Source organism: Coenobita brevimanus, chromosome 108 (genome assembly GCF_032717465.1).
Source record: "Coenobita brevimanus isolate Jiangsu-jjx chromosome 108, ASM3271746v2, whole genome shotgun sequence".
Taxonomy (NCBI): Eukaryota; Metazoa; Arthropoda; class Malacostraca; order Decapoda; family Coenobitidae; genus Coenobita; species Coenobita brevimanus.
The window spans coordinates 11,908,222-11,980,310 of record NC_137061.1 but is presented as its reverse complement, the minus strand read 5'-3'; the positions used below and the strand labels follow the sequence as shown (position 1 = coordinate 11,980,310).

Genomic DNA, 72,089 nt, shown 5'->3' with positions numbered 1-72,089 from the left:
AGGATTCAAAATGAGGCCAGTAATGGATTACCTAAATGAGAATTTCAAAGCGTTTGGAATACTTTCAAGAGAACTGCCCATGGACGGGGAGATTGTGAGGTATTACGGAAAGCATGGCCTGGAGTAATTCCTACGAGGTAAGCCAATTCGTTATGGTTTCATGCAATGGATTTTGTGCTGTGAAGGTACAGGATACTGCTACCAAATGAATCTTTACCAAGGCAAGGAGGAGAAGAAGACGGAAAGCACATTCGAGGAAATCCCTGAGTGTAAGGTTGTTCTGGGTATGATTCAGCACTTGGACATTCATTGTGATCATGAGGTTTACATGGATAGCCTCCTCATCAGTTACAAGCTGCTAGATTACATGCAAGATCTAGGTATCCGAGTCACTGGAACAAAACGTGCCAATTGTACTGTTAGGTGCCCACTACAAAATGACAAAGGCACGAAACAGAAAGTACGTTGTGTGTATGATTACAGATTTGATGAGAGAAATGAGGTTCTATTTGTAAAGTGGCCTGACAACATGTTTACAATTGGTAGTAATCATCAGTCCATAACTCAAAATGGCTCTGCTAAACGCTGGTGCAACTAGGAGAAAAAGGTGACATATATCACTCAGCCAAATCTCACTGCTAAATATAACAAGTATATGGGAGGACTTGACCACCAAGACTGGTTGATCTAGAAGTACTGCTGTCAGAGGCAAAAAGTGGTACTCCAACTTGTTCACAAACTACTTTGACACTGCTGCAGTGAATGCCTGGGTATCAGTACTCTCCTGTCAGGTACTCAAACACCACTTTTTGAGTTCAAGCGTTCCATTGCCAGATATTAGCTATAGATTTCCTCGCCCTCATCGCCAAAGCATGCAGGACACATGTAGAACGTGCATGGGAGAGTACTTCCTGATGTAAGATATAATTCCACAGGACACCGCCTTGAGAGAACAGACGAGGGAAAGCAAAGAAAATGTGCACAGTGTAAGAAAAAAGTGAGCAATCAGTGCGTAGAATGCAGTGTTGGGCTTCATATGGGAGAATGTGATCGAGTATGGCATACCAAATAAATTATTGGAAGGACATTCTAGAAGGGTTATAATGTAAAATAGGCTGCATATCAAATAACAATAAAAGCATGTAGGTTTTGATTTGTATAAACTCATTCATACTATTATTAAGAGAAAAGGATAGATTAGTTTCCCTTGAGGACTGAAAATGTTATAATATAAGGTATCCTGTTTTGGATGAAAAATTCTACGGTTTTATGCCTCCATGTATACTATCTTTCAGGTGCCCGTGGTCCTAAAAAAAAAAAAAAAAAAAAAAAAAAAAAAAAGGACCAATTATTATTACTGTATAAATGGACTACTTATGATAATTTTTCAGTTTTACATGTCAATGTATTTGATGCAATAAAAATAATTTGTTAAAGAGGAAACTTTTCTATCAATCTATCATATACCTAGGCTGCCTCCCTCAAGTAAATGGAGGTAGCCGAGACAGGACGACACATTCCCAATTTACAGTACTCATCCACTCAAACACATTCATTCGCATCTTAGCCCCAAGGGCAGAAGGGACAAATCCTCAACGCATCATGCCGTACGAGGTTCAACTGCTCAGTGCAATCAGTGGCATCCCCAGCAGGGCCCGACAGCAGAACTGGTTTACCCTGTGAGGAGTAGACTGTAGCACCAGTCGAGCAGGGCAGTACTCCCAAGGTGGTTGGAAAGCTGATGACAGGGAGAGCTGGAGCTCCCGTTTCATCAGCTCTCGGGACTAGTTCCTGACCATTCCCCTTTGCTGAACTTTTTCAGTGTTTCAGTGACATAGAGAGTAGGCCAGCTTGCTCTTCAATACAAGTTTCTGTAACTGTCAACACCAGTCTACATGCACAGTACACACTACACTTCCTTTTCAAAATTAAAAAAAAAAAAAAAAAAAAAAGGAAAATGGTGCACCCATACCATGCCTCGGAGTTCCCCGGGGGGGGGGGACCATAAATGCCCCCACCATCCGCCCCTCTCCGGGTGACGACTCTTTGAGCTGCCTGGATCCACTGTCTGACTTCTTAATTTCTGCAACATTCGCGGCCTCTCCTCCGTCTTTCTGTCGAACACCACCTCTCCTCCTCTAAACCTCACCTTCTCTTCCTTACTGAGACCCAGCTGTCTGAGGCAACTGACAGCAAACCCTTGTCTGTATCCTTCTACTTTCTTTATACTCATTTCAAAGCCAAAGATGGATGTTATAAGTATGCAACGACCTATCTTGCTCCCGTGTTCCTGAAGTTGATTCTTCTGAATTCTCTACTCTCTGGCTTCGGCTCTCCTGTCATTCTCTGACTATATATACCAGCACTGTTTACTTATCTCCTAATTCTACTGACATTAAAAAATTCTTCGACTATCTTACTTCCACGATGGAACACATTCTAGCCATTTCTCCTTTCTCTGAAATCTCCATTCGAGGAGATCTCAATTTTCACCACCATCTTTGGCTCTCCTCTCCTGTCACTGATCCACCTGGTGAACAAGCCTACATCTTTTCTATCCTTATTGACCTAGAGCAGCTTGTACAGCACCCTACCCGTATCCCTGACCGCCTTGGAGAGAGCTCCAACATACTTGACCTCTTCCTTACAACTAATCCTTCTGCTTACACTGCTAATCTTTCCTCTCCATTGGGCTCCTCCGATCATAACCTGATTACTTTGACCTGTCCTATCACTCCGGTATAGCCTGTGGACCCTCCAAAGAAACATCGTCTGTGGCACTTTGGAGCTGCGAATTGGCAAGCCCTCAGGCAATACTTCTTTGATTTTCCCTGAAATGATTATTGCTTCATGAGCCATCTGACTGTGCCTTACTCATTGCGGAGGTTATTCTCTTGGGCATGGAAGCATACATTCCTTTCTCATATCCCTTGACTAATGCAAGAAATCCTTAGTTTAATCACGCTTGTTCTAGTGCTGTCCGTAACAAGGAAAGGGCCTATAAAAGGTACCAGAGCCAACTCAACCCTGAATCACATATTTTTTTTTATGTTTCTGCCCGGAATCGTTCTAAGTCTGTTGTTTGCTCTGCTAAATATAATTTCATCTGTACTAAATATTTTCAACTCTCCAACTCGAATTCTTCCCGCTACTTCTGGCACCTTGCCAAAAATCTTTCTAAAAACTTTACCTCATCATCCTTCCCTCCTCTTTTTTACTCTGATGGTTCTTTAGCTATTTCTTCTACTGATAAAGCAGATCTCTTCGCTCAGACTTTCTCCTCCAATTCCACCTTAGATGATTCTGGTGCTGTTCCTCCATCACTTCCCCCCTCTGACTTCCTCATGGCTGACATTAAAATTTCTTCAGTTGATGTATTTTCCGTCATCACTGGCCTCAGTACTAACAAGGCATATGGGCCTGATGGAGTCCCTCCTGTTGTCCTCAAGAACTGTTCTGCTGTGCTTACACCCTGCCTAGGTAAACTCTTTCACCTTTGTCTTTCAACTTGTACCTTTCCTTCTTGCTGGAAGTTTGCTCTCATTCACCTTGTTCCAAAGAAGGGTGACCATTCCCAATCCTCTGACTATCGTCCAATTGCTTTAACATCCAGTTTCTCAAAAAGTTTTCGGGTCAATTCTTGATAGAAAAATTTTAAAGCATCTTTCCTATCACAATCTTCTTTCTGATCGTCAGTGTGAGTTCCGTCAGGGACGCTCCACTGGCGATCTTCTCACCTATCAGACTCCTGGTCATCCTTCTTTCGGGACTTTAGCGAAAGCTTTGCCATTGCAATTGACATCTCAAAGGCTTTCGATCGAGTCTGGCATAAATCTTTAATTTCCAAGCTGCCCTCTTACGGTTTCTATCCTTCTATCTGTGCCTTCATCTATAGCTTCCTTTCTGGTTGTTCTATAGCTGGTGTTGTAGACGGCCATCATTCTTCTCCTAGATCTATCAACAGATGTGTTCCTCAGAGCTTTGTCTTATCACCAACTCTCTTCCTTTTATTCATCAATGATCTTCTAAGCTGTACATCTAATCCTATCCACTCGTATGCTGATGATTCCACCCTTCTCCTTTCCATTCGGTTTCTGCAACATCCATCTCAACAAACAAGGGGTGAGGCTATGGCACATCTAATGTCTGACCTGGCTCATATCTCTGACAGGGGTAAAAATAATCCTGTTTTTTTAAATGCATCAAAGACTCAGTTTTTACACTTATCAACCCATCAAAATCTTCCACAGGTATACCCACAAATGTTTATTAATATCCAGCTCAATCCTGCATCATCCTTGAACATGCTTGGGGTTTCATTCACACGGGATTTATCTTAGAAAGATCATATTGCATCTCTTGTAAAATCTGCTTCCAAGAGATTAGGTGTGCTAAGCCGACTCCATGCCTTCTTTACCCCTGCACAGTTGTTGCCTTAATACTCTAGTTTCATTCGCCCCTATTTAGAGTACAACTCTCATGTGTGGGAAGGCTCCCCACATACAGCCCTACTCAATAGGGTGGAGTCAAAGGCTTTTCATCTCATCAACTCTCCTCCTCTTACTGGCTCCCTTCAATCTTTGTCTCTTCACTGCACTGTTGCCTCTTTATCTCTTTTCTATCGCTACTTCAATGGTCACTGCTTCTCTGAACTGTCTGCTTGCATCCCTCCACCTTTACGATGGGCACGTTGCACCCGACTAGGATCAAATTGTCATCCTTTTTCTGTCCAACTCTCCAATTCAAGAGTTAACCGTTACACCCAGTCCTTCATTTATGCAACAGGTCAACTTTGGAACTGTCTCCCTCTGTCTGTATTTCCTACTTCCTATGATCTCCAGTCTTTCAAACGCAGTGTGTCCAGGCATCTCGAAATGAATGGATCTTAAATTTGGCTGTCTTTTGTATTGTTTTTGTTTTTTCTTGGAAGGAACGTTTTGCGGGCTCAGCCATTGGTTCCTTCTTCCTCGCATTAAAAAAATAATAATGGAACCATCCCCTTACCCACACGTGACCTGATCAGCTGATAAGACCAAATGCGGGAGAATATTTCCCCAGGGCTTTGTCATCAGTTATTCACTCACAATTTCTCTCCAATCATAATTTATATCATGCACAGCCACTCTCCCTTGCTCAACAGACATCCCTCTCCCATCCAATGCTCTCTTCACACCATCCATCCTATTCGTGGTCTTCCTCTCAGCCTTACACCTCTCACATCAGATCTACTTATCTTTTTCACCAGTCGCTCATTATCCATTTTCTCCATATGCCCAAACCATCGCAACACCCTCTGCTCAACTCGATCAGCCATCTCCTGCACAACGCCAGCTTTTCCTTCACACTTCATCATTTCTCACTCGATCCATACGCAATACTCCACACATACTCCTCAGACACCTCATCTCCATTATATTCAAACTTTTCCTCTCTGCAACACTTATATTCCATGTTTCAGCCCCATGTAACTCAGTCGGTACCACAACACCCTCATACAGCCTTCTCTTTACATCCATTCTAAGCGAACGACATCTAAACACTTTTTTCATTCCTCCCAGCACCTTTCCTACTTCATTCATTTTAAACTTCACTTCTGCATCTATTCTTCCATCCACAGCAACATGTGATTGAAAAGCTCTACATCCTCAAGCTGTTAAAGCTTTGTAGCCAATATTTTTATATATGTAACTCTTAATTATTGTAATAGGTGAGTCTTGAGTTAATTCAAGAGCAAGAGGAGTTAAAGATGAATACAGGGAGTTGATCTCGATTTATTATCTTCAGAGAAAGTCTAAGTTGAGCAGCATATGTATTATACAGAGACTTAACCCTAGATAGGTGAAGTGGGGTATCAGAAACCCCAGTCCCCGAAATTTGATTTTTAAAAATTTAAGCATAAGTTCTACAGATCTGTTCGTCTCCTTACCTTCCTGCCTGGTGATGCTCTTCATGGGGATGATGGGGTCATAGCTGTATCTGGCTCTGATTTTGCTTTTATAGAGCCATTGGGGTATGTTAGACCCACAGATTACCTATAATGTAACCTAGCTGAGCCCTCGTGATTTTTTTATTTCATTTTGCTGTCTTTCTCCTTTTGTATACAGAAGGTCCCAACATCGGTCTACTACAGGCCACCCAAGGAATCATGATATTACTTTTCAATTTTGCAAGATTTTATTTTAAAATTTGCATACCTAAAATTTAATCATTTTTGTATAAACTTTAAAAAAATATAATTTTTTTCAATTAAACTTAATTTTTTCTGGCCCTATTTAAAGATAAGGGGTTGAATTATTTGTGTATTGAAGCATTTTGAAATATCTCAAACGGAAGTTTTTTTTTTTTTCAGACCCCACGTTACCTAATATGTAACATTTTGAAGATTCCCTATCTAGGGTTAATATACTAAGTATGTCTAGTTGGACCTCTCCTCTTATTCGCTCTCTCCACTACCTGTCGGTTCTATGGCCTGTCTCCTTCTGAGCTCAAAATTCCTACATTCTGGTGTAACAGGGGTCGTGTCACGTGTGCTCTACTGTCGTGGAAGCTTCTAGAATACTGTATGTCTGTGTGTATGTACTGCTTCCAGTGCACGATCAACATTCCTTCACTTAAAGAGTTGCATGCTAATATCCCGTTCCCACATCTTGTCTGGTGCTCTGTCTATCTATCTATCTATCTATCCATCATGCTATCTGTTATGATTTGTATTTATAATATGGAGTCCTGACATCGCTCGGTCACGTAGCTGACGGTCCTCCGACAGCAATCATCATTGAAATATGCTAATCTGTTATTACATAATAGTCTTCTTCTTCACTCTTAATACATAATATTGATTATTATATTGTACAAGTATAATATTCATGGTAATATTGCAATGATCCAGCAATATTACATTTTAAACAAGTTGTATACATAATTGAATATTGGTAAATTGGTTATTGTACTGTATTACATTTTGTAAAATGTGTATGTATAATAGTAAAATGCATATATGCAAAAAAAAAAAAACTTCAAAGTTAAGATTATGGTAAGAGCTATTAATATTTCATATAGAGATAATGATACTGGTATACTTCTATATTATGGGTCATTCTTCTTTTTTTTTTTTTTTTAATAAAATTAATACTATAGCCTATACAACATATGTACACTTCATATAAGGGGGTTGGCTTGGATGCTAACTCTCTCCCCACTAAATACTGACTCCAAATTTGCAATTCTTGCATGCATTCTGTGCATTGCGAACAGCACTACTGCAAATACAATACAGAAGATTATAAAGACAGTAGGTGCTGGGCTATACACATAATATGGGTTGAACATACTCAAACTCAAATCTTCCCAGGGCTTCATTGTTTCATTGATCAGCTGCATAGTTTCAAACTTAGGTGAAGTCAACTTAATACTTGTGCTCATGTTTAAGTCCATATCAGGCAGTGGGTGGAAATGTTTGTGTGTATGATTGAGGATGGCGTAGTGATTGATGGTGGATAAAGTGGACATGGATGGTGTAAATACCGCACAGTAGTCTGGTGCTATGTATAATTGTAACACTGTTACATAATATTGTTGTAATGCATAACTGTAACACTGTATGAATTGTAACATAATATTGTTGTCATGCATAACTGTAACATTGTATAAATTGTAACATAATGTTGTGGTAACATTGTGGTAATGGATAACTGTAACATTGTATGAATTGTTACATAGTATTGTAGTAACATTGTGGTAATGGATAACTGTAACATTGTATGAATTGTTACATAATATTGTGGTAATGCATAACTGTAACATTGTAGGAATTGTTACATATCGTTTGTAGTTACATAATTGTAGCAAGTGTAACATAATGCAATCGTTTGTCGTTACATAATTGTTACATATCGTTTGTAGTTACATAATTGTAGCAAGTGTAACATAATGCAATCGTTTGTCGTTACATAATTGCAATAATTGCAGTCCTGACATCACTAATCCGGTCATGCTGCTGTCGATGATAGTGATAATGTGCCATGCCACTGGCTCGTGGAGCATATTAATTTTCTTTTTGTGTCACTTATAGAAGGAGTTTATGTGGTATTTTGGCATTTGTAGTAACACACCTATTTTCATTTGTTTGTTATGTGATCTTACTGTATTTCTTTTTATTTTTTTGTATGTATTGATTTTCTATAGTTTGTTTTTCTTCGTTTGTCTACGCTTTTTCGGTGTTGTTCGAGGTTGCATAATTGCTGGTTAATTCCCTTGGGACCCTTTTTTAAGGTTTAGTTTATATTGCACAGATATTACTGAAAATGATATTATATAGCCCCATATTTTATTTTATATAAAAAATATATATACACTATATACAGTATTAACTATATACACTGACTAGTTGTTCATTTCTACCTATCGTGGGCAATATGTGTCAGCACTGTGTGGAAATCTTTGTCTTCACGATTGTGTTGAAGATGTTCATTCTTGCTAACGTCATTTGTGTTGGCCATTTTTTTTTTTTTAGTTTTCCTTGTAACTTAATTTGTCTGTTTCCATTAGGTAACTTTAATTAATAAATGTTTAATACAGTTCTTTTGATCGCTCACTGAGTAACTGTGATAGTATATTTTCTTTATTACTTTGTAGATGTAATAATGTATAGCTGTTTGTATGAAACACGTATTTTATGTAGGTATAAATGGTGACACTCGTTGGTAGTAAATAATTGCAATAATGAATGAATGAATATATACAGTGTAGAATATTTATTATTGGTGCAAGTATTTAATGATTGAATTAAGAAGATAACTGAATTAGGTATGTAAGTTGTAACTATACAGCACGTTTTATATGTTTGTGCAGAAGGTGTCTATCACTGTGTCTATCACTGTGTATTGTATAAATGAAGTAACTATGTAACTCACTCATTCTTACCGTGGTGGGAATGGTGTGAGTGGTGTTGCACGTGGTGATAGCGTTGTTCTTCACGGGTTGATTGACGTATTGTGGGGTGTCAGACACACGTTGATAGGCGTGGCGTCGTCTCAGCAAACACGTATGGTGACGTCGACTTCCCTCACTGGTAGCTGTGGTGAGTAAATGAGGAGCGATGAGTAACCTGGGTGAGGAAAGGTGAGTAAGATGCGTTATAAATGTGGCTCTGGTGTTTTGCTGTGTGTCTTGACCTCTGCGTCAGCGATGGAGGTAGGCGGGAGAGAGTGTTGGGGTTTTGTGCTTGTTGCTCTGGTCTTTCTTTTCCTTTACTTGCTTTGTTTTTTATTCTTCTTGCTGCTGCTTGAAGATGCTTGAAGATTATAGAGTTGTCTTGTAGCCTTGTTATTTGTAGTTAATCGTAGAGCTTGTTGATCCTCACTCATAACTCGTCGTTGCTACTGTATGCTCGTAGACTCGTACACTCGTAGGCTCGTTCATTACTGGCACCATTTAATGTTAAAGCTTTGTAGCCAACATTTTTATATATGTAACTCTTAATTCTTGTAATAGGTGAATCTTGAGTTAATTGAAGAGCAGGAGTTAAAGATGAATACAGGGAGTTGATCTTGGTTTATTATCTTCAGAGAAAGTCTAAGTTGAGCAGCATATGTATTTTACAGAGACTTAATACACTAAGTAAGTCTAGTTGGACCCCTCCTCCTATTCGCTCTCTCCACTACCTGTCGGTTCTATGGCCTGTCTCCTTCTGAGCTCAAAATTCCTACATTCTGGTGTAACAGGGGTCGTGTCACGTGTGCTCTACTGTCGTGGAAGCTTCTAGAATACTGTATGTCTGTGTGTATGTACTGCTTCCAGTGCACGATCAACATTCCTTCACTTAAAGAGTTGCAAGCTAATATCCCGTTTCCACACCTTGTCTGGTGCTCTGTCTATCTATCTATCTATCTATCCATCATGCTTTCTGTTATGAATTGTATTTATAATATGGAGTCCTGACAAAGCAACTCACTATGCAAAACAATATTCATCCTCCTACCATCTACCAACCTCGTACATTTCATCACTTTACTCTTATTCTCATTTACTTTCAATTTCCTCCTTTTACACACCCTTCCAAACTCCTCTGTCAACTGTCTCTGAATCTATCACCAGTGCAGCAACATCCGCAATCAGCAGCTGCTTCAGATTCCACTCTCTACCATCAACATTCACCAGACTCAGACCTTCACTTAACACTCTTGCATTCACCTCCCTTACAACACCATCCATATAAGTATTAACCAACCAAGGTGACATCACACATCCCTGCCGCAGCCCCACTCTCACGGGAAGCCAATCACTCACAGTTTTTCCCACTCTTACACACGCTTCACTGTTTACACAGAAACTTTTCACTCCTTTTAGCAACCTACCATCAAGTCCATACAGTCGTAAAACAGTCCACAAAGCCTCCCTATCAATTCTATCATATGCTTTCTCTAAATCCATGAACGCCCAAAACCCATCCTCACCTCTCGCTAAATACTTTTCACACACCTGTCTGACAGCAAACACCTGATCCACGCATCCCCTCCCTCTCCTAAAGCCACACTGCTCATGACCAATAACTCCCTCTCTACCCTCTCTAACTCTCTTAATTAACACGCTACCATTCACTCAACAGACTTATACCCCTAAAGCTAGTAGATTTATACTTATCACCTTTCCTTTATACAACGGGACCACACAAGCACCTGCCCAGTCAACTGGCACATTACCTCTCACAAAACACACATTCAGCAATCTTACTAACCAGTCAACAATAGCCGCTCCACCACCTTTCAGGCATTCCACAGCACACCCATCCATACCTGCATCTTTCCCTGTTTTCATCTCCTTTACTGCCTCCTGCACTTCCTCCATCGTGATCAAAGATTCGTTCAGCTCTTCCAACACATTTATTCCTTGCACCCCCTAAAAATAATTAAATAAATAAAAAAGTTGTAAGTCATAGTTCAAGGGTACGGTCAGATCGAAAATTTTGATCCGATTTTGACCAAATAATGTACAAGGGTTGAAGGACAGGAGAGGGTAAAGTGATTTAATATTCAGACTAATAGTTTGGAGGTCAAGGTCAAAGAGCAAGGTCAACAGATGGTCCCTTTAACACTGATATTTTCTGGTATACTGTATTGGAAGAGGTCCTATGAAGTATCTTATATTTTTTTTAAATGCAAGGAAGAAGGAACCAAAGGCCACCTTGGTCCGTCCTCTTGTCGGTTGAGGAAGCTCCCTAACACCTTTTCCTAAGCGATTTATTAGGCATCTTACACCTTACTGTCCTGGTCTTTGTTATATAATTCCTTCCAGCATCGCCACACTCTGCATACATAACATACAAAAGGATGTTAACCAGCCATATCCAAAAATAAACCGCTAAGCAAGAGATGTTAGGGAGCCCTAGAAGACAGGCCTAGAGTGCTGGGAGTGGTTGTATTTGGTGAGTGGCGCCGCGGTGGTTGGGTGGCAGCGTAATCTTCTCGTGGTGAACGTGGCCCGTATGTTGCATTCCAATTTATTCTCTGACGGATGTTTTTAGTGGATGGTGAGATATCTTGTTTACCTTATCCTGGGTCAGATTTCCATTCTTTATAATTCTCTCTCTCTCTCTCTCTCTCTCTCTCTCTCTCTCTCTCTCTCTCACTCACTCTCACACACACACACACACACACACACACACACACACACACACACACACACACACACACACTACGTGCTAAGTTTGGTTTTCCCAGGATTATCACCATTCCATCTCTCTCTCTCTCTCTCTCTAACCTAACCTAACCTAACAAACAAACTAACCAAACCTGGTACTATAAAAACAAATCCAACCCATCTTAAACTTTCCCGGATTAAAAAAATGCAAAAAAAAAGTACACAACGGAAATCAGCAACCTGGCCAAAATTTTTCGTCCTCTTCCGTTTTTTTTTTTTTTTTTTTTTTTTCACGTAGCTCAGTGGCAGAAAAAAATGCTGTAGCGTTACATCTTTTCTATAGCACTTCTTCGTGACTAGCATTATAATCTGGTGTTCAGTCTATTGCTACATCTCAGTGCTGAAGATGAAGAGATGAAAATTATAGGTTGAATTAAAGCGAAAGAATATGGTATGTGGTTTTAGATTTTTATAGATGTGCATACACTTCTTCGTGACTAGCACCAGAACCTAGTGTTAATCTATTGCTATAACGCAATATTTAAGATGGAGAGATGACAGTTTTAGGCCAGGTTGGAGTGAAAAGAGTATAGGACGCTATTTTATTTTCTTGCATATATATTTTCCCGTCAATTCTATAGACGAAATATTACAGACCTTAGCTCGTACTCATCGGTTAAGGAGGTTCCCAAGCACCTCTTCCTTAGCGATTTATTACTGGATATGGTTAGCCAGTATCCTCTTCTACGTTACTCATGATGAATATGGCGATGTTGGAAGGATTTGTGTAACACAGAATAGGACAGGAAGGTGTAATAAGCAAAATAAGTCGCTTAGGAAAAGGTGTTAGGGAGCTTCCTTAACCGACGAAAATACGGGCCTCTGACACACATAAACATAGACAAAATAGTGCTCTCATTTGCACATGCATAACCCTTCCAACAACCACTCTTCCCCCAGTCGTACATCGCCAGCATGGGCAATTCTGGCCATCACTCTCCCTCCGAAGATAAGATCCAGCCCTGAAGTGGACCTGAAACGGACAGATACAAACATACAGATATACAGAATGATACATATATATAACACTTTAATTTTGCTCCGTTGGGTGATTTCTTTTGCATTGCGAGGAGGGCCCAGTCTTATCCTTATCATTTATTCATATCCACCTTCATCTGCCACACCCGCTTCCACAAAATATCCACCTTCATTATTTATTCATTTCCACCTCGTACTGTCACACCCATGCCCTCACAATATCCACCCTCATTAATTAATTTCCACCTTCCTCTGCCACACCCAAGCCCCACAAAATATCCACTCTCATCGTTTACTCATTTCCACTTTTTGCTACACCCACACCAGCAGACTGAGCCGTCCCCACAGCACGTAAGATACCATCAGGCGCGTTTCTACTGAAGAGCTATTTATGAATGACCGTGTAGATAAGTCCACTGATGAGTGTCTCTCTCTCTCTCTCTCTTTGAGAAAGCTTCCTTGTCCTCTTGATCCCCCCATTGTCACTCAGTCAGAGGGATTTCTGGCTAGGGTGACTGTGGTGGTGGCATCGGTGGTGTGGCTAGGGTGTGTGGTGTACTGTGGTGGTGGCATCGGTGGTGTGGCTAGGGTGTGTGGTGTACTGTGGTGGTGGCATCGGTGGTGTGGCTAGGGTGTGTGGTGTACTGTGGTGGTGGCATCGGTGGTGTGGCTAGGGTGTGTGGTGTACTGTGGTGGTGGCATCGGTGGCGTGGCTAGGGTGTGTGGTGTACTGTGGTGGTGGCATCGGTGGTGTGGCTAGGGTGTGTGGTGTACTGTGGTGGTGGCATCGGTGGTGTGGCTAGGGTGTGTGGTGTACTGTGGTGGTGGCATCGGTGGCGTGGCTAGGGTGTGTGGTGTACTGTGGTGGTGGCATCGGTGGCGTGGCTAGGGTGTGTGGTGTACTGTGGTGGTGGCATCGGTGGTGTGGCTAGGGTGTGTGGTGTACTGTGGTGGTGGCATCGGTGGCGTGGTAGGTAGGGACTCCCGGTGTGGTCTGGAGGAGTCCCTCAGCCCTCTTGCGGTGGTGCCTCTCCTCCACGTCCTTGATGGTGTCCGGGAGGGGAAGGTTCCTGAAAAAAAAAATCGAGAATAATTATTATAAAGGTTGTTATTCCACGCCTACGAAACGTGTCTGATTCTCGCCGTCCCTTGGTCACTTCTGGCCTTTGGTTCCTTCTTCCTTGAAAAAATGAAAAAAATAGTCTTGAGATGTATATTTAGCCACGGATATTTTTTAGTCTTATTCTCGATATTTTTAGATGATTTTACACAGCTCTGGGGAAACCGTTTGAACTGAAGGGGTTAGATAGAGCCTCATGAACCCCTCCGCTGCTTAAGGTTCTTCCAAAAGTTGAAGAAAATCGTGTGGAGATAGCGAAGGTGAAGTAAGAGAAAAGAAGTCGCAGAATTGAACGGGTTAATTCAGCTTAGAACAGCTTTCTGTGCTGGAAAAGTTAGAGAGAGAGAGAGAGAGAGAGCACTACAAAAAGTCTCCCAAGCTGACCATAGTTTCTTTAAAGAGAGAGAGAGAGAGAGAGAGAGAGAGAGAGAGAGAGAGAGAGAGAGAATCGCGGGAGTTTACGGGGTCAGCCACTATGCAACATATGTCTCCACGGCCGTCAACCACTTCACTCCGATGACGTTATTTGTTTTCGTTTGGAGAGGCTAAAAATAAACAGGAAAAAAAAAAATGACGTTTCGGTTTTATAGGTATAATGTTTAGCAGTGTTTACAAATATTAAACACTGATTGTTTACAAATATTAAACACTGATTGTTTACAAATATTAAACACTGATTGTTTACAATTATTAAACACTGATTGTTTACAAATATTAAACACTGATTGTTTACAATTATTAAACACTGATTGTTTACAATTATTAAACACTGATTGTTTACAATTATTAAACACTGATTGTTTACAAATATTAACCACTGATTGTTTACAATTATTAAACACTGATTGTTTACAATTATTAAACACTGATTGTTTACAATTATTAAACACTGATTGTTTACAATTATTAAACACTGATTGTTTACAAATATTAAACACTGATTGTTTACAAATATTAAACACTGATTGTTTACAATGATTTGTGGTTATAAAGAATGCTGATTAATTTACAGGAAAAAAAATAAAGCACCTAAAAATAAGAAATTAAGCACCCTTACACCACTTCCTTAGCGATTTATTTTTTGGATGCATCTGGTTTATATCCTTTTTCGTTATTTATGCAGAGTATGGCGATACTGAAGGTGTTTCTGGAAGACAGAAGAGGACTGTAAGGTGTAATGAACAATATAAATCGCTTAGGAAAAGGTGTTAGGGAGCTTCCGTAGCCGACGAGAATACCAGCCTAACTAGGATATTTCGGGACACCTCTTCCTTAGCGATTTATTTTGTGTATTGCGCCTTAATATTGTCTCCCATATTTATATCGTTGCAGTGAAAAACTTGCATCACTAAGACGAATATGTAGGAAAGACGATATAACAGGAAAGACGTTATGTAGGCAGAATAAATCGCTAAGGAAGAGGAGTTACGTGATCTCCAAAGCTTAGAGCACGTCACCTGGTCTCCGGTAACAGGAAGGAGGCCACACCGCCGACCACAGCCGCTACGATGAAGCTTGCATCCACTGCCCACCACACCTGTATTACCTGGCCACACATTAATACATTATAATTATTACCTTCATTAGCAATTATCATCTCATTATTATCATTATCAGCCATTACGAACATCGTCTCATGAATACAGCATTATAGTTATCACTGGCAATTATTATTATTTTATTATTATCATTATCAGTCATTATAAACCTCGTCATATTTATACAGCATTACAATTATCACTGTGTCCAGCAATTATTATCATTTTATTATCATTATCATTTTATTATCATTATCATCATTATCATCATCATAAACACCATCAAATTAATACACTATAATTATCGCCATCATCAACTGTTATCATCATTTTATCGTTATCACCATTATCATCATTAATATCGTCACAAAAATACAGCATTATAATTATCACCATCAACAGTAGTTATTTACATTATCATAATTATCTATCGTTGTCACCATCATAAACAATCATCATCGTCGTCACATAGATAGACAGAGTCATACATACACAGATACATAGATGAATACATAACACCATAAACAAGATATAGATATAGACAGATAGATTAATAGATAGATAGAAAGATAGATACATAGATAGGTATGTAGGTAGGTACAAAGACATAGATTGATAGATAAATAAACAGACAGATAGACGGATAGACAGGTACACAGATAGACAGAGACACCAATGACTCACCAACAAATCGGTAATGAAGGGGGCACATAACTCCCCGAAGCAGCCGAATAAGTCCAACATTGTCACGCCTCGAGCCCGGACTACAGTTGGCATCAGTTCCACGAAGTACACCAAGGAGACCTGCGATTGGCCGATTTTATTTATTTATTTATTTTTATTTGTATTATTCATTTACTTATTATTTTTATTATTCTTGCCACTTTCCAGCAAACTTACTCAACCCCTTCACCCCGAGGAGGTAGTCTATATTTTCTTACGCCTGTCTTAAGATGGTATTCAGAGGATGATGTTTGTTTTACGTTTAATCTCGTTATACGATTCCGTCCATCGCAGGAACCTCGTATGGCAGGATTTTGACTCTCTCTCTCTCTCTCTCTCTCTCTCTCTCGAATTCAATCAATCAATCAATCAATCATTTCCTGTGGCACCCCACTGGATGCATAGGGCCTCAATGAACTCTCTCCACCAATATTTGTCTCTTGCCATCTCCTTCAGGTCCCACCAACACTCCTCTCCTGCTTCTTTTTTCATTGTCCTCAACCAGGTTTCCCTCGGCCTACCTCTACCTCTTCTTCCTCTAGCAGTCCACTCTGGCACATCCTGTATTAAACTACCTTCTTTTCTGTATATGTGCCCCAGCCACTTCCAGCGAGACAGTCTCACATATTCATTAACTGGTTCCACTCTCGTAATATCCCCTACTCTTGCATTTGTAACTCTGTCTTGCCACTTTACCCCAAGAATCCTTCTCAGTATTTTATTCTCAAATCCTAATACTTTCTGATCTGTTGCAATTGTACTGTACTATGACTCATGCCCGTAAATTAAAATTAGTCTAACCATGGACTTGTAAATTTTCACTTTAGTATGTACCGAAAGCATATTATTATTCCAAACAGATTTCAACATTCCAACAGCTCGCCAAGCCTGTCTAATCCTCTCCTCAATTTCATTGTTTAATGATCCATTAGATGATACAATCGTTCCCAGATACTTAAAGTTTTCTACATTCTTCACCACATTATTCCCAATTCCACAATCGATTTGGTTCTCCACGTTCATATTAATAATTTCAGTCTTTCCACAATTTATTACCAATCCCACTTTTTCTCCTTCCTCCACCAGATAATCAAGCACCCTCTGCATCTCGTAAATACTTCCGCAAATCAGTACAGTATCATCAGCATAGTCCAAATCCATCAGCTTCTCATTTTCTTTCCAGTTAATTCCTGCACCTGTTCTCCTAACAACATTTATCATAACATAATCCATAACCAAAACAAACAACAATGGCGAAAGAACTCCTCCTTGAATCACTCCTGACCTAACTTGAAATGGATCACTCAAAGAACCACCCACCATTACCTTACAAAAAGTACCTTCATACAAGCTTTTAATAATATTTACAAACGTTTCTGGTATACCAAAGAATCTCATAATTTTCAACATAGCTCCACGTGAAACACTATCAAACGCCTTTTCAAAATCCACAAAACACATACTAAGTGGATATTTCATCTCATTAACTTGTTGCATTAGATGCCTTACAATAAAAATCTGATCATTACAACCTCGACCCTTTCTAAATCCCGCTTGTTCTTCTCTTAAAATTTTATCAATTACTGGCTCTATTCTGTTCAACAAGATTTTGGAAAAGACTTTTGCAACTAAAGGTGTCAAAGTTATCCCCCTCCAATTGCCACACACACTTAAATCTCCCTTTTTTGGTATTTTTACAATCACTCCATTTTTCCACTCTTCTGGAATTCCACCATTATCCCAAGCCACATTTAAAAGTTTCAAAAGCGCATTCATCAACTCGTCATTTTCCACCTTAAGCATTTCAGGGAATATTCCATCCTCTCCCCTAATTCAGAAGGTCTAAAGCTGAATATAATCAAGAGAATCCAATACTTTCATCACTTAAGGAGGCCCGTTAACACCTTTCTTTAAGCGATTTAATTTGCTTATTACATCTTCCCATCATCTTCTGTGTTACTTAAGTCATTCCAGTACTAGGCCTGTGTTCTCGTCGCTCCCTAACACCTCTTCCTTAGCGATTTATTTTTTGGATATAGTTGGTTAATATCCTTTTGTACGTATGTTTATGTAGAGTATGGTGACGTTTGAAGGATTCATATATAACGCAGAGTAGGACAGGCAGGTGTGATAAACAAACTAAATTGCCTAGGAAAAGGTGCTAGGGAGCTTCCATAACCGACGAGAACATGGGATAACTCTAGCATTTTATTCCAGCCAGACGATTTTGCTCAGCTTAAAATAAAATGAGTATAGAACACCAGGGGCTATGACCGTTGGCAGGGATGTTCTTTGCTTTTTTTTCTTTTTTTTTGGCTGAGAGGGGCATCATATACCTTCCATCAACCCCTTCAAAATCAATGGGTTTTGCTGAGGAAAATCGTCTGGTAGGAGCAAGTAAAAGTTAATGGGGCTGAAGTAATGTGTAAGATTAATGGGTAAGATATAATGGGTAAGAGATAATAGGTTAGAGTTAATGAGCAAGAAATAATGGTTGAGTTAATGGGTAAGAGATAATGGATAAAATCTGACGAGTAAGAATTAAAGGGTAAGATTTGATGAGTGAGGTAATGAGATGCGTTTAAGGGCAAGTTTTAATGGGTAAGAGGTAATGGATAAGATCTAATGGGTAATAGTTAGTGGATAAGGTAATGGGTAAGAAATAATGAGACAGATAATAGGCAAGAGTTAATGGGTATGTACCCCCTCCACAATATGTCTACCCCCGATGTATATATGTCCCCCCCCCAATGCATACATGCCCCCACTAAATTTGCTAGGTCAGCATGCTTTCCCACGCCTGAAGACGGCGTTATTGCATCAGTTCTTAGCAGACAGCCGACACGGGCAGACTGTTTTACTGTGAGCTTGTAATAAACTCCTTATCTAGCTGTTTGTATACGGAGTTTCTATCACCAAAGTATTGCAAGTTACATTTGGTAGCAGCGGTGTTTTGAACCATCAGATTCTGACTGCCTCCTTGGATTTTTAGTGCTACAACAAGATACACGACGTCTCGCATCTGCCAGCCTCGCCCCTCCTCCGTGCCTCTAGTGCTGTAATACCTTGGCTGTGCTTTTCGAGTGTACCATTTTTCTCACCAGTGCTCACCTCTCAACCAACCGCACCCATACGCCTTGTTCCTGACCGCACGTGTCACCGTTGCCGACCTACGCACCTGTTGCACCTGTTCCCAGCACCTGTTCCGGACTCATCATAGCTCCTGCCCCCACGGTGCCACTTATCACTGTCTGCCCACTGCCTGCCCACCACCATTCTCTGCATTTGCAACTCACCAGCTCTACACCTGCCTTGCGCCGACATCTGCCTCACCACCCACCACCGGCCTCCGGCGTCGCCCGCATCTGGTCTGCATTACGGAGCCTCCTAAGACCGCCACTCCCTGCCGGTGATTCATCGCGGCGTCTCTTCTCCTCTCCGCCCAGCTGTCTCTCCACTGCCGCCCCGCCCCGCCCCGTCGCCCCGCCCCGTCGCCCCGGCCCGCCCCGCCCCAGCCTAGCTACGCCCAGCCACCCTGCACGTCATACATCTCGACACTCCCGTTTCTCCTGTGTAACTATAGTATATCTTTCCTTTCTCTAGAGATTATCCTCGATTTTCTCTACAGATTGGTTCTTGTAAATATTCCATCTCATTTTCATTACCCCGTTTTCATCTTCACCTACGTTATTTATTATCCATCTCATCCTTCGCATTTTATTTAAGCCATTCATACCCGCACCTTCATTCATATTTTCACTCCTAGTGTATTCCGTTCTCTCATTATTATTTATACATTTCCACCTACGTATCCATCTTCATCCTTCCATCTTCCATTGCCGCATTAAATGTCATAATTTCCACGTCAACCGCTTACCACCAGCTCTCTCGACCCGGAAACATCACCTGCTCATACCCCGTCTGCCGACTCTAACACAATCACTCATTTACGAAGTGGCAAAGAGTACCACCGCCCTGTCTCTGAGACTCCCGTTTCACTTCCCGCAGAATCACTTACTACCCGTCCTACCCTCGTAAATCCAGATACCTCCTCCTCTACTCCTGCCTCTACACTCCCTTCTTCTTCCTCTACTCCTTCCCGTCGTTCCCTCTCCTGCCTCCCTTCATACCCCGTCTTGCTCGCCCTTAACTGCCACTACCTTCTCTCTCTCCCCCACCTCTCCTGCCGCCACTTCTGCACTTCCAGCCATGGCCAACCCTTCACAGTCTATCTATCTGGACGATGCCAATCGTCCCAAATTTACCGGCCAGGACCCAACTTGGTCTGTCTATGATTTCCTCAGAGAAGTCGAAACCGAAATAAATAATAGACAAATTACCGAGGAATCACTCAAAGTAGCTTACCTCCTCGGTCGCTTGCATCACGGTAAATCAGACATCGGATCCGCGATCCGTGCAGGACATTTCGATAGCATTCGTACCTTTGCTGATTTTCGTACGGAACTCATCAGCCTTTGTTGCCAGCATTCAAATACCGCGTCTCTCATGGGATTAATTAATCTCCTAAACCAACTAGATGAGGACTTGCGCGTCCCAGCGCAATATGCCAAGCTCCGCGAAGCTGCCGCCGCCATGAAAGCATCTAGTAGCGAGATGCTCCAATTACTGGTAGGCACGAAATGGTTAGAAGACAAGAATGGCGTTCCAATGCTTTCACTCACCAACTTTGCTGACTTAATTGGTTACCTCAGATTCCTTCACTGGCTTACTCCTAAACAGCGAGAGCTAGCCTTGGAAATCGGTTTCAATCCAGGAGATAAAATTATTCAGGTCACTAAAGCCATTCATGAAAGAACAGGTTCGAACTACACGCGTCAGGGCACCACCCAACCCTTGGCCTCCTCAGTCTGTCACACCTCCACTACCCCAGACCAATCTCGCTCCCATCCCACCACACGCGGCAGACCTGCCACACATCGCTCTCCTACCGCAGGTCGTGATCAATCTAGCGCCCGACGGAACAGACAATCTTCGATTCCTTGCTGGTACTGTGGTCATCCTGGACATCGAGCATCCAGTTGCGACCGTACATACAGACGTCCTCACTCCCAAACCAGACAGCGTACGCCTTCCCGCTCACTTCGTCCACACTGCAAATACCACAAATCAAGCACGACTCACACCACTGAGGAATGTCGTTACCTCAACCGCCCACAGTCGGGGGAAGCGCTGCGCCCGTATCGGACCAATATCACGTAGAACCAGAAACCCAACTCCCCATCCGCCATGTAGGTCCCATAACATCCTCGGGTTTAGTCATTCTCGGAAGCAGTCATGACATACCAACGTCATTCTTCTTGGACACAGGATCTATAGTAAATCTCATCTCCGAAAATTCCTTACAAATTATTCATCGCCATCACAGCCACGTCAGTTTCCTAGAACCACCAGACATTCGCCTATGTGGTGTTAACGGCTCAGAGTTTAAGGTTAAGGGAAGAGTCACCCTTGAAGTCAAACTCCACAGAGATTTGCCCCCTATCCTCATTGAATTTCATGTCACTAATGACTTGCAGTATCCTGCAGATGCCCTTATTGGTTTCTCCACCATGGCACTACATTCCATTGCATTATTACCTGCTTGTGGTAGTATAGACATTTCTGGATTCCCGGTTTACACTATGGAATGTCCCCGTCCTGTTCTTATGATCAAATCAGTCCTTCAATTACCTCTGTCCCTATCGCTACCAAAAAGTCCAACCCAGCCCAAACCACCACTATCATCATCTGAGAATACAGAGATCATTCCTTTACTGACTGCGAGCAAGGACATAAATTCCTCAATGTCTCCTGATACATCATCTCAGCCCTCGAACATGGCTCTTACATCCTCTCTCGACAACACTATCGCTGACTCAGACATGTCTCAGTTACCTACCTCACACAGTCTGAATGATCTTCTCCAACACGCAGAGATGAAACGTGCAGTAACGAATATGTGCACAATTTTGTTACCGCATGAGTTCACCAAAGTTTCTGTTTGTGTTGCCGGTGCGAAAGAAGGAGTGGATGTACTAACCCTACCTGAAACGTGTTGTGTGAATGGCTTGACTTATGAGTCAGCGTGGTGTACAGTCTTAGAGGACAGTTTATGCTACCTGTACTTGCTCAATGTCACAAATGCTCCACTAAAACTTAAAAGTGGTATAAAGATTGGAGACTTCCTAGTATACTCAGCGGCCGTAAAGGTGTGCCAGGATTCCTCAATTCCTACTATTCAGACTGATGATACGCCAATCGGTGTATGTACTATTAACTCTACGGGATCTGCGCCGACGCATTCACCCGATATGCTCTCACATCTCACTTGCACAGATTTCCCAGAACATACGCATCAACTCCTCGACCTTCTGACCTCATACAGAAACGTGGTTGCCTTACCCGGTGAACCGATGGGTAGAACAGACCTTGTCAAACATACGATTGAACTACTCCCAGGAACTCAGCCGATTTACATACCAGCGTATCGATTGCCTCACAGCCAAAGAAAGCAAACAGATCAAATGGTACAGAACATGTTAGACCAGGACATTATTGAACCCTCCGTCAGTCCATGGAATAGCCCACTTTTCTTAGTACCAAAGAAGGACGGCAACCTTAGACCAGTAGTCGACTATCGGAAGGTCAATTCTGTCACCGTTCCAGACCGTTTCCCGTTACCTGTCCTCACTGAATTGCTAGAATCCCTTGGTGACAATAACGTAGTCTTTTCATCTTTAGACCTCCTCAGCGGGTACTGGCAGGTCGAAATGGAAGAGTCCTCTCGCCCAGTTACAGCCTTTAGCACCCCTTCCGGACATTTTCAGTTTAAGAGACTCCCTTTTGGTCTCAGAAATGCTCCCTCCGTGTTCATGCGACTTATCCATTCAGTCTTCATTGGTATGATGGGACACTCTCTTTTTGCTTACCTAGATGATATCATTGTTGTGAGTAAATCCATCCCTGATCATTTTACCAAACTCCAGCAAGTCTTTGAACGCCTCCAGCTCGCAGGCCTGAAAATCAATCTCAGTAAATGTGACTTCCTGCGAAAGAAAATCAAATTCCTAGGCCATGTCGTAGATGCACAAGGCATTCATACTAATGAGGATAAAACTAAGGCGATCATTAACTTCCCAGAACCTACCACTACCGACGCTGTACGAAGTTTCCTGGGCCTCAGTAGCTATTATCGTCGCTTTATCAGGAATTATGCGCAGATCGCCGCTCCTCTGACCCACTTACTCAAGCAGAATGTGCCCTTTGTTTGGACTAACGACCAGTCACAGGCTTTCCAAAAGCTAAAGACAGCTCTTGTAAATGCCCCTATTCTAGAGTTCCCTGATTATACCACACCCTTCCTTCTCTGCACAGATGCCTCAGGCACTGGACTTGGTGCCGTTTTGATGCAACTTGATGAAGCATCAACGAAGCGCGTAATAGCGTATGCTAGTCGCACCCTTACAACCGCTGAACGTAACTACAGTGTCACAGATCTCGAAGCGCTAGCGGTAATCTGGTCCTTGAAACATTTCAGAGATATCGTCTATGGTTATCCAGTGCATATCCAAACAGACCACCTTCCACTATGTGATTTGTTCAAAAATTGCAACCTAACAGGTAGGTTAGCTAGATGGTCTGTCATCATCCAGGACTTTAATCCCACTTTTCAATACGTACCAGGCAAGTTGAATGTAGTCGCAGACGCACTCTCACGTCACGTAGCAGCAGCTATAACATCACTGCAGCCTGAAGTAAGTGAAAATACTACACTAACGTCAGAAGTTGTTCGAAACTTTCAACGCCAAGACCCCATGTGGTCCAAAGTCATTTATTTCCTAGAATCTGGCGATGCCTCGACCTTACCTACTCTGCCAGTATCACTAGATGAGTTCATGCTAGATGATGATCTCTTGTACAGGAAAACACTGCTAACAGGCAAAGATATGCCCAATCGCGAAGTACGCCAACTTGTTGTCCCGACTGCCCTGGTACCAAAGGTTCTTCATATTGTTCATAATACTCCTCAAGCTTCTCATCCAGGTAAAGACCGATGCTTGCGCCAAGCATGTCTCAAATACTACTGGCCAACCATGCGCCGCAATATCCATGCCCACTGTGACTCTTGCCTCTCCTGCCACCGCCACAAAGGATCAACCGGCTTACCAGCACCTCTCTTACAATACCCTATCCCGTCACGACCATGGGAAACTGTCTCAATCGATCTCTTAAAACTACCTCTCACAGAATCTGGCGCTGAGTACTTGTTCGTAGCGGTCGACCACTTCTCCCGCTACTGTGTCCTCGTACCCCTCTCCGACAAGACCGCGAAGAGCGTTGCACGTGCCCTTGTAGATCACGTAATTTGCCCGTTCAGTACCCCTCATACCATTCTTACTGATAACGGTACAGAGTTCAACAATAGCCTTCTCGATGAGATCTGTCGCCACTTTCATATCAGTAAGTGCAATGTCGTGCCTAACCATCCGGCTTCCAATGGCCTTGTAGAACGCCACAACCGTAAAATCTTAGAGTGCCTCAGACATCTAGGCTCCCATAGTTCGTCCTGGGATGACTGGATTCCCCAAGTGGCATCTTCCATCAATAGTTCCATCAATGCATCCATTGCTGAATCTCCCTTCTTCGTCCTTTCTGGTTTTGACAAGGACCTCCCATACTCTCTCTTATCCTCAAAGCCAGAACCCATCTACAACATGGATGATTATGTTAAACTAAAATTGGCCAACTTCCAGACAATCCACCAGTATGTCCAATCCACTTTGGCTTCCTCTCAGGAGGACATGCTGCAGCGCCAACATAAGTCCGCCTCTCCTATCACTATCAGTGTAGGCGATCTTGTCTTTGCTCATTCCCATACGCGTTCCTCTAAGTTGGATGACAAATTTACAGGGCCCCACCGCGTCCTCACTCAACAAGGAAACAAATTTCACCTCCAGGACCTGTCCACTAGGGACACCAGATGGGTCCACGTCGATGACTTAAAGCGAGCACCCCGTGGCCTCGTGTTGGAAGAGTCACTTCCACAACCTCCTGCCCCCTCTTCCCCTCCTCCCATCCCTCAGTCTACCTTGTCTCCACCTATCCCTCAGTCTCCTTCCTCTCCACCTCCACCTGCTCATTCATCAATCAATCAATATCGGTCCAAATTGCGCTCTGCCCATCAACCTCTTCACGACCTCCCTCATTAACTCTACCCTGATTTTCTAGGTACGATGTTAGCGATCTCCCTGCTGGCAGTGCTGACCCTCCTGGGGTCTGGGTCAGGTCAGGACGATGGTGGAGTACGTCCCGGGGCCTTGGTCGGCTCGGGAGGCGAGGTAATGCTTATCGACGACATCGCCTCCTTGCGCTACGATCTTGCGCCCCTGGCCGAAGTGGCCATTGCCCTACCTGCCTACGCGCACCAGCTCCACGGAATCAGAAACCGTCTCACGGCCCTCATGGGGACACACAACCCGAATGAGTATCTCTATAACCTTTTCCTCCCACTCTCCTGGCAGTTGCAATGCATAAGTAACAGATTCACTGAGCTCATTGACACATTTTCTTCTTCTACCTCAAACTCAACATGGATAATCTCCAACTGGCCGTTGACTCTCTCCTGTCTCAGGTCTCTACCTTGGTTCGTATCCTGGTCGATGCTATCAATGGACGTGTCACTGCCGACTTAGTACTTGTCTCAGCTCTTCGTTCTGTCCTGGAATGGGCTCACTCCACCTTCGGTCTCTCCCCAGTCCTCCCTTACTCCTCCCTTGAATATTATTATCCTGTTCTCGAAGCCAGTCTTCTCACTACATACGTCGTCGTCCATATTCCTCTCCGTTCTGCCATAACCTTTAACCTTTTCCACATCATTCCCTTCCCTTTCCGCCTCAACAACTCCTTGTTACAGGTCTCTGTTCCTTCAGACTATTTCCTCCTCTCCCATGATCCTCTTTCCGTTGCCTTCCTTTCTTCCACAGACCTCCAGCAATGTTCCTCCCTTACTCCGACCTCTCGTCTCTGTGCTGCCCACCTTTTCGCTATCTTCCCTAGCAGTGCTACATCCTGTGAGTCTGCTTTAGTTCTCAACCATTCCATCTACTCGGCCTGTTCTTTTGTCCCTCCTCCTGACCTCCCGGTCCACCATACTCACCTCAACCATGTCCAGTATTTCTTCTTTGCTGTTCCCATCTCTGTCACAATCATGTGTCCTGGTTCTTCCGTTCGCTCCGTCCCCGCTAGTGGTCTCTACAAAGCACCTGACTATTGTACCGTCAAATCAGAGTCCGTCATCACTTACGCCACTCGCTATCACCAAGCTGTTCGTAAACACTCCTATGACATCTTTCAACCAATCGACATGCCTTCAACCCTACCTTCTGCCAACATTACCATCACCTTCCCTCACTTGCACATGCTCACCTTCCTTAATGACAGTGATTTCATTATGGATCAATTTTCTCTGGCCTTCAGCCGTTCATGGGTTCATCCAACAGTTGTGTTTCCCCCTGTGGTTATCGCTTTCATAGGTTTTCTACTCATCATCTGTGCAGTGCATTGTTGTGTCAGAAAAATGGACCGTCGACTCCAGGAAATCAGAGTCGCTACAGGCATAGTACGCCCTACACACGACGTAGAAACTCCCCGTACTTAGTGCCCTCGCATTCCGTGACTACCATTGCCATCTAACAATTACCCAAACTGTGAACAGCACTCTGCCTATTAGAAAATGATAGTATTTCTTTCATGCATTACTCAGTGACAGTGTATCCTACAGAATATCCAAAAAAAAAAAAAAAAAATGAAGGAAGAACAACAATAGAACTCTCATATCTACTCCTTGTTTATCATGTATCAAACTATTATTGTGTAATTCCCATTATGTTTATATATACCTTCGACCCTTACTGGATTTGTACCTATTATTCCTTGTATATCTTATCTGTATATATCTTTCTAATTCCCTCCCCTCAACATGGCCATGTCTCCCCTACTGCCCCTGTATCATACTTATCCCTTGTACAAACCTCCCGGTCCTGCTTTACTCCTATAATCAAACACCATTTACCTCCCGGTGTCAGGAGACACTGTCTCAGCCACCCGGGGGAGTAGTGTACCCCCTCCACAATATGTCTACCCCCGATGTATATATGTCCCCCCCCAATGCATACATGCCCCCACTAAATTTGCTAGGTCAGCATGCTTTCCCACGCCTGAAGACGGCGTTATTGCATCAGTTCTTAGCAGACAACCTAGCCGGGCAGACTGTTTTACTGTGAGCTTGTAATAAACTCCTTATCTAGCTGTTTGTACACGGAGTTTCTATCACCAAAGTATTGCAAGTTACAGGTAAGAGATAATGGGTGATAGGTAATGGATAAGGGTTAATGGGTAAGAGTTAATGGGTAATATTGCATTCAGTCCTTACCTCATAAACAAGAGTCATAAGCAGATATATCCCCATCATGAGACCCCATCTCTGCCACACGTCCCCTGAGAAAGATGGTGAAGGTGAGGAAGATGGGGAAGATGGGTACAGTGAGGAAGATGGGGGATAATAAGGAAGCTGGAGAAAATGGGGAGGAGGGGGAAAATGGGAGGGTATAGAAGATGGGGAAGGTGGAGAGAATGAGGAAGATGGGGAAAATAAAGAAGATGGGGAAGAAAGGGTGGAGGTAACTAATGCTATTACCTCTCGACATATAAAGGAATAACCAATCATTACCATTAGAAATATATCTGAATATTCTTAGGTTTATATCGATATTACAACGATATACATAACATGCAAGAGAATGATAAGGATAAATTGCGAACTAAACCACAAAGGAAGAGGTGTTACGACAGATACCTTACCTAGCGAAAGTGTGACATCCAGCAGCAGCAGCAGAATGACCAGCAGGTGAGAGGCCACTGTCACCACCCTCCTCCTCAACCACCGCATCAACACCAAAGCAGACGTTATTGCCAGACAGTCAGCCACACCCAGGAAGACCAAGTACTGCTGTGTGCTCGTCCTGAAGAAGAGGAAAAAGAAGAAGAGGAGGAGGAGGAAGAAGAAGAAAAAGAGGCGGAAGAGGAAGTGGAAGAAGCAAATGAGAAAGAAGAAGAAAGAGAAGATGATAAAATATATGCCTATCTGAAGAATAAACAGAGGCAAAAGAGATCTGTTTATGCTTATCATCTCTTATCCTGATTTTCTAAAGTTAAAAGATATTTAGGGAGAAAAACTCAAAGACCAATATCAGGGTCAAGAAAAACATGAAAGGGGGGGTGGTGCTGCCTTGGTGGGGGTATGCACTCTCTGAATGCACTTCTTAGGCTATAAAACTAATAAAATATGCATGTTAAAATTGTCTCACCTCGTGATGTTGGGAGCATTGAGCGGCATCCCGATAAAGAGCAACCTGTTTGCGAATGACAGGAGTGACGCTGAGATGAGGATGTGACGCATGGCTGGGGACTTGACACAGTGCCACATCTCCTGTAGGAAGCCCGTCTTTGGCGCCATTTTTTCTGTGGCAGTTTTAGTCACTGTGTCCTGCAGGCAAACATGAAAACGGTCATTTTAATCCATACTTGGTTTATGCTCTCTACTTACAGACGAGTTTATTAAGCTTCGGGTCCCGCCAAGAATTGTATTTACCTATTTGTAGTATACAGGAATTGAGCAATGCTCGTGTTGTCCTGTCTCCATACCCACATTTATCAAGTCTACCTTTACACACGTGAATGTTTTTCTCATGCACCACCTCTTTGTCTAAGTCGTTCCAAATATTTAAGTATTTACCTAATATACCTAATTGTGATATACACGGAATGTACTATGCTCGTGGGTTTCCGTCGCTGTTTCTCAATAAGTCGAATTTAGCTTTAAACTCGGTTAAGTTTTTAGACTGGACGATCTCTTTGTCCAGGCTATTCCATAAGTCTATACTTCTGTAAGGAAAGCTATATTTCTTGATATCCTTCAAGCAGCTTGACTTTTTCAATTTCATTCCGTGTCCTCTTGTTGCTCTCTTATCCCATACAAACAGATCTTCTTTGTCAATTTTATCTACTCCCACCATGGTCCTGAACACCGCAATCATGTCTCCCCTCTTTCTCCTTTCCTCTAACGAAGGCAAATCCAGTTTTTCCAGCCTCTCTCTGATTGAGAGCTCTGCCAGACAGGGGACCATCTTGGTTGCTGTTCTTTGTATTCTCTCAATCTTGTTTATATCTTTCTTTTTGTGTGGGGACCACACTACCGCTGCATATTCTAACCTGGGGCGGATCATGGACACTATCAATTTTTTCATCATTTCCTCATCCATAGAATGAAATGCTACTCTTATGTTAGTCAAGAGTTTATAAGTCTCTCCAACTATCTTGTTAATGTGCTTTTCTGGTGACAAACTATCTTGGACCAGCACTCCCAAATCTTTCTCTTCTCTCCTTTTTGTGATTAATTCATTACCCGAAAAATAATTCAGTGATGGTCTCCTGGTACTTTTACCCATTTCCAATATTTTACATTTCTTTACATTAATTTTCATTTCCCACGTCCGGCTCCAATTGTGTATCCTATCCAAATCCTCCTGCAGTATTTTACAATCCTCCTCAACCTCTATCTTCCTCAAGATCTTTACATCATCAGCAAACAGACTTGCATAACTGTTCACTCCATCTACCATATCATTTACGTAAATCAGGAACATTACTGGCGCCAACACTGAGCCTTGAGGGACTCAACTTGTTACTTCCCTCCAACCAGACATCTTTTCCTTTATTACTGTCCTCATTTGTCTGTCTCTCAAAAAGTCTCTCATCCATTCCAGAAGTTTCCCCTTTAGTCCTCCTATATATTCTAGTTTCCACATTAGTCTCTTATGAGGTACCTTGTCAAAGGCCTTCTCTAAGTCTAAGTACACACAATCCACCCAACCATCTCTCTCCTGTACCACATCAATCGCTCTTGAGTAAAAGCTCAACAAGTTAGAAACACATGACCTTCCACTTCTGAATCCAAACTGACATTCAGCCAGAATATTCATCTCTTCCAGATATTTTATCCATCTGTCTTTCAGGATTCTCTCACACAATTTTGCGACCATGCTGGTTAGAGACACTGGTCTATAATTCAGGGGTTCTTCCCTGTTTCCTCCCTTGTAAATTGGTACCACATTTGCCCTCTTCCATTCTTTTGGCACTTTCCCCTCTTCCAGTGAGCATACAATTAAGCTGTGAATTTTATCCGCCAGTTGTTCTCTGCATTCCTTCAGTACCCAATCAGAAATTCCATCAGGTCCTGGGGCTTTCCTTACATCTTGAGTTTCCAGTAATTTATACACTTCCTGTACCTCCACTTTTATATCTTTCATCACCGGAACATTTCTAATCACTCCCTCCCCTTCCACAAGCTCCTTTTCTTTAGTGAAAACTGACTGGAAACGTTTGTTCATTATTTCTGCTTGCACTGCCGCATCCTTAAAGACCTCTCCTTCTACTTTCAGTTTGGTGATTCCTTCCTTTTGTTTCAGTTTGCCATTAACAAATCTATAAAACAGTTTGGGTTCATCCTTGCATTTGTCAATTATACCTTTTTCAAAATTCCTTTCTTCTTCTCTACGTATTCTTGTGTATTCATTTCTTGTTCTTTTATATTCTTCCTTTGTTCTGTCGTTACCTCTCTTTCTCCAATTGTTCCACGCCTTATCTCTCTCTTTTTTTGCTATCATACACCTTCTATTAAACCACTCCTTTTTCCTGTTTTCTTTCCCTCTTACTCTTGGTACAAATTTTTCCACACCCAAATTATAGAGGTCTAGAAAGATATCCCACTTCCTCTGTATCTCTCTTGTTTCTCTGAATTTTCTCCAATCCGCACTTTCAAAAAAGTTTCTCAATCCTGTAAAATTTGCTTTCCCAAAGTTGTATCTTCCCTGTCTATGAAGCTCGTCTCTTGGCTCGACGTTTCCTATTAACATCTGGAACTCAATGACCACGTGATCACTTTTTCCCAAAGGACAGAGATATTCCAATGATTCTATTACATCAGGTTCTTTGGTGAAGAGTAAATCTAACCTTGCTGGTGTGTCCTCACCTCGAAACCGTGTCTCTTCTTTGACCCATTGCATCATCACATTATTCATTATTATATTTAATAACCTAGTGCCCCACGAATCCTCGCTGCCTCCCGAGTACCATTCCTCCCAGTTCACCTCTTTACAATTAAAGTCGCCCACCAAAATTATATTATTGCTTTTCTCAATTATTTTTTGCAAGTAGTTAGCCATATCTGACAACATCTCATGGTATTCGTCATCCTTCCATGCTCTCGTCTTTGGGGGAACATACACTACCGCCATATCTTATTTAACATTCTCTCCAGTTTCTAATTTCATATATATCACTTCAGCCCTGCCTTCTCCCATTTCCACAGTATCTACATTTATGTTGTTCTTCACTGCTATCATCACTCCTCCTCCCTTTTTTTCTTTTCTGTCTTTTCTCCACAGTTTGTATTTACCATCTCCCAAATGAACATCAATATCTTCTCTTAATTTGGTCTCTACAAAGCACGTGACATCAGGTTCATGTTCTCTCAAGAAATCATTAATTTCGATCCTTGTCGATATGAAACCATCCACATTAGTATATATCACCTTCAAATTATTTTTGACATTATTAATACCCTCTTCTCTCCTACTCTCTGTCCGTACCATTTCCTCTACTTCTGATCTTTCACAACCATCCCCCTTAGTTTCCTTCACTTCTATTTCCATAAATACCATTTCCTTTCTTTCATATCCAATACTCTCCAAAAAAAAGTATTAGATTCTTCCTCTGTCCTCTTATCATTTTTTTCCTTTACTTCTTCCTTTAATGATTTTAAAACTTCTCTTTCTTCTTCATTCAGATCTTTTCTTATTATAATATTTTCCATCCCCGCCTCTTTGCTTAATTTCCAGGTCACTTTAAGTATCTCATTTATTACACTTTCTGATGTAAACTTGACTCTCATTGGTCTTGTTTCCCCTTTCTTATAAGGCCCTATCCTCCTTACTTCCTCAATTTCTTTTACCCACTTGTCTCCTTCGGGGTCAATCTTGCCTAATATTCCTCTCACCAGGTTCGTGTCTCTCTCGAGTCTTACGAACCTAACCTTTTCTTCCTCTTCCCTGTTTCCAAATACTACCACACATCTGTTCCTTTCTACAGTTTCTCTCATTATTTTCTCTTTTTTCTTCAGTATTTTCACTACATTTTCTTCCATTTCTTTCTTGTTCATTTCCCTTTCTTCCTGGATGATCTCTCTTAAGCTGACCACTTCTTTCTGTTCTTCTTCTACGTGTGCCCACTTTGCCTTATGGTCTTCTAATACATTACTCACCTTCTCCGTTTTATTAGTACTCTCTTCTAGTTTCCTCCTCAGTTCAACATTTTCCTGCTTCAAATTCCTAATCTCTTCGTTGGCTGTTTCATTGGACTGGATCAGACTCTGTATGGTGGTTTCCGTATTTATTGACACATCCTTTATCACTAGATTCTCTACTTTCTTTTCGAGTTCACTAATCCTCATAATTAATGTTTTAACCAGGTCCATGACATTGGTATTAGCATCAAATCCTTGAAATTCTAGTCCCTCATTGTTTATATTTTCGGCCATGTTTGAACCAAAACAGCTGTTACCGAAAAAAAAAACTACAAACATTCATGTACAATCTAGTCAATAAATCTTTACATTTTTGGTAGTCTATTAACTTTCATTATTTTGAATTTAAATCAAGACCTTAGGAGACAGGACAGACAAAATTCCTGAAACTACTTAAGGTTAGCAGCGATGGCTGGGACGTCTGCTCTCTCCGGCTGTTCGTGTGTGTGTGTGTGTGTGTGTGTGAGAGAGAGAGAGAGGGGGGGGGGAGAAACTCAAATAGTGAAGTTGTTAATGAAGGCTATATCCAACCCCTCGAGTTTATAAGACACCTGATGTTAGAATATTTAACGACACAATGCTCCATCTCCCGTAACAAATAGGTCTTTGGTGTCACTGATGCGGGCAGTTCGGGTAATGTTAGGTTAGATTATACTGAGCCTGGTTAGGTGTGGTCAAGGGCGGCCAGGTTAGGTTTGATTAGGTTAAGTTAGATTTGGTGAGGTTAGAGTGGGTTAGGTTAGGTTAGGTTTGGTCAGGTTTGGTTAGCTTATATTAGGTTTGTCTAGGTCAGGATTGGTTTAGTCAGGTTTGGTTTGGTCAGGTCAGGTCAGGTTTGGTTTGGTTAGGTCTTACGTACTTTCTTGAGGTCGCGGATGAAGGAATCAAGTACGGGTGATGATTTGACGTGATTGATGCGAGCGGCCTTGGTTAACAATTTGGCAGCCTGGTCATTCCTTCCACGCTGCACCAGCCAGCGCGGGGATTCGTTCATCACGCTGCAGAAAGACAGAAAGGAAAAGAAAAACAAAAACTCAGAACCAATGCCTATCAACTGCAAGAGGTTAATAAAGACATTTTTTGTACTGAGTTCCAATTTTACCCTAAAAGTGGACTCGCTACATTTGTTTTACTAGCACGCTTTTGGTATAGACTGACGGTCCGTTCCTGAAGCCCAGCAGTTCTTCTAAGTGCCACACACCATAACCTGTCACCATTTCTGCACCAGTACCCACCGTCCATACTGAATCCATGCCAAAGCGGTCTCACTGTGGACTGGTGTGATGGTAGGATAGGGATATGTTTCTATGACATGTCGATGGATGTTAAGGAAAATCAGTGAAGTAAATGTGAGCAGGGCTCGAACTCACGACCTTTCGGACACAAGACCAATTACTTGACCACAGTGACAGAGGGGAAAGGACAGAATAGTAGTAGATGACACCAGTCCCTTATTTGTCTGGGAAAAATAGGAGAGAGAGAGAGAGAGAGAGAGAGAGAGAGAGAGAGAGAGAGAGAGAGAGAGAGAGAGAGAGAGAGAGAGAGAGAGAGAGAGAGAGATAGCGCACAGAGGAGCAACAACTAACAATCACTTAATGCAGTTTCTACACACATTGCCAAAGGGATGACAAAGACAAGAGCCCGTATTCTTGTCAGACAAGGAATCTTCCTAACACCTCTTCCTTAGCGATTTATTTTTGGATACTGCTGGCTAATATCGTTTCGCACGCCAAATATATGCAGAATTTGGCAATATTAGAGTGATTTAAGTAACACAGAAGAGGACGGTAAGATAAACCAAATAAATCTCTTAGGAACAGGTGTCAGGGATGATTAGTCTACCCATTTCGCAGAGAGGACAGGGGCAACTAAGAGTAGAACGCACAGAAACAAAAGCAGACGATCAGGTATTGGATTATCTGCTCACGTTGCTAACGAAAATGGACAGGCAGAAGGGAGACAAAGATTTAGGATACTTCGAGTTCCCATATTCTTTTACTTACAATGCTTATGGAATGATGGAAAATAGAAGAGAGACTTGAGAGTCCTTGCATCCTTTACTCACTGCGCCAAGGGTGAAAACACAGAGGAACATCACGATCAGAGGCCGAGGAAAAACAGAGAGAGCTCAGTCTTTTCGTAGACTCACACTGCCAAGGGATAAAGGAAGAGTGGCAACAGTGAGGAACAACAACTGACGATTGATGCTTTATTTCCTACTTGTATTCCAACAGGATGCGGTAGAATGACGGTAGATCACACAGACAGCTGAACACAGACTACCTTGCACGAGTACCTACGCTCCTTCCTCGTGTAGACAAGGGTATGAAAAATATGAAAGACCACAGAGGCCCTGAATCCTTTACCCACGTTCCCATCAGGGCGAGATAAGCAGAGGGTAGAGCACAGTGGAAAAGGAAATAGCACCCGTCCTTATATTCCTCACTCACATTGTCAAAGGTATGAGGAAAACCGAGAAAAACACTGAAATAATCCATTCAATTCACTGACGTATTTTTGCTATTTTATTCTTGCTAAGTTCAGACCATTATGCTGAGCTTAGGGGAGACTTTTCGAGCAGGAAGGGACAGATACAGCTCGCGTCCCACTAAAGTGTGTAAGATCTCAAGTCGTTAAAGTCGCCTAGAGGGAACGAGACTAAAATGTTAAAACGCATCGGGGGAATGAAGGGGTTAACAGACGATCAGACACTGAAACATCTATCACACGCCAATGGGATGAGGCAGACAGAGGGGAGGCACAGGGAAACAGAAGTCAGCTCCAGACCTTGCATTCCCCACAGTGTCACGGGTAGGAGGATAGCCGAGGAAAACACAGAATTAAAAACAAATTATCAAGGACTGCAGTTGCTACTCACATTGCTAGAGGGATGAGGCAGACGGTGGGTAAGAGGCAGATGAGCAAGAGATGCCTGAAGTCCCTCACCAGCATACTCACTCCTCCCATACCCATGATGGCGATGCTGATAGTTAAGGAGGAGCTGACTGTGATGGACACACGGTTCCGAGCAGGACAGGACTCCATCACTGTCGAAAACAAGAAACTCAAGGTCGTATTAATAAAACTAATTGATGGAAAGTGTACTCGTAAAAAAAGATCATATGCTTCAACCTTAAATCGCAAAGAACGCAAACCCCTAATTCTTTAATGGCATTTACGGAACGCCTGCATCCCACGTTAGAGTGCAGTCAGCAGTAATATAGGAAGGTTAAACACATTGTCTGACTCTCTCCGGAAATCATCGTCGAGAATAGGGACCTTGCACTCCACTTAGCGGTTTGATGTTTAGGTACACGACGACTGGAAAATTTTTGGTAGATCATTTACGAAACTGCTGGAAGTGCTCAGCCTACATCACATGCATTACAAATATTCCTCATTTCATATATCCCACACCTTACATACATCCCACACCTTACATACATCCCACACCTTACATACATCCCACACCTTACACACATCCCACACCTTACATACATCCCACACCTTACATACATCCCACACCTTACATACATCCCACACCTTACATATTGTACATCCCACACCTTACATACATCCCACACTTTATATACATCCCACACCTTACATACTGTACATCCCACGCCTTACATACGTTCCACACCTTACATAAATCCCACACCTTACATACACCCCATACATTACATACATCCCACACCTTACAAACATCCCATACCTTACATCCCACACCTTACATACATCCCACACCTTACATACATCCCACACCTTACATACGTCCCACACCTTACATACATCCCACACCTTACATACTGTACATCCCACACCTTACATACATCCCACACCTTACATACATCCCACACCTTACACACATCCCACACCTTACATACATCCCACACCTTACATACTGTACATCCCACACCTTACATACATCCCACACCTTACATACATCCCACACCTTACATACATCCCACACCTTACATACATCCCACACCTTACATACACCCCATACATTACATACATCCCACACCTTACAAACATCCCACACCTTACATACACCCCATACATTACATACATCCCACACCTTACAAACATCCCATATCTTACATCCCACACCTTACATACATCCCACACCTTACATACATTCCACACCTTACATAAATCCCACACCTTACATACATCCCATACATTACATACATCCCTCACCTTACATACACCTCACAAGATTGATCCCGAAGGAGACAAGTGAGAAAAAGAAATTGAGGAAGTAAGGAGGACAGGGCCTTATAAGAACGGGGAAACAAGACCAGTGAGAGTCAAGTTGTCATGAGAATGTGTAGTAAATAATATACTTAAAGTGACCTGAAAACCAAGCAAAGAGGCAGGGATGGATAATATTATAGTAAGAAAATATTTGAAAGAAGAAGAAAGAGAAGTTTTAAAATCTTTGAAGGAACAAGGAAAAAAAATGATGAGAGGACAGAGGAAGAATGTAAAACTTTATTTTGGAGTGAGGGATATGAAAGTAAGGAAGTGGTATGTGAGGAACTAGAAGTGAAGGAAACTAAGGGGGATGGCTATGAATATGAAAAAGAGAAGTCATTGGAGAGTTGTTGATCAGAAACTGAGGAAGTGGTACCGACGGAGGGAAGGAGAGAAGAGGGTATGAAAAACATCAAAAATAACTTGAAGGTGGTATATACATGTTGATGGTTTAATATCGACAAGGCTTGAAATTAACGATTTCTTGAAGGTGCATGAACCTGATGTCATGTGCATTGTAGAGACCAAGTTAAGTGAAGATATTGATGTTCATATGGGAGGTGGTAAATACACACTGTGGAGAAGAAACAGAAAAGAAAAAATGGGAGGAGGAGTGATGATAGCAGTGAAGGACAACATAAATGTAGATACCGTGGAAATAGGAGAAGGCAGGGCTGAAGTGATAAATATGAATTTAGAAACTAGAGAGAATGGCAAGAGAGATGGCAGTAGTGTATGGTCCCCCTAAGACAAGAGCATGGAATGATGATGAATACCAGGAGATGTTGTCAGATATGGCTAGTTATTAAAAAAAAATATATATAATTGAAAAAAGCAACAATATAATTTTAATGGGTGACTTAAATTGTAAAGATGTGAACTGGGAGGAATGGGACTCAGGAGGCAGCGAAGATTCGTGGGGCACTGTATTATTAAATATAACAATGAATAATGTGATGACGCAATGGGTCAAAGAAGAGACCGGTTCTGAGGTGAGGACACACCAACAAGATTCGACTTACTGTTTACCAAAGAACCCGATGTAATAGAATCTTTGAAATATTTGTGTCCTATGGGAAAAAGTGATCATGTGGTCATTGAGTTCCAGATGGTTACTGGGAACGTCGAGCCAAGAGACGAGCTTTATGGGCAGGGAAGATACAACTGGGAAAGCAAATTTTACAGGACTGAGAAAATTTTTCGGAAATGCGGATTGGAGAAAATTCAGAGAAACAAGAGAGATACAGAAGAAGTGGGATATCTTTCTTGACCTCCAAAATTTGGGAGTGGAAAAACTTGTACCAAGAGTAAGGGGGAAAGAAAACAGGAAAAAGGAGTGGTTTAATAGAAGGTGTATGATAGCGAAAAAAAAAGAGAGAGATAAGGCTTGGAACAACTGGAGAAATGGAGGTAACAACAAAACAAAGGAAGAATATAAAAGAACTAGAAATGCATACACAAGAATACGTAAAGAGGAAGAAAGGAATTTTGAAAAAGGTATTATAGACAAATGCAAGGATGAACCCAAACTATTTTATAGATTTGTTAATAGCAATCTGAAACAAAAGGAAGGAATCACCAAACTGAAGGTAGAAGGAGAGGTCTATAAAGATGCGGTAGTGCAAGCTGAAATAATGAACAAATGTTTCCAATCGGTTTTCACTAATGAAAAGGAGTTTTTGGAAGGGGAGGGAGTGATTAGAAATGTACCGGTGATAAAAGATATAAAAGTGGAGGTACAGGAAGTGTATAAATTACTGGAAAAACAAGATGTAAGGAAAGCCCCAGGACTTGATGGAACTGACGGATAAAATTCATAGTTTAATTGTGTGTTCTCTGGAAGAAGGGAAAGTGCCTCAAGCATGGAAGAGGGCAAATGTGGTACCAATTTATAAGGGAGGAAACAGGGAAGAACCGCTGAATTATAGACCAGTGTCTCTAACCAGCATGGTCGCAAATTTGTGTGAGAGAATCCTGAAAGACAGGTGGATAAAATATCTAGAAGAGATGAATATTTTGGCTGAATGTCAGTTTGGATTCAGAAGTGGAAAGTCATGTGTTTCCAACCTGTTGAGCTTTTACTCAAGAACCATTGACGTGGTACAGGAGAGAGATGGTTGGGTGGATTGTATGTATTTAGCCTTGGAGAAGACCTTCGACAAGGTACCCCATAAGAGACTAATGTGGAAACTTGAGTGTATAGGAGGACTGAAGGGGAAACTTCTGGAATGGATGAGAGACTTTTTGAGAAACAGACAAATGAGGACAGTAATAAAGGATAGGATGTCTGTATGAAGGGAAGTAATAAGTGGAGTCCCTCAAGGCTCGGTGTTGGCGCCAGTAATGTTCCGGATTTACGTAAATGATATGGTAGACGAAATGAACAGTTGTGCAAGTCTGTTTGCTGATGATGTAAAGATCTTGAGGAAGGTAGAGGTTGAGGAGGATTGTAAAATGCTGCAGGAGGATCTGGATAGGATGCATGATTGGAGCCGAATGTAGGAAATGAAATTTAACGCAAAGAAATGTAAAATACTGGAAATGTGTAAAAGTACCAGGAGGCCATCACTGAATTATTTGATGGGTAATGAATCAATCACAAAAGCGAGAGAAGAGAAAGATTTGAGAGTGCTGGTCCAGGATAGTTTGCCACCTGAAAAACATATTAACAAGGTGGTTAGAGAGACGTATAAACTCTTGACTAACATAAGAGTAGCATTTCATTATATGGATGAGGAGATGATCAAAAAATAGATAGTGGCCATGATCCGCCCGAGGTTAGAATATGCAGCGGTAGTGTGGTCCCCACACAAAAAGAAAGATATAAACAAGATTGAGAGAATACAAAGAACAGCAACCAAGATGGTCCCCTGTCTGGCAGAGCTCTCAATCAGAGAGAGGCTGGAAAAGCTGGATTTGCCTTCCTTAGAGGAAAGGAGAAAGAGGAGAGACATGATTGCAGTGTTCAGGACCATGGTAGGATTATATAAAACTGACCGAGAAGATATGTATGTATGGGATAAGAGAGCAACAAGAGGACACGGAATGAAATTGAAGAAGTCAAGCTGCTCGAAGGATATCAAGATATATAGTTTTCCTTATAGATGTATAGACCTGTGGAATTGCCTGGACAAAGAGATCGTCCAGTCTAAAAACCTAAACAAGCTAAAAGCTAAATTTGATTTATTGAGAAAAAAAGACGAGATCCCACGAGTGTAGCTCATGTCCTGTATATCACAATTAGGTATATTAGGTAAATACATAAGTAGTTGGAACGACTTACACGAAGAGGTGGTGCAGGCGACAAACATTCATGTGTGTAAAAGAAGACTAGATAAATGTGGATATGGAGACAGGACAACACGAGCATTGCTCAATTCCTGTATACTACAAATAGGTAAATACACCTTACATACATCCCACACCTTACATACATCCCATACATTACATACATCCCATACATTCCACACCTTACATACATCCCACACCTTTCATACATCCCATACATAACATACATCCCACACCTTACATACATCCCATACATTACATACATCCCACACCTTACATACATCCCATACATTACATACATCCCACACCTTACATACATCCCACACCTTACATACATCCCATACATTACATACATCCCATACATTACATACATCCCACACCTTACATACATCCCATACATTACATACATCCCATACATTACATACATCCCACACCTTACATACATCCCATACATTACATACATTACATACATCCCACACTTTACATACATCCCACACCTTATATACATCCCACACCTTACATACATCCCACACCTTACATACATCCCATACATTACATACATCCCACACCTTACATACATCCCACACCTTACATACATCCCACACCTTACATACATCCCACACCTTACATACATCCCACACCTTACATACATCCCATACACTAAATTACATACAGTGGTCAAGAACGATACAAAAAATAGGCAGGTTTTATTATCACATTTTGACCATGAAAACGAGGAAACTATTAAACCAGTTCGCTGCGAGGACATATTAATATTGTTATGTCTAAATCAAAATGATGGGGAAGGAGATTTTGCGTGGTTGAGGAGTAAGATTTTTTGTTTCTTTACCATGTGTTGAATAAAATCATCTGAGAGAGAGAGAGAGAGAGAGAGAGAGAGAGAGAGAGAGAGAGAGAAACAGACAGACAGAGACAGAGACAGAGACAGAGAATAAGGTGTAGTGTTCCAGCCAAGCCTACAAATCAAGGTTCAGTGTTTTGTAAGACCACATTTAATACAGATGTTACCAGTGGACAGAGTAAGCCCACGTACTGTGTAGATCGAGGAATATTACAACACGTATTTTTTTTTTACGGGGGGATATTACCACTCTCAGGAAGTATATACGGGAGAATATTACCACCCAGGATATTTTTTTTACGGGAGGGAGATTACCACTCTCAGGCTCAAACGTACTGAGTGTGTAAACGAGGAGAATATTGATACTCAGACATTTTAACAAAAGTGAAGTTAATTGATTTTGTTATTAGAAGAAAGTGAAAGAGATGGTTTTTAATAGAGAAAAAATGAATGGCAGAGTGTTTGATGTTTTTAATGAAGAAATTGTAGTTTGATAAGAAACTTGGTGATATTGTTTTAAAAATTTTGAGTTAAAGTGTTTAGTGTTTTAATGAAGAATTTGAGTTTGAAATGAAACTTAGTGATATTATTCCAAAATTTTTGAACCAAGGCATTGCATAGTATCATCATTCAAGAAAGTCCATTGAAAACTAAAAATTAAACAAAAACAAAGTTGGTAATGAGTAAAATTGAATTTGTGAAAGTAACTTGTTTGTCATTAAGTAGAAACATATCAGTTATGCTCAAGGACATAGTGTTTTGAAAGAGAGTAAATGAGTGGAGAAAATTGCTTAGTATTTTAAAGCGTAGTTTGAAATGTTATTCGTAGTACAGGAGAATATGTTATGAAAAATGATATTGTTAAATGGTTTGATTATAAAAAAAATACGTTTTAGGTGTTTAAATGATACTTTTTGAAGAATTGTTTATTTTTATAGTAAATGATTTACAAGGATTTAGTGGCATAACAAACTGGAACATTGAAAAGGAAAGAGAAATGTGGGTTGTAAAGAAAAAAGAAGCTGGATTAATATACTGTACAAGCAAAAATTAAATAAATAGATAAAAAGAGGAATACAGGAGTTCAAACCACAGGAATATTACAAGAGGAGTACAAAGGCAGTAGACTTTAGCAGCATTACAAAATTTAAACATTGAAAAGTAAAGAAAAATAATGTAAAAAAAAAAAAAGAAGCTGCATTCAATTACCGTACAAGAAATAAGGAATACTGGAGTTCAAACCACAAGAGGAATACAAGAGGAGTACAAAGGGAAGTACAATGTGAATAGACAATAATGGATGGGATATTAAAAGATAATTTGTATTACTCACCAGAGGAGGGGGAGAAGAAGAGAGGGGAAAAAAAAAGAAAGGGGAAGATATTAAGAGAGAATAGAAAATAGAAGAAGGTGAGCAAAGAATGGGAGAGAAAGGAGAGGGAAAGATAAAGGGGAAGGGAGAGGGAGAGAGAGATGTAGAGAAAGATGAAGAGAAGGAGAGAGAGGAGTCAAGAGAGGAAGAGAAAGAAGCAAAGGAGAGGGAGAGAATGTGAAGATCAAAGACAAATATAATGAAAAGAAAATAGCAAAAAGAGAAATATGGAAAGAACAAAACTGCATTGGGAATAAGACAAAGCACAACGTTGGATCTGGTTAGTACTTGGATGGGTGACCGCCTGGGAACACCAGATGCTGTTGGCATAACGTTCTCCCTACGTGTCAAGTGGGGTTGGTGGAGGATTAGTGCTTCTCCCTGTAAAACAATTAACTCTAAGCCCTTGACCACCCCGTTTGGGATACATGGCGTCTGGCAATGAATGAATGAATGACATTTTAACGGGGAGATATTAGGCCTACCACTGAGGATATTTTATGATGGAAGTATTAACACTCTCAAGTTCATACGTACCGAGTGTGCAGATGGGGACCAGCATGAGGAAGACCGCTACACCAATGGCGAATCGCATGAGGAGGACGAGCGTGTACCAGGGAGAAAAGGCCATGATGAGACAGGCTGGAAGGCTTAACACAGATCCCATTAGTATCGTGGTGCGGCGACCCAGGCTGTAATGGACGCTGATAATTAACACTCCCAGAACTTGTGACTAATTACAAGCTGAAAAAAAGTCACCTGATACCACCTAGATTAGAGTCCTAGCGAAGGTCTACCTCTAAACGATTTTATGCAAAGTAAGGAATCAACACTCTCAGACACTAATGACTGATTTAAAGCTGACAAAAATCACATAATGCCCCCTAGAATAGAATCCTAGCGAAGGTCTACCACCAAACGATTTTATGCAAACTTAGGAATTAACACTCTCAGGCACTTGTGGCGGCTAATTTGAAACTGAAAAAAAAAAAAAAATCACTTAATCACAACGTAACTCTGATATTGCCCTGTCTTCTTAATTGCATCTTAGAATATCATGCAATTAAATACACCCTCACCTAACCTAATCTTACTTAATCTGACACAACATATTGGAAACGAAACCACAGTCGAAAAAATTAATAAGAAATCAACTTCATCGACTTGCCCCAACTTTAAAAATATGTAGTCGTATGCATGATCTAACCCTATAGTTCTCGTTCACCTTAGAATTCAACCCCTTAAACACACATGCTCACCTGTCACTTATATGTCCCCCCAGCACCGTGCCCACCGCCTCCCCGATGTTGAAGACAACCTGGAACATGGAACGAAGGGGCGCCCACTCGCAGATCAGGTTCCACTGAGGGGGAAGGAAGGCATGATTGTACTGGGGGCATTTTCGTGTTGTGGGTTTGTTACTGCTTTGGATATTACAGTATGCTGGTGTTCACTGATTTTATTGTTTATATATTTAGCATTTAGTTTTGGGGCATTTTGGTGTTTTGGGCATTTTGGTGTCTGGGCATTTTTGACATTTTTGTGTTTTGGGTATTTTGGTGTTTTGGGCATTTTTGTGTTTTGGGGACATTTTGGCATTATGGGCGTTTTAGTGTTTTGGGCGTTTTTGCGTTTTTGGCATTTGTGTGTTTTGAGCATTTGTGGTTTGGGCATTGTAGTGTTTTGGTCATTATAATGTTTTGGGCATTTTAGTGTTAAGGGCATTTTTGTGCATTTGTGTGTTTTGGGCACTTTTGTGTTTGGGGCATTTCTGTATTTGGGGCATTTTTGTGTTTTTTGTTTTGTGATTTGGGCATTTGTGCGTTTGGGGCACATTTGTGTTTTGGGCATCTTGGTGTAGTGGGCATTTTTGTGTTTGTGGCATTTCTGTGTTTTGGGGCTTTATTTTATTGTTTTGGGCATTTGTTTTGGTCATTTTGGGGTTTGGGGCATTTGTGTGTTTTAGGCATTTGTGTGTTTGGGGGACTGACTATCACTCTCTGGTCTCACTTCCACTCTCTGGACTCACTTCCACTCTCTGGACTCACTTTCACTCTCTGGCCTTACTTTCACTCTCTGGCCTTACTTTTACTCCCTGGACTCACTTTCACTACCTGGACTCACTTTCATTCTCTGGACTCACTTTCATTGCCTGGATTCACTTTCACTCTCTGGACTCACTTTCACTCCCTGGACTCACTTTCACTCTCTGGACTCACTTTCTCTGAACTCTTTCACTCTCTGGACTCACTTTCACTCTCTGGACTCACTTTCACTCTCTGGACTCACTTTCACTCCCTGGATCACTTTCATTCTCTGGACTCATTTTTACTCTCAGGACTCATTTTCACTTGGGACTCACTATCACTCTCTCGACCCACTTTCACTCTGGAATCATTTTCACTCTGGACTTGCTTCCGCTCCCTGGACTCACTTGCGCTCTTTTGACTCACTTTCACTCTGAACTCACGTTCACTCTGAGCTCATTTTCACTCTGGACTCACTGTCACTCTTTTGACTCAGTTTCATTGACTCACTTTCACTCTTTAAACTCACTTTCACTCTGGACTCACTACCACTCTGTGGACACTTTATTTCTGGACTCATTTTCACTCTCTGGACTCACTCTCACCCTGGACTTATTTTCACTCTCTGGGTTCACTTTCCCTCTCTTGACTCACTTTCACTCTCTGAACTCAATTTCACTCTCTGGACTTACTTTCACTCTGGCTTCACTTTCACTCTCTGAACTCACTTTCACTCTGGCTTCACTTTCACTCTCTGAACTCACTTTCACTCTGGCTTCACTTTCACTCTCTGAACTCACTTTCACTCTCTGGACTCACTTTCACTCAGGACTCACTTTCCATCTGACCTCACTTTCACTGTCTTCACATTATCCCTCTCTGGACTCACTTTCACTCTTCGGACTCATTTTCACTCTCTGGCCTCACTTTCACTCTCTGGCCTCACTTTCACATTCTGGACTCTCACTCGGGACTCACTTTCAGTCTCTGACCTCACTTTCACTCTCTGGACTCTCACTGAGGACTCACTTTCAGTCTCTGACCTCACTTTCACTCTGGCTTCACTTTCACTCTCTGGACTCACTTTCACTCTCTGGCCTCACTTTCGTTCTCTGGCCTCACTTTCACTCTCGACTCACTTTCACTCTCTGGACTCACTTTCACTCTCCGGACTCACTTTCACTCTCTGGACTCACTTTCACTCTCCGGACTCACTTTCACTCTCTGGACTCACTTTCACTCTCTGGACTCATTTTCACTCTGGACTCACTTTCACTCTCCGGACTCACTTTCACTCTCTGGACTCACTTTCACTCTCTGGACTCATTTTCACTCTGGCCTCACTTTCACTCTCTGGACTCATTTTCCTATATCTTCTAAAGTGCATTCAGACTGACTTTGTGAATGAAAGGTGAAAAATGATTGGATGAAAACAGGTGATAGTTTCTTTAGGTTGAGTTATTTTACCCTCATAATAAATAACAGATAATAATAATGATACTACTGCTACTACTACTACTACTAATAATAATAACAATAATAATTAAAAAAAATTTCTAGATACTGGTCCAGAAAGTCTTCATTCACGATTGTGCAGAGAGAGAGAGAGAGAGAGAGAGAGAGAGAGAGAGAGAGAGAGAGAGAGAGAGAGAGAGAGAGAGAGAGAGAATACTCCTAAAGTCTGGCGAATACATAAGGGAAAAATCGTACCATCTGAAAAACACACGACCAGAGATAAGGGTTGTCACTGCATTTCACCAGTTGTCAATTTTCTTCAGACGTTACTGGGAAGCTAATTGTTTCTTTGACTGTATGAGATGAATGTTGTACCTCTGATGTAATTGTTTCTTTGTATGAGATGAATGTTGTACCTCTGATGTAATTATTTCTTTGTATGAGATGAATGTTGTACCTCTGATGTAATTGTTTCTTTGTATGAGATGAATGTGGTACCTCTGATGTAATTGTTTCTTTGAGTGTATGAGATGAATGTTGTACCTCTGATGTAATTGTTTCTTTGTATGAGATGAATGTTGTACCTCTGATGTAATTGTTTCTTTGAGTGTATGAGATGAATGTTGTACCTCTGATGTAATTGTTTCTTTGTATGAGATGAATGTTGTACCTCTGATGTAATTATTTCTTTGAGTGTATGAGATGAATGTTGTACCTCTGATGTAAATGTTTCTTTGTATGAGATGAATGTTGTACCTTTGATGTAATTGTTTCTTTGAGTGTATGAGATGAATGTTGTACAGTACCTCTGACGTAATTGTTTCTTTGAGTGTATGAGATGAATGTTGTACAGTACCTCTGACGTAATTGTTTCTTTGAATGTATGAGATGAATGTTGTACCTCTGATATAATTATTTCTTTGACTGTATGAGATGAAAGTTGTACCTCTGATGTAATTATTTCTTTGAGTGTATGAGATGAATGTTGTACCTCTGATGTAATTGTTTCTTTGTATGAGATGAAAGTTGTACCTCTGATGTAATTGTTTCTTTGAGTGTATGAGATGAATGTTGTACCTCTGATGTAATTGTTTTTTTGAGTGTATGAGATGAATGTTGTACCTCTGATGTAATTGTTTCTTTGAGTGTATGAGATGAATGTTGTACCTCTGATGTAACTGTTTCTTTGAGTGTATGAGATGAAAGTTGTACCTCTGATGTAATTGTTTCTTTGAGTGTATGAGATGAATGTTGTACCTCTGATGTAATTGTTTCTTTGAGTGTATGAGATGAATGTTGTACCTCTGATGTAATTGTTTCTTTGAGTGTATGAGATGAATGTTGTACCTCTGATGTAATTGTTTCTTTGAGTGTATGAGATGAATGTTGTACCTCTGATGTGGTCGTGGACTGGAATTCTGCTGTGTCGTAGTGTGGGACGGGGCAGGAGGGCGGTCCAGCCTGGCTCCCAGTGCCCACCACCTGCCCTTCACTCAGGCACTTGCTGTCGTACTCGCTGACAGCAAAATCAAGAAGTTTCATTATTTCTCAACACCTTTCAACTAGTTATTTACTCAGGCACTTGCTGTCGTACTCAACACCTTTCAACTAGTTATATTCTCAGGCACTTGCTGTCGTACTCGCTGACAGCAAAATCAAAAAGTTTCATTATTTCTCAACAGCTTTCATCTCGTTATTTACTCAGGCACTTGCTGTCGTTACTGGCTGACAAAGAGAAATGCGTCAGCACAATCAGGAAGTTTCACTATTTGTCATCACCTTTCAACCAGTTATTTACTCAGGCACTTGCTGTCGTACTTGCTGACAAACAAATATACGTCAGCAAAATCAGAAAGTTTCGTCAAATCTCAACATCTCTCATCAACTTCTTTACTCAGGTTGTTATTCAGATCATGTGGAGAGAGTGGAGATTGAGAGACTGACTAGGAGAGTGTACGTGTGTGTGGGGGGGGGAAGGGAAGAGGGAGAACGAGTTTAAGGTGGAGGGATGGGTTGGAGAGGTACAGTCGTTGTCATAAAATAATCACCTATCCTCCAGTACCCCGTCCCTCAGGCTGCCTCATTTATGCGCGGCAGGTCACATTGGAGCAAGAGGGGCTGAGAGAGAGGGGCCAGAGAGAGAAGGGATGGTGAGGGAGGGGGGAGGACGAGTGATGGTGCGGGGGTGGACAGAGGGAGGGGAGGGAGGGTAGGTAGGGGAGGGAGAATGAATGCGAAGTGGTGCTCATATTTTTTGTCTATTTTCTTTCATTCAGGGCATGATATAAAAGGGTTAATATTCGGTAGGTAATGATGCATTACATCTTATTACCGGTGTTAGATAACAAACTTTAGATAGGTGGTGATATCAACGGCTGGCTAGTGAGAGAAATATACTGACGTGACAGATCAAATATCAGTGCGGAGCCAGATATTTCTGTTGATCAGTATACTATGACTTCGGACGCAGAATGGAGTCTGGATGGCTTTGACTTCCGTAATGTTTAAGAAACGTCTTTTACCCTTACATGTAGTTAATTTTGAAAGTTAATATCATATGCAACCTATGACATGGGTGTCCACAGTTGGTATGATCATCCTCTCGGTATACACTCCCTCTATACAGTCACCATCATGTCAACTATTTTCCGGCATCTCTGTATGAAAAGGCTGTTTAAGCTAATTGTGTATAAAAGGTAAATATTTGATGTCTGTGCACATGGGTGGATATAATAACGATATCTCTCATAAAATGTTAGAAGGAAAATGAAACAAAATCCTACTCAAACTCCCAAAATATATCTATATTTACCGACATTGGTAAAGCCAAAGCAACCAGGAAAGCCTTAGTAAGTAATTCAGTGTCTCCTGCCTCAATAACCTCTTGCAATCTTCACGGCAGCGAGGAAACAATGTTGTCGATGGTTTGCTGGTTTCGTCTGAACAGCTCCCACTCGTCCTTTTGGTGTGCTGGAGGAGGCGGGCCTGTGTCATCTCGTTCTCTGGCTCCCACGCGTTGACAATCTGGGCCCACAGTCTCGATGGCTCTGCACTGATGTTTGATTGGTCACGTCAGTATTTTCTCTCACAAGCCAGCAGTTGATATCACCAGCCGTCTAAAGATTATTATCTTACGCCGCTATGCAAGATGTAATGCAGCATTGTCTACCGAATATTAACTCCTGTATATCATGCCCTGAATGAAAGAAAACAGACAAAAAAGTTGACCAACACTTCGCATTTCATTCTCCCTCCCCTACCTTCCCTACCTCCCCTCCCTCACTTCACCTTTTCACCATCACTCGTCCCCCCATCCACCTTCCCTTCCTGGTTGCTTTGGCTTTACCAATGTCGGTAAACATTGACATAGATAATAGATTCTGGGACTTTGGGTAGGATTTTGTTTCATTTTCCTTCTAACATTTTATGAGAGATATCGTTATTATATCCACCCATGTGCACAGACATCAAATATTTACCTTTTATACACAATTAGCTTAAACAGCCTTTTCATACAGAGATGCCGGAAAATAGTTGACATGATGGTGACTGTATAGAGGGAGTGTATACCGAGAGGATGATCATACCAACTGTGGACACCCATGTCATAGGTTGCATATGATATTAACTTTCAAAATTAACTACATGTAAGGGTAAAAGACGTTTCTTAAACATTACGGAAGTCAAAGCCATCCAGACTCCATTCTGCGTCCGAAGTCATAGTATACTGATCAACAGAAATATCTGGCTCCGCACTGATATTTGATCTGTCACGTCAGTATATTTCTCTCACGAGCCAGCCGTTGATATCACCACCTATCTAAAGTTTGTTATCTGACACCGGTAATAAGATGTAATGCATCATTACCTACCGAATATTAACCCTTTTATATCATGCCCTGAATGAAAGAAAATAGACAAAAAATATGAGCACCACTTCGCATTCATTCTTCCTCCCCTACCTACCCTCCCTCCCCTCCCTCTGTCCACCCCCGCACCATCACTCGTCCTCCCCCCCTCCCTCACCATCCCTTCTCTCTCTGGCCCCTCCCTCTCAGCCCCTTTTGCTCCACTGTGACTTGCTGCGCATAAAGGAGGCAGCCTGAGGGACGGGGTACTGAAGGATAGGTGATTACTTATGACCACGACTGTACATGAGCTAGGGAGTGTCATTTGAAGAGAAAGCAGCTTGATGGCGGACAGAGTGATATGGAGACGATTTTTTTGTGGCCACCCCTTCTGAAATCAAGGAAAGGCTGTAAATTGATAGATAGTTTATTCAGGTATGCAGTGCCTTTGAGGCATAAAAGGGTTTAGTTCTTAATCTCAACGCTATAAACACAGGAAAAATAAATTGCAATTTCTCCACATAATTATTTACATTTACCCTTTTCAAGCTGTAAAAAAAGTCATACAAATGGCCTAGCACAGTAGCAAATTGTATTGGCTGACAAGCTTGTGTTTATGTGCATGTGAGCATATGCTGAAAATAATTGTCTGTTATAAAGAACTAATATTAGGAGCTTGAAAAAAAAAAATGCACTATTTTTTTAATTCTGTATTTTTTGAAATATAAATAGAATCAATTACACAGACACAGACACAGACACACACACACACACACACACACACATATATATATATATATATATATATATATATATATATATATATATATATATATATATATATATATATATATATAATGCTAGGTGTTTTAGGGGCCGGCTTCCCATCCCGTGAACGCCTAGTGTGTAGCGATGCTCTCTTTCTAGACTGGAGCTTAGATAAATAGCAGATAGGTAGGACACAAAAACTCAAGGCAACAACCGTACACGTGTATTACTAAGTTGGACAGGGGAACGAGTAAATGTCACTGATACAGGTACACTGGACAATTACAACTCCTACATCTAGATATGGGTTATCAGTATCGTGCAGGATACTACTCGGATCACAGTGAATAGCACTTGAGGCAGAGTATTATTATTATTATAGAAGTCCGGGTTTTCTAAATTTGTGGAGTCACTAATATTGTTCCTGGCCGGTAAGTGTTTCTTTGGCACTGGGGTCTGGATATGGTCTTAGTATCAGGAAGTATTTTCTGGTGGTAGAGTATTCAGGGAGACCAAGGGGCCTCTTCAGTACTCCTCTAGGCCCGAGGCTCCCTTTGTGTCGTGGGTCAGGGACAGGTGTCAGCTTCAGATGAAGGAGCGGCTACAGGCCATCTCCTGCCGTTGGGGGCGCTGCTACCGGCCGTTGCCAAGGCCAGGCTACTGGCTATGGCCTGGGGGAGTGAGCAACTACCAGCAGACCCAGAGGCACCTTCGGAGCAGCTAAAGGCCATCTCCTGACGAAGGCGGGAGCGGGTACACGCAGTCTCCTGGTTCCCCTCAGAGCGGCTACAGACCATCTTCTTCAGGAGGGTTGAGCAGCTACAGGCCTTCTCGAGAAAAGCACCTTCAGAGCAGCTACAGGCCGTCTCCTGATGAAGGCGGGAGTGGCTACAGGCCATTTCCTGATTCCCCTCAGAGCGGCTACAGGCTGTCTCCTTCAGGATGATTGAGTGGCTACAGGCCGTCTCGAGAAGAACACCTTCGGAGAGGCTACAGGCCATCTCCTGATGAAGGCAGGAGTGGCTATGGGCCGTCTCCTGATTGCCCTCAAAGTGGCTACAGGCCGTCTCCTTCTGGAGGAGTGAGCATCTACAGGCCGTCTCAAGGAAGACACCTTCAGAGCGGCTACAGGCCGTCTCCTGACGAAGACGGGAGTGGCTACAGGCTGTCTCCTTATTACCCTAAGAGTGGCTACAGGCCGTCTCCTTCAGGAGGGTTGAGTGGCTACAGGCTGTCTCAAGAAAGACACCTTCAGAGCAGCTACAGGTCGTCTCCTGACGAAGGCGGAAGTGCCTACAGGCCGTCTCCTTATTGCCCTCAGAGTGGCGACAGGCTGTCTCCTTAATGAGGGGTGAGCGGCTACAGGCTGTCTCAGGGGTGCTGGCAGGAGCCGGAGAAACAGCTTCACCCCGAAGCTGGTTGGAGAAGGCTCACCCAGAAGGTAGTCTAGTATTCCTGCTATGGTAGTGGTGGGCGAGTTACGGGTCATAGAGGCGCACGGCCTGGGTGGGCTTATGCCGTTGTTGCCGCGCTGTCGTTTCTCCTCTGTGGACTCCTTATGGGGGTGTCTGGGCACTTCCAGGGGCACTATACTGCATTTTACCACCGACTGCTAGGAAAAAATCACGTCCCTGTGACTGGAGGAGGTGGACTTTGGTGTCGTGGGTGGTGTAGACAGGCTGGAGGAAGGCGTGCCAGGCTGTGGTGGTGGAGTTTTCGTCTTGTTGCTCATCGCAGGTGAGGAAGAGGGTGGATGAGGCGGTGGAGGAGCAGAGGAGTTGCAGGAGGTGGTGAGGTCCTCAGACTCGCTGGGTCCGTCCATGGGATGGTGCCCATACAGCTCATCGAATCTTCATGGCGCTGGTTGTTGTCCGTGGTGTGGGGATGTGTTGAATGCTGGAGATGGATGGTGAGTGTGGGGTTTTATGCCCAGGTTATTGTGGCACAGCATCTCTGGGGAGTGTAGGTGGCTGGGATTTGTTTGGTGTATCATGAGTGTGAGATGAGATGATTTAGGGCAGGGGTAGGGTGTGATTTTGCGGCGAGGTGGGTGGGGTGGGAGAGTGGGTGTACTGGGCGGGTGGGCAGGAGAGGCGTCCGGAGCGTGTGACAGTTGTTTTGAGGGTGGGTGTGGGTGATGACGTGGGTGTGCAGGGTTGGCGTGTGTGTGAGGTGCGTGGGGCATGCAAGGGAAGCCGTGGGGTGGCAGGGGTGTGGGTGGCACGGCGTGGGGAGCGGGGTGTGGGGTGAGTGGGTGGTGGTTTCATGAGGGCGTGGTGGCACACGGGGAAGGTGGGCTGGAAGTTGTGGGGGCGGTGGTGGGCGGCGGCTAGGGTGGGGGTGTGGTGGGCACAGGGGGTGTGGAGGTGGAGGCGGGACACGTGGTGCTGGGCATGGGAGAGGGGGCGGAGCGTGGTGAGGAGGTGGAGGAGTGCCGGGGTGTTGGTGGTGTCGGTGGGTTGTCAGGTGAGGCGTGATGCAGCGTGATGGAAGGTGAGGTGGAAGCTGTGGGGGAGGGGGAAAGAGAGAGAGAGAGAGGGGGAGGAGGAGATGTAGCAGTCATAGGTGGTAGGGGGGGCGGCGTGGGGGTAGAGGTTGGGATGGGGTGCGGGGCCGGGGTGGTGGGGGCAGGAGTGCGAAAATGGCGCACGTGCCGGTTTCGGAGGGTGCGGGGAGTGCCATGATACTCAATGGTTACCTGATAGGGGTTAAGGATGCAGATGATGGTGTAGGGGGGGTGGGGAGCTGGGGTATCATAACTGTGTCACCCGGCTTATAGGGGTTGGAGGCAATGTCGGAGCTGAGGTCCAGATTGTGTTGGAGGTGGGTCAGGTGGCGTTTGAGGTGGTGGAATGGGTCTGTTGTGGGGGTTGAGGTGGGGGGTTGCAAATGCTGCTGAAGGGGCAGGAAGAGGCGTGTTTCCCCGAACACTCGCTCATATGGTGAAATTCCGTTCTCTCGGAGGCAGGAGTTGATGCCCCATTGCATGATTTTTACATGGGCGGGCCAGTCGTCATTTTTGGTGGCTTCTATCCGGGTGCAGAGCTGATTCATCAGTGTGTGATGGCTGCGCTTGCTTACGGCATTTCCTTGTGGGCTCGCTTGCAGGATGCCAAAGTGGGGGAACACGTGCCGAAGGAAGGCGTCGGCCACTGCGACAGCGTGGTGTTCCTTTGCTGGGCAGGTCACGACGGATTTGGAGTACGTGTCAATGAAAGTGATCACGTACTTATAGCCTGATTTTGGAGGTAAGGGTCCCACCACGTCAATCACCAACAGCTGCCAAGGCTTGTGGGTGGTACTATGGCTCAACGGACCTGCAGCTACGGGTGATGTCTCTACCGAGGCACAGGCGTGGCAGGTTTGGATAATTTCCTTGGCAAGGTCGGAAGGATTTGGCACACAGTAGGTGTCACTGAAGACCTGCAGTAGTTTTTTAGTACCCAGGTGAATGCTGTTGTGGGTGTGCAGATGTCGTAGGGTGTCAAGGGTGGTGTCAGGGGTTAGGAGGATATGGCCTGATGGGGTAAGTACTGTAGGTGGTCGTCCTGGCAGTACAATTTCTTGAAAAGGTGCTGGGGGATCCAAGGGGGTTGCTCTTTGTGATGCCACTGCTGGAGGTCTGGCTCCAGCTGGACGGCATGGATGGGGAGCCGAGAGAGGGCGTCCGAATTGGTATGGAGTTTGCTGGGGCGGTACAAGATTTCATAGTTGAATTCCTCCAGGGTTTTATGCCATCGGATGAGCTGGGCATTGTGGGTGTCAGACTGCCGCAACCACTGGAGGGACTGGTGGTCGGTAATGAAGTGACTTGGGTCCTGAAAAGGTATGCCCGGAAGTGCTCAAGTGCCCAGATGATGCCTAGGCACTCTCTCTTAGTGGCGGCATAATTCTTCTCCGCCTGATTTACGGTACAGCTGGTGCAGGCGATGATGTGCTCGCGGCCCTCTTGGACTTGCGTTAGCACAATGCCGATGGTAATTAGGGAGACGTTGATATAGAGCCGGAACGGGAGGGCACAGTCGGGAAAGGCCAAGATGGTGGCAGAAATGAGCTTATCTTTAAACTGTTGGAAGGCGGCTCGTCTCTCGTCTGTCCAGAGGAATGGTTCCCCCTTTCGGGTCAGGTCGTCGAGCGGTTTGGCAATGTGGGCAAACCCTTTCACAAAACGTCAGTAGTAGGACATTAAGCCTAGGAATGTCCGGATCCCATGAATGTCTTGTGGTGAGGATATGTCTGCGATGGCGCGGAGTTTGCCTGGGTCGGGAGATATGCCCACCTGGGAGATGACATGCAGCAGGAATGAGACAGTTCTGGCGGCCAGGACACTCTTGATGGGCCTGAGTTTGAGGCCTGCCTGTCGGATCCTGGTGAAAACCCGTCAGAGGCGCTGCAGGTGGTCGGCCCAGGTCTGGCTGAAAACGATGATGTCGTCCATGTATGCAAGACAAATCTCCCACGTGAGACTGCTGAGGACGGATTCCATTAACCTGGAGAAGGTGGTGGGGGCATTACAGAGGCCAAAAGGCAAAACATTAAACTCATAATGTTTCCCATTGCTGGTCGAGAAAGCGGTTTTGCCTCTGTCCTCCTGGTGCACAGGGACCTGCTAATACCCTGACTGGAGGTCAAGGGTAGAGAACCAGGAGGCGCCGTATAGGGAATCCAGGGAGTCATCTATACATGGGAGTGGAGTGGCATCCATGGTGGTTACATCGTTAAGCTGGCAATAGTCGACACAGAACCGCATTGTGCCATCCTTTTTCTTCACAAGGACAATGGGGAAGGACCAGGAGCTGGTGGAGGGAGAGACGACTCCAGCTTCAGTCATCTCTTGTACCTGGTGGTCTTCCTCTTCCTGCTGTTTGGGATTCTTCTGCCGGGATGGCTGTTGAATCGGCGGGCCCGTCGTATGAATCTTGTGAGCCAGGTAGGTGGCGTGTCCAATGTCGGCTGGACCTGTCGCAAACAGATCCTGGAAATCCAGGAGTAGGCAGCGGAGAGTGTCTGACTGGTGAGCGAAGAGATGGTCGGGGATAGGGGGCAGGGGGGCAGGGAAGTGGGAGGGGGAGGGGGGCAGGGCTCAGCTTCCTCCATCTCTCTGATTATGAGCCCTTTATGGAGGGTGAGGGGTGAGGAGGTGAGGTTGGCAATCCGGACTACCGTGTGATGTGGGGGAAGGAAAGTTGGGGGCAGAAGGCAAGCCAAGATGGTTCCTGGCGGCAGGAGTGGGGAGAACAGGACAGAGGTGCCGGAGGGCCTGTTGAGGGGCACCCAGGCTTCATGGTGGGGGGGGGATGGTGATGGTGGAGGATAAGGTGGCAGGAAAAGAAGAGGGGAGGGGGGAAGGGAGAGAGGGGAGGAGGAAGGAGGGGTAGAGTCTTCCTGCCTGGGCCGGGGCGTGCAGGCGCAGACGGCCCGAGGGGGGTTGGGTGATTTATGGAACTGGAGCTGCCTGTTGCTGCAATCGATGGTGGCTCCTAACTTCTGCAACAGGTCCAACTCCAGGTATCCATCGTAATTGTGGCAGGAAGAGTCGAATATTATGAACTGGTGTTGGGTCGACACCAGTTGATGAATGTCGACTCTCAGGGCCAGTGTTTCCCCACGGATAGGCAGGGGGCCATCCCCCGCATCCACAAGGTGAGTAGCCGTTGGGTGTAGCAGGCCAAAGGTCGATTTGTGATGGGAGAAGTAGTGGCTATATAGGCAGGATCTGGCCATTCCCATATCAACCAGAAGTCTGGCTTTCACCCCGTTCAGCTTCATCTTGTGGTAAACTAGGGGGTGGTATTTCGGGGAAATGGCCCCCTCCACTGTGGGAAGGTGCGGGGGCAGTCCTAAAAATCCAACTGTCTGGGACCTCCTTCTTCTTGCTCCGGCTCCTGTTCCCAGGGGTCAGTCTCCTCCACAGGTGCGGGTTCGTCCTCTGTTACCTCATCCTCTTGAGAGGAAACTTTGCACTGGCCTGGGGTGGTAGTTTTCCATGGTGCAGCTTTTAATTGATCTCTGATATCGTGCAGTGGGCACCTGGAGCTGCACACGGAGAATTCCCAGGGAGTCACTAAGATGAGGTTGGGCGAAGGGTCCTGCACTCTCTGGGCTGGGGGCAGGAGTACGACCCTCAGGGCTGGGGCCGAATAACTGCCTGAAGTTTTCATTCAGGCTCCTGACCGAGGACAAAGATCTCCAGTGTCGAGGTGTGGGGGGTTCCCACCCAGGAGTCCTGGGGGTGGTCTAGGGTTCCCGAGGGCTTCAGTCCCCAGGGCTTGGTGCACCGTCAGGAAGGGGCTGTGGCACTGGTCTGCATCAGGGTCCATCAGGTGGGTCTCCTCGAGATCCGGTTGTAGGGAGAAGAGGCCGGGGAAGACCAAGGGACCTCTCCAGTACTCTTCTAGGCCCGAGGCTCCCTATGTGTCGTGGGTCAGGGAACAGACGTCAGCTTCAGACGGAGGAGTGGCAACAGGCCGTCTCCTACCGTAGGGCCCGGCTACTGGCCGTGGCCTTCTGGGGGCGTGGCTACCTGCCGTCGCTAAGGCCTGACTACTGGCCATGGCCTGGGGATGTGAGCAGCTACCAGCAGACCCAAAGGCACCTTCGGAGCGGCTACAGGCCATCTCCTGACAAAGGTGGGAGCGGCTACAGGCTGTCTCCTGACGAAGGCGGGAGCAGCTACAGGCCATCTCCTTCAGGAGGGTTGAGTGGCTACAAGCCGTCTCGAGAAGAACACCTTCGGAGCGGCTACAGGCCATCTCCTGACGAAGGTAGGAGCAGCTACAGGCCATCACCTGATTGCCATCAGTGCGGCTACAAGCCGTCTCCTGACGAAGGTAGGAGCGGCTACAGGCCATCTCCTGACGAAGGCGGGAGCGGCTACAGGCCGTCTCCTTCTGGAGGGGTGAGCAGCTACAGGTCGTCTCAAGGAGGACACCTTCAGAGCGGCTACAGGCCGTCTCCTGATGAAGGTGGGAGTAGCTATAGGCAGTCTCCTTATCGAGGGGTGAGCGGCTACAGTCCCGCTGCGCTGTCGTTTCTCCTCTGTGGGCTCCTTGTGGGGGTGTCTGGGCGCTTCCAGTGGCACTATACTGCATTTATATATATATATATATATATATATATATATATATATATATATATATATATATATATATATGCATGCACTTGGCGATGGTGGTGGAGTGGTGACAGTGATAGTGATGGCATTGATAATGATGGTGATGATGGTGATTTACCTGGTATTGGAAGGCACTGAGATGTTGTCCAGAGTGCAGTAGAAAGCCATGGGGGCGCTGAAGAGTGTGGTGCCCAGGATGTGTATAGCTTCCACTATCTGAACTGTGGACATGCTAATATAAGCAACATGAGGCTGGGAGATTGCAGATTACACAGCACCTATTCATATGCGATTTATTTTGCACATTGTACTTCAGTATCCCCTTTTATGTTACTGATACAAACCAAGTAGATATCAAGGCGAAAAAATTGACATGCACGTGGTTGTAGTAGTAGTAGTAGCAGCAGTAGTAGTAGCAGCAGCAGTAGAAGTATGATTATTATTTCTGTTCAGTTGTGGGCATAGACCTATTGCTTCGTTCCCTGAGGGTCGCTAGTCCTCCCCGCCCCAGCCCTTCCATGTGGCCACTCACCGAAGATGGCGACACAGAAGAGAGGAGCCTGCCACCACCCAAACCCCACGGCGTCCAGCACCTCCTCCACCCTCTCATCTGACTTCTTCTCCTCGCCTTCCTCCTTCCCCTGTACATCACTGCTCTGGTCTTCTCGGGACTCTAGTGGTATCGCCCTCACATCATCGTTCTTCGTTGCACACACCTTTGCAACCATGGTGTCACTGCAACAGAAATGCAATGATGCGACTTGAACTGCAACTGTAGTCACTGCAAGAGAAAGGTTATGATTATGCCGTTTTTAGTACTGTAGTTATGGTGTCACAGCAGAAGAAATTGTATGGTGTGTGTGTGTAATTCACCGGGTCGGTCAGGATCACTTGATGGTCGTGATCGTCAGCATTTTACCCTCCCGGAAGGGAGCTGAGAGCTCATATAGTCCGATCTAAGGGTAAGGCTGTGACCTTCACACACCCGTCCCCTTGCTCAAGGGGGACAGTAACCACCCACTTCGTCAGTGAAACTTTTCGCAACCTGAGCGAGGCGCGAACTCCCGTCTACCAGATGGCAAGCGAGAACGTTACCACTGCACCAGCGAGCGGTGTGTGTGTGTGTGTGTGTGTGTGTGTGTGTGTGTGTGTGTGTGTGTGTGTGTACCTATTACAACCAAACAATCACTACAGGGGAAATGTTATGGTGTCTCCTGTTGTTTGTATAATGCGCAGAAGAGGCTGATTGTGTTAATACAAAACTCAGACTTCAGTAAGAAGGTTCCTTAGCACCTCTTCCTTAGCGATTTATTTCCCAAACTTTCTATTAACATCCTCATCGTTAGTTATACCCTTTTAATATCGACATAGAGTGCATGAATAACACACGAGAATATAGCAACGGGGCAAAATTAGAAATAAACCAGTAAGGAAGAGGTGTTAAGTACGCTTCCTAACCACATGAGAATACCGCCCCTTATCTCACAGACCCTCGGCACACACAGTATTGCAACTATGACCTTACTGTAGTTTGTATTGCAACCACAGTGTCATTACAACAGAAATATTATGATCACCGTTGTTGCAATGAAAACAATGTGTGATTTTTCCTCTTGCAACCAGTGTTATTGCAGGAGTGATTTTTCCTCCTGCAGCCAGCATCATTGGAAGGGTGATTTTTCGTACTGTAACCGGTTTCACTACAAGGGTGATTTTCCGTCTTGCAATCAGTGTCATTGCAAGGGTGATTTCTCGTCTTGCAACCAGTGTCATTGCAGGGGGCCATTGCAAGGGTGATTTTTCGTCTTGCAATCAGTGTCATTGGAAGGATGATTTTTCCTCTTACAACCACACTGTCATTGCAAGAGTGATCTTTTTATTTTTTTTTTTGCAACCAGTGTCATTGCGACGATGATTTTTCTTCATGCAACCACAGTGCCTTTGACCTTTTCTTGCAACCAGTGTCATTGCAAAGGGAAATATTATGGCGTATGTTATTGTTAGTGTCGCAACCATAGTGTCATTGCAAGATAATATTATGTGCTTCCTGCTGTTTGAATTATAATATCAACATCAGTAATCCCTTGCACTTTTTCCTTTGACAGTTTCCAACGTTATCTTCAGTTCAGAGATAAAGAATTGCAACCATTGTATTACTGCAAGGAATTGGTTATGGTTTGTGGTGTTTCTATTGCCCCCTCACCCTCTCACACTCACTCTCTCACAGTCAGTTTCATTCTCAGTCTCACACGCACTCTCACACTGGGACACTCACACATACTCATTCCCACTCATTTTCATTCTCACTCACTCCTACACCCACTTACTCCTGCTCTTTCACACACTCACTATCACATTCACCCAGTCAGTCTTGTACTGCTTTTTCCTTACTCTCAATTTCTTTCACTTACTTTGTCACCCAGACTCATTTACACTCAGTTACTCTCACTCACTCTCACTCACTCATTCACGCTCACAATCACTCATTCACGCTCTCACTCACTCATTCACTCTCTCACTCACTCATTCACGCTCTCACGCTCTCATTCACGTTCTCACTCACTCATTCACTCTCTCACTGTTACTCATTCACGCTCTCACTCTCACTGTCACACCCCAGCTCTTGCTCCCAAAAGACTGCAAATTTTGAGATGGCATACAACAAAGCCACAGATGTTTTTGTTGATGCTTTGGCCATGTGTAGTTATTATGACATTCTGAGAGAGTTATAAAGGGGGGAGATACTGCAGTTAGACTCTGTTAACTCCCAGACCCTTAAACTGTCAGCTACATGACATAACTATCATTACTTCGAAGACCACACGACTGGTAGTTTTTAGAGAGCAAGAGGGTGTGTTTCACACAAAATATCAGGTTTATCTTCACTAATTGGCCAGCTTTTTGAACTCGGTGTGTTAGTTTACAGTTAATGTCAACAGTTTTTTGTAATCTTGAATAGGTGCCATAATTTTCTTTAGTATAAAAAAAAGCTCTCTGTTTCCTTAGATACTGTATATTAAACTCCTTTACAAACAATACTTTTATATCCGAAAGATAAAGAACCCAAGACTTCGAGCATACAAAACTCATTTTCGTATGTAATTCGACACACACACACACACACACACACACACACACACACACACACACACACACACACACACACACACACATGAATATTTCTTCGTAACAGTGTCTGTCATTTTACCCGATGTTTTACACGTCTAAAAACACAAACGCTGTATAGTTCTAGCAGTTCGTGTGTTATCCTGATAAATAATATAATAGGTAAATAAAAAATATATTAATTTAAAAATAGGGAATAAGGATCACTAAAAAAGTAAACAAACAAGGAAGGATCGCTGGAGAGCATTCCAAACCAGCAAGGATTCAAGTAACGTTGACATGTAAACCCACAAATCCCCATTTTGACTCTTTACAAACTGTTAATACCAGAGTCCTAAGGGATTTGTGGGTTTACTTTGTCAGCGTTACTTGAATCCTTGCTGGTTTTGCATGCTCTCCAGCGATTCTTCCTTGTTTGTTTATTTATTTATTTATTTATTTTTTAGCGATCCCTTTTCCCCGTTTCTAAATTACCAATTTTTTATTTACCTAGTTTGCTTACTTTTTATAATCAGTTTATGAATTGAACAATCAAAATTCTTGCGTTTCAATTACCTTTAAAGCTTGTATGTTATGACACAACACTTGGCATTTTATAATAATTTTCATTGCTGTTGTGTTGTGGCTTTGCACATACTGATTGTTGGGTGTTATTTAAATTCTGGTCTTCACTTTGTTTACTATAGTTGTGAGGCTTCTTGCAGTGGACATTGATTCAGAATATCTATATTTTGCAAACTGATTAAACAAAGATAATTTTTAAGAAGTTGCACAGAGTATAATCTGAACCGCTATGTATTCAAACTGATTACATGAGTCAAAATCTGCTGCTGTGTGCTTTGCACGATTATTTTGCATAATAGTGGGTATTTTTTGTGTGTGAAATTGAAACTGCAACATTACTACATTAATTACTGTAATAATTGATATAGGGGCACCTTTTATGCTTCCCCCATGCCCACTTCGTTCCCTTCCTCTGCCTCTTCCTCGTCCCCCTCCTCCATTCCTTCCTTTTCCCCCTCCTATGCGCCCCCCTGCAGTTGAGATGGTTACTGTCACAATGAATTCCAATAACGCTGAAAAACTGATCCAAGTTTGGCGTAAATTCGCTTTAAGAAATGGTCACGATATCACAACCAGGTCACTTCCAATTACAGCGCAAAGCACAAACCCGCGCCTCTCGGTTGTCTCACGTGACGTCTACACACAAGCCTGCTGGGACTTCAGGGATGAACTATAAAAAGGTAAATAAAGACGAGATAAAAATTAATGTCCATCCATCCATCCATCATCCAATCCTACGTTGCCCCATGAAATGCGTAGAAGCCCAGGGCTAGGCAAGTTGGTTAGACATTTAAGATGAGAGTTACCAGCCTCACTCATTCCTGAGTAGCATTACTTGAGCAATAGCTCCAACCACTCCTTCACCGTCTCAATCCTATTGGAGCGCCGCAATTACCCACTAAACCACCAGGCGCCATAATTTGGTTATATGTTTACCACACAGCGTAGTTAATGGTTTCCAGGTGAACAGGAAACCATTCAGCTTGTCACTCAGTGTAGAGTCACTCATAGGCAGAAGGAACAGGAAGGAATGAAGGAAAGAATGACAAAAGGAGTATAAAGTCACCCGTAGGCAGAAGGACGAGGGAAGAATGAAGTAAAGAAAGGCAAGAGGAAGGAAGGAAAAGAGGGAGGAGAGGAACGGACAGACACCCAACAGCAGCACTACATTGAGTGGGTGGATGGTGAGCGTCCTCACGCACCGGTGCGTACCCTTTCCCACGATGGCGCTTCATTGCCTGCATAATCAATCTGCTAGCTAGAGTTTCCCACTTAGTTATAACGTAGTACAATATAAAATGTAATATAGTCCTGTTGCTACTGATGTACTATTGATACTTGACGATTATTCTGCACTTGAAAGGCTTCTCACGTGCTTGCAGTGGCGTAGAGGAATCGCTATGTATCCAGAAGGTGGATGATCATCTTTCCATTAGATGTTTTAAAATAGGTCATGGACACGCGCAGTGACCCATTAATTACGACTGGCTGGTTTTTATTCCGAAATATCGAATAGATTTTCTTGTAGACCTGTGAAACTATAATATGAATAATAACAATGTGAACAAACTGGCAAGTTTCGAATGTACCAAACTTTTTTATAACACTTCTTTTCCACATTATCGATGCTTGGGTGACTAAACTATTGAAAAAGAACCTCTGGATATTGTTTGAAGAATAAATTAGGTTTCTAAGATGGTTTTTAGGTGACTGTTCTGTTAGGGTTTTCAGCAAATTCCTGGGTGATCCAATGACAAATAAATGAATCTTTTATCATGAACCGGTCTCATCTAGTGCTGATAGTAATTATGTATTATTACAGAAACTACCCGTACATGCCATAATTTCACTAATTACACACATCAAATGGTATTAGTCCTCGTTATTACTTCACCAACAGCTATCAACCCTAAACACAAACTGACTCATGCAGCAACCACTACAAGAAAATAATCATCATTTAGTCTGGGTGCGTCCGGTTGAAGGGCAGGGAGGTCAGAGGTCACCGGGAGTTTGGATTATGTCACCTAAAAGGAGATCCATTCTTGGTGTGTTTAAGAGTTTGTGGAGATGCGTAACAACCCACTTAACTTAAAAATGCATCCACTCGCTGATACCAAGCCTAACGCAGCTACACCTTACACTACCACACCTTACACTACCACACCAAACACCACCACACTTTACACCACCACACCTTACACTGCCACACGTTACACCACCACACCTTACACTACCACACCTTACAAAACCACACCTTACACTAACACACCTTACACCACCACACCTTACATTACCACACCTTACACTATCACACCTTACTCTACCACACCTTACACTAACACACCTTACACTAACACACCTTACACTAACACACCTTACACCACCACACCTTACACTACCACACCTTACACTCCCACACCTTACACTAACACACCTTACACCACCACACCTTACACTATCACACCTTACACCACCACACCTTACACTACCACGTCTTACACTAACACACCTTACATCACCACATGTTACACCACCACACCTTACACTAACGCACCTTACACTACCACACCCTACACTACCACACCTTACACCACAACACCTTACACTACCACACGTTACACTAACAAACCTTACACTACCACACCCTACACTACCACACCCTACACTACCACACCTTACACTACCACACCTTACACTACCACACCTTACACTAACATACCTTACACCACCACACCATACACCACCACACCTTACACCACCACACCCTACACTACCACACCTAACACCACCACACCTTACACTACCTCACCTTACACTGCCACATCTTACACTACCACATCTTACACTGCCGCACCTTATTATACCACACGTTACACTACCACACCTTACACTACCACACCATACACCACCACACCTAACACCACCACACCTTACATTACCACACCTTACACTGCCACATCTTACACTACCACATCTTACACTGCCGCACCTTATATTACCACATTTTACACTGCCACACTTTACTCCACGACACCTTACACTAGCACACCTTACAGTACCACACCTACTACAACAACTCATTTCTACACCTCACATTTCCAAGTTTATCACGACACCCCACGCCACACACTACCACATCTCATGAAGCCACAGTCCATCTCCTATTTGGCAGTGGATTACCATCATTTATTTCTGTTGATAGTTGTCACTGTTTTACCCGTTGTTTGTAGTAGTAGTCAGGTTTTGCTATCTTACCTGGGATGTAGTCAGCTGATACCGTGCCAAAGTAGTGCATTTTAATCTATCAGTGCAGCTGCCTCACGACTGACAGTAACTAGCGTTCATTAAAACCTCGGCTGGTAATTATCTCTGGGTTATTACAAACACCGCGGTTTCTACCCAGTTGTGTGTTTTTCTTACCCGAGCTTCTTTCCCGGTTACTGTTAATGACATTGCAAGATTCGTAATACCCTCACATTACTCTAAAAACCCCTATGTTATCAGTTTATGACAATCAGCGCCACCAAATAACCTTTTTATACTTTCAAAGCCTCTGTGTTATCAGTTTATGACAATCATCTCCACCAAATAACCTTTTTCTTTTTACCCCGTCCCTTCACCATCCTCTCCATTTCCTCATACTCACTTCTGCCTGCTTAGACGACCAACCCTCATGGGATTCCGACTCACAGGGAGATTCACAAAGGGAAACATTTTTTGGTCGCATTTAAGTCCACTTCCTGCTTTTTTTTTTTTCTTTTTGAAGAAATTATTCATAACCTTAAGTCTGTTCCTACCTGCAGAAGAGGTTTGGAAATTTTTAAAACATGAGTGACAGTGTCTTTTAAAATAATCACTGCTGTCACCACTACTGTCTGTCATTATAGTGGCGTCTCTTCTAAGTTTGCGCTTATTATCTCCTACGATTTTACTCGGCTTAACTTTTCGAACTGAAGAGGCCAGAAAGAGGATAGCCTACACTAATGTTTTCAATAAAAAAAAAAAAAAGTCTTTCCTACGTTAATTAACTCGTCTTGAAGCAAGAATAAACCACAAAAATACGTCGCCAAATTCGAGGGGTTGAACCGAGTATATATCACGAGAGCATAATCATACCAATGTCATTATCAACAATACACGAGAAGATTATTATTATTTTTACCCCAGACGAAAATGAGTCACTTCCATGCAACTTGATTACTCAATAGTTTCTGCGTGAAATTTGATGAACCGTAGTTAGAGTTACGAATGAGTCTCCTTGGTTACTTGTCGAATCAGTCCTCCAATCTGACTACATTTGGTCATCAACTGAGCAGACTCAATCCCTGCAACTTGAGTACTAAGTAATGTTGGCGTGATCTTCAGCGGAATTCTGTTATGAAGTGGGAATGAGTCTCCTTGGTTACTTGTCAAATCAGTTCTCCAGCCTGACCACATTTAGCCATCAACTGAACTGAACGCTGAAAATGCTGGCTGATGATATCCTAAAAGAAACCCTGCTGTCACTCACACTCACCACCTCGTACCATGCAGTTGATCACATGCAATATCAGTGTCAAATGCAATAATACCTGCACTATTGGAAAGACTAGTAGAAGGAAAACACGAAGGCCCAAAATATCAACAGGTGGCACAATAGAAAAAATCACCGCTGTCCTTCCAGCTCAACTCATACATAGTGCATGATAGTAATCCCATGCAACATCCCTGCTCTTGCAATATTAAGAGCAGTGACGAGAAGAAATTAATGCTGAAAATATGAACACTTGATATAAAACTTCACTGCTGTCACTCCAGTTCATATCACTCTATAACCTTTTTCCTCTGTCTTGGCCTAAAATTGCCGTCTCTCCATCTCCAACGCTCAGTTCTAGCAATAAATTAGCACTAGATTATGATGCTAATGATGAAGAAATGCAATGGAAAGGATGTTCAGCCACGGCATTGTCTTATTCTGACACTGAGCTACGTGGAATAAGTCGCAAAAAGGACGAATATCTGATCCAAGTTAGAGTAAGGCAAATATTAACACATGGTTATTAGTCTCGTTCATTTTCGCTGCCAGGATCAACATTACCCTCAGTATCAAGAGTAAAAATGAGGAAATTACTGACGTTGGTTGTCACTCTCACTTGCCAGCACCAAGCTTATTGCCACTGTTGACACAACATCACGGCCATTATTGCTACTGTTGACATACAACATCACGGCCATTATTGCCACTGTTGACATACAACATCACGGCCATTATTGCCACTGTTGACATGCAACATCACGGTCATTATTGCCACTGTTGACATACAACATCACGGTCATTATTGCCACTGTTGACATACAACATCACGGTCATTATTGCCACTGTTGACATACAACATCACGGTCATTATTGCCACTGTTAACATGCAACATCACGGTCATTATTGCCACTGTTAACATGCAACATCACGGTCATTATTGCCACTGTTGACATACAACATCACGGTCATTATTGCCACTGTTAACATGCAACATCACGGTCATTATTGCCACTGTTAACATGCAACATCACGGCCATTATTGCCACTGTTAACATGCAACATCACGGTCATTATTGCCACTGTTGACATGCAACATCACGGTCATTATTGCCACTTTTAACATGCAACATCACGGTCATTATTGCCACTTTTAACAAGCAACATCACGGCCATTATCAACAAAACCTGCAACCAATCTCGTTCAAATTCACTGCCAGGTTCAACAGGTACCTTCAAAATTAAGAGTGCTAGGGAGGAGATCATTACCTACTCACCTAACAGCACCAAGCTTATTGCCACTGTTAACATGCAACATCACGGCCATTATCAACAAAACCTGCAGTATCAAAAAGAGTAATGACGAGGAACTGCCCATCTCTGCAACAACTGCAATATTAGAGGGATTGGCGTGGAAATCAACAGAGTGGCTAGACTCTCTTCACCTTTTTGGCTCAGATTCTTGTCCCTTGGCAGCTTATTTCACGCTGCTCAGTGGCAATACGACGACTGTACGTTCTTTCCATAGCACTTCTTCGTGACTAGCATCATACTCTAGAGGTTATCTCTTACCACAAGTCAGCATTGAAGATGGAGAGTTGGCAAATTTAGACCAAGTTAGAGTAAAAAGAGTATAGTCTCGTACTCACCTAACATCTCCAAGCTCATGTAACTATAGTATAGTGCTTTTGCTTCAGCTCGGCTCAGAATTTCATTCTTTTGCAGCTTATTTCAAGAAGATCATTGGTAGGGAAAGACAGTCCTGTGGCTCAACATTCTTTCCAGAGAATATCTTCGTGACTAGCATCATATCCTAGAGTTAGTCTCTTGTGGCAACTCAGGATTCAAGAGAGAGAGAGAGAGAGAGAGAGAGAGAGAGAGAGAGAGAGAGAGAGAGAGAGAGAGAGAGGAATTTAAAACCAATTTAGAGTGAAAGGAGTATAGTCACCCTCACCATCACTGAACAACACCCACGATATGAGGACAGAATTAAAGAGAAAAGCACTAACGCGTGAAATATCGACAGACAAGTAGTAACGAGACAAAGACTAACGCTGATTTCTCTCTCTCACTCACCCAGCACACCAAGAATCCGACAACTGACAGCAATATTCCACGTAATTATGCTCGTTAACCTGCTTTCTCCGCCATTCCTGCCACCTGCATCCTCATTACTTCGGTATGGCAGCCAATGGGAACTCGAGGTGAGTGTGTGCGTGCGTGTATGTGTGTGTGTGTGTGTGTGTGTGTGTGTGTGTGTGTGTGTGTGTGTGTGTGTGTGTGTGTGTGTGTGTGTGTGTGTGTGTGTGTGTGTACAAGTGTTGTATATGTTGGCAAATAGCTGGGTGAAGAGAAGGGATGGGGATGGATGGGAAGGAAGGAGGGGTGATGTTTTGAGTTTAAGGGGGATGGTGTGAGGAAGCTATCCTATTGACAATATATTTGGCCACAGAATCTGATAGGTGATAAGATCCGCTGTTCTGTTCAGTGGTATGGGAACATACTATAACAGCTGCCTCCAAACATTTGCGTCTTTTTAAGTCTGGTTCCTTGTACAAATTTTTTGCATTTTCCCCTTTCCATTACGTGACCTGTATTAAATGTGTGGGCTACACATGCGTTGTTGGTGTTGTACCGGCTCATTGCATACCTGTGTTCTTTTATTCTCTCTTCCAGATCACGCCTATTTCACCTATGTAGACCTTATCTCATACTGTACATGGAATGGAGTAAACACCTCTCTCGTCTGTGTTGCTGGTTCGTACCTTGTGTCTGACCAGATCACCCACTGTCTGAGATGTCTTAAAGGCTACCACAGTTCCTGAATTTCTTAAAAAACGTGCAATGTTGTTGCTCGTACTGTTATTGGGCAGGACTATGCGTGTCACATCATTGGATTTCTCAGCCGTTGCCCGTTCCCTGATAGCTCTGGCATGTTTTCTGGCACTGGATAACATGTGTTCTGGTTACTTTAGTTTATAAAATGTGCTATCTATGTACTGGAAATCCTCCTTCAAATAATCTTCACTGCAAATCCTCCAGGCTCTGGGGTAGAACCCTGTTAATACACTTTTCTTTATCCTTACGTTATGGCTGGAATAATAGTGAATAAGGTCATCCCTATTTGTGGCTTTCCTATACTCTTTTAATGCCAACTTACTGTCGGTTCTAATGAGCAGGGTATCCAGGAAGGGCAAGCAACTGTCAGCTTCTTTCTTCAAGGGAATACCGAATTGACGGTTCCACTTCATTAAGTCTGTCCCTCAGATTGTCTGTGTCGAAACGTCTGGGTGCAATGACCAGGATGTCGTCGACATACCGCAGCCACGTGACGGTGTTTGGGATGAATCGTTTGTAGGGACCAGACTCGAGCGATTCCATGAAGAGGTTAGCTAACACAGCACTCAGTGCCCCCCTTACACCCCCACTGCCTTCTGCTATATATGCAGGAAATGTGGTGTATATTCAGCATTTGTATTCTGAGGAAGCCATGAGGCGAAACGTCAATACACACTAAGTCCCACATCGGTGTTTCTTTCTCTAATTTGTCAAGGAAAAGTGAATCAGTGGTAGCAGTAGCTGTTACTGTTGTTACCAGCCGTGTTAGCGAAGCTGGGATTATTTTAAGTTTGTCTGTCTGTCTGTCCTTGTCTGTTTGTCTGTGTGTCTGTTAGCACGATTTCATCACAAAGTTTACAGGTGTGTAGTAGGGATGAAAATCTCGTACGAGTTCGAAATTGGTAAAAGTAGGTCAAGGTCCAGTTACGAGCCGCGCTAGATATGAATCGGCTCGCGGCTGGTGTGATTTGCCTCCTTGGAGGGGCCTCTAGTTGTTGTTGTTTTTTTATGTAGTAGCTGTAGCCCTAAGTTCATCTATAATGTGAACACAGTGAACTGCAGGCTATTAATTTAATTCATGGGTGGGATTCTAAAACATATTTAAGATTAAGTTCTCCTTGTTAATCAGATTTTGATTTTGAGGAAGAACAAGAGACATGGGAAGTTTCTACACTGCAACTTCCTTGTCCTTCACTGCAAGAACAGGGAACACCTCGTGTTAGTTTCCCTTTCATAAGCAGTATTTTGTTCATGCAGAGGGAACAAGAGGCATGGCTATTGATGCTATTGCTCTGTCCGGGTCTGTCTGTCTGAGCATTTCCATCGACCACACGCAAGCAGCCACCTTACTTTCATATGGTGAATAATTATTGCAGCCCGGGCCTTGACTGCTTGGGGAGTAATATTGAGTTCCCCACCTGGGAGTGTGCAAGGCCAGCTACCTGGCCTTAACCACACGTCGCTTCCATGGTACTGTCTCCCGGGAGAAGGGCAGTCACCCACCTACTACTCTATTGGTGAGCCAAGGATGACTAGGGCCTATGCAGGGCAGGGGCCTCCATTTTCCCTGAGCCGGATAAATGCTCCGGCCGTATACCCCACTAGATACGAGGTAAGGTGTCAAGTCTCTTTTTCTTCCTGAAAACTCAAATCTGAGGTACGAAAGGCCGCTGGTCGTAAATATGTTCCAGAGTCCAATCCAGGTTTGAATAAAAAAAGAAAATCTTTCCTTTAATCAGCCACGTGGTACTGCAGATGGACGCCTTCATGTGAAAGCACCGATATTAGTGGGTGCCTCTGCTACCCTGTTATAAACACGTCCCTCAGCTCCATCCCTATCCTTCAAACGGAGACTGGGGCACTGCAGAAGGATAGCTTGAATATGCTGTTCACAGAGCTCACGTTCAGTGAACCAACATCAGCGATATTCCTATCCCCTGGGGGAAGGGGGGTTTTTCAAGAATACTCCCCCAGTATCCCTGCTTGTCGTAAAAGGCGACTAAAAGGGTTGGCGGAGGGTTAGTGCCCCTCCCCGGAAAACAACTAACTAAAAAAACAAACAATAAGCCTCGGACAAGGACTGACCAAACGATGACGACCCAGGACCGGACAAAGGACTTGGTAATGAGTACATGGAATGTAAGAGGAGCAAATGATGAGGTGAAAGAGAGAGAGATTGTCCAGGTGCTTGAGGGTGCGAAAGTGGATGTATGTGGAATAACTGAAACAAAATGGAGAGGAGAAAGTGTGAGAGAATGGGAGTATGGATGGGGTATATGTGCAGGAGTAGGTGAGAATGAGAGGGCGAAGGAAGGAGTATGTATAGTTGTGAGTAAAAGATGGAAGAAGAGCATAAGACAGTATGGATCAGTTGGGTCAAGGATTGTGTGGGTAAAGTTGAAAGTTGGAATACAAATGTGGGCGATTGTGTGTGTGTATGCGCCAACGCAAGATCGTGCTAGAAGAGTGAGAGAAGAGTTCTGGACAAATGTAGAAGTGTGCATGGAAAAGTTTGGAAGGAATGAGAGTGTTTTTGATTGGTGATATGAATGGTAAAGTTGGGAATGCGAAGGTGGATGGAATAGTTGGTGAGTGGGTTGTGCCTGCTGAGATAGATGAGAATGGGAGTGCGTTAGTGGACATTTGTGCTGGAAGGGGGTTGGTGGTAGCCAATACCCTCTTCAGGCATAAAATGATCCACAGGTATACATGGCGAGTGATGAGAAGAGTGGGTGGTGAACTGAATGAAAGGAAGGCAATGATTGATTATGTGTGTGTGGATGAAAGGATGCGAAGATGTGTAATGGATGCAAGAGTTTATAGGGGTTGGGGGAGTGGACTTTCTGACCACTACTTGGTGGTGGCCAGAATAAAGTTCCAATTAGAATGGAGAAATAGAAGAAGGGAAAGACGAGAGGAAGGAGTAGTTGCAAGGAGAGTGGAAAGGTTACAAGAGGATGAGAAAAAGGCAGAGTATAAGAGAGAAGTGGAGGAACGATTGGGCAAATATGAATTGGAGCAGATGGGAGACGTGGAAGGTGTGTGTAGCATATTTACAGAAGAAGTATGTGCAGCATGTGATGTGGTGTGTGGAAGAAAGAGAAGACGGAGGGGGGTGCAAGGAACAGCGTGGTGGACTGAAGAGGTGAAACAGGCTGTGGCACAAAAGAAGAAAGCATACAATGAATGGATGAGAAATAGGGGCGTGGAAGAAGTTGAGAGGCGGAAGAGAGAGTTATATGTATAAAAGAAAGAGAGAGGTGAAAAGATTAGTTAGAGAGAGTAAGAAGAGAGTGGATGAGGAATTTGGAAGGAATTTGAGTGTAAAGTGGAGGGACTGTAAGAAAATGTTCTGGAGAGAGGTGAAAAGAGTAAGACAGGGTGGAAGTGAGGTTAGCAGGGGAGTGAAAGATAAAAATGGTAGATTACTAGTGGAGAAGGGAGAAAAAGTGAGCAGATGGAGAGAACACTTTAAGGAATTGTTGAACGTAGAGGATGGAAGTAATGCGAGTATAAGTGGCTGGGGAATGGCTGGGAGAAGGAGGGAGGTGAGAAGACAGGAAGAAATCAGTAG

At 43.3% G+C, this 72,089-nt stretch overlaps 1 protein-coding gene across 1 annotated transcript; it reads right to left on the bottom strand.

Annotated features, from left to right (window-relative positions):
* Positions 1-13,603: 13,603 nt before the first annotated feature.
* Positions 13,604-47,282, bottom strand: LOC145417011 (beta-alanine transporter-like). Its single transcript, XM_080285858.1, has 9 exons — positions 47,133-47,282; positions 43,518-43,621; positions 42,796-42,950; positions 35,355-35,523; positions 33,336-33,474; positions 28,422-28,600; positions 27,911-28,076; positions 15,253-15,341; positions 13,604-13,745 (listed from the first exon to the last, which is right to left on the bottom strand). The coding sequence occupies exons 1-9, from the start codon at positions 47,280-47,282 to the stop codon at positions 13,604-13,606; spliced, it is 1,293 nt and encodes a 430-aa protein (XP_080141984.1).
* Positions 47,283-72,089: the final 24,807 nt, after the last annotated feature.

What these genes read in the sequence shown, in the direction of transcription:
- LOC145417011 (XM_080285858.1), bottom strand. Translation starts at nt 47,282, where the DNA reads ATGAAACTTCTTGATTTTGCTGTCAGCGAGTACGACAGCAAGTGCCTG. An exon ending in TGCCTCATCCCTCTAGCAAT is followed by an intron (nt 33,475 to 35,354) that starts GTGAGTAGCAAC and finishes GTCTTTCTGCAG; the next exon opens with CGTGATGAACGAATCCCCGC. An exon ending in AATGCTCCCAACATCACGAG is followed by an intron (nt 28,077 to 28,421) that starts GTGAGACAATTT and finishes CCTCTTCTTCAG; the next exon opens with GACGAGCACACAGCAGTACT.